We start from the raw sequence: 72089 nt of genomic DNA on the forward strand, positions 1-72089 counted from the left end.
TCTTGGTGGACAATTTTTTAAGAAAATATGCCAATGAGATGTAAGGAAAATGACTTCTTCAAAAAATATCTCCAATATCATGATTTAATTTTAATTTATGAGGAAATAATTATGTTCCTCTCTAACAGATCTATCAAGAAAAGAATTTATTAACACCCCTATCAAGGCTCCTTCCCCACTCTGAACTCTAGGGTACAGATGTGGGGACCTGCATGAAAACCTCCTAAGCTTACTTTTACCAGCTTAGGTTAAAACTTCCCCAAGGTACAAACTATTTTACCTTTTGCCCTTGGACTTTCGCTGCCACCACCAAACGTCTAACTGGTATATTACTAGGAAAAAGTCCGTTTGGAAACATCTTTCCCCCCAAAATCCTCACCAAAACCTTACACTCCCTTTCCTGGGGAAGGTTTGATAAAAATCCTCACCAATTTGCATAGGTGACCACAGACCCAAACCCTTGGATCTTAAGAACAATGAAAAAGCATTCAGTTTCTTAAAAGAAGAATTTTAATAGAAGAAAAAGTAAAAAGAATCACCTCTGTAAAATCAGGATGGTAAATACCTTATAGGGTAATTAGATTCAAAACATAGAGAATCCCTCTAGGCAAAACTTTAAGTTACAAAAAGACACAAAAACAAGAATATCCATTCCATTCAGCACAGCTTATTTTCTCAGCCATTTAAAGAAATCAGAATCTAACGCTTATCTAGCTAGATTACTTACTAAGTTCTCAGACTCCATTCCTGTTCTGTCCCCAGCAAAAGCATCACACAGAAAGAGAGAGAGGCTTTGTTTCTCCCTCCCCCCAGCTTTTGAAAGTATCTTGTCTCCTCATTGGTCATTTTGGTCAGGTGCCAGCGAGGTTATCCTAGCTTCTTAACTTTTACCGGTGAAAGGGTTTTTCCTCTGGCCAGGAGGGATTTTAAAGGTGTTTACCCTTCCCTTTATATTTATGACAGCCCCATTCAACTCCCATTGGCTTGACTGGGAGATGGGTTGAACCTTGTTACTCTTTTCCTGTATTCTCGGGATATAGGGCCTGATCCTGAATTCCTTATACAGGGCTTATCCATAGTCCATTGACGTTAATGGAGTCTTTTTGCTGACTTTAATGGGCTTTAGATTAGATCCTTAGCCAGTGAAAATGTCCGTTGCCTTTTCCTGAGTAAAGATTGCAGGATCTGGCCCAATGTTCTCGAGCTTGTACCCTGTTTGTTTGAGACCTTCCACCAGTTACCACACATCCATATGAGTATAAAAAAACCAAAACAGTCAGGGGAATGAATAGCTCCAAGGAATGGTAATGGCATATAAAACTTTCACTTCTAGGTTGCTAGTTCAAATCCATTAGTGACCACAAGTTGTTACCATTTGATGGCCTACCTGAAATGTGCCTGGTGATCCTACTTCAGTTCCCAGCCCTGTAGGGATTCATATCCCCCTTCCTCCATCCAGCTCCCCCTCCTCAGATTGGGACTTCTAACAGAGGGGCAAGGAACTGAATGGGTAGTGAGACTGGGCTATTCTGCCATTTTCTCAGAGTCCCTGCCACTTCAAGACTGGGACCCATTTTCTAAAGAGAGGATTGCATTTCACCTTTCACAAGAAGTAAAACCCATTAACTCATCACTATTTCCAGCAGCAACACTTGTCATCTTTTTTGTGTCATTGCTTTACTCCACTTCTCTTTGATTCTGCTTGAGCTCTAGACGCATCAAGCCCATCTTAGGAACTATTGGAGGACATGATTTTCTCTAGGTCTGGCTTCTGGGTGGCTAAAGGAGAATTTGGACTCTAGCAGTTGATTTCTCCCATACTCGCTGAATGGAGTTATACTAGGAATATGTTTGGCTTCTAGAGCTGGTTATTCCTTTGTTGGGGGAGAGATGAATGGTGTAGATTGATGTTCTGTCCCAGGTTGGTTTTTTTTTTTTTGTACATCATACACAGAGATTCCCTTTAATGTTTTGAACAGGTACAGACAAAACAGCACAAGCAGAAGCAAATCCTTCCGAGGTGGTGTACCATTTTCCAAGCTGCAGAAGAAAACAGCCCTGTGTTCAAATTCTCTAGCTACCGCTGCTTCCAACACACGGTGTGTTTCTCCATCGGTGGGAAACCCACTCCAAATACCACTAAAGCTCTTTGTATTGGAGCTGTCCAACAAAGCCACTACTTCTACATAGGTGTCAATCAAAATCACACATGGTCTCCCATTTCATCTGGGAGCTGCTTGGTTTAGCAAACAGGAGCCATGTTAACATGTTACATTTGAAAGCAGCTCCTACTATTGGGACAGTTAATGAGCCAGAGTGTTAATGACTGGCTAAATACTTCACCAAGGAGTTAAATTCATTCCCCATGTAGAAATGGGGACATTTTCAAGGGCTGGTCAGCACACAGTTAAATCAGTGAAATCCCCTACTGTGGATGCAGTTATGCTGGCATAAAGGTGCTTATCTCAGTACAGCCTATTTCCAATTTAAAGGTGCTTATATTAGTAAACTTACAGGAATAAATTATATTAATATAAACACCTTTATACTGATACAACTGTATCCTTGCATGGGAGTTGTACTGATATAACTATATCTATTTCTAAATTGATGTCATTAAATCAGTACAAAACCTGTGTGTAGACAAGGCCTAAATATGACCTATCTCTATGAATGTATTTGTTCGTTTCTTCAATACGTTTGTTACAAAATAATAGTAAGTGTCACTTTCACTTCTCATGCTTTTTTAAATACCTTTTGTGTGAGATCATCGTCTTTTTTATTTTCCCCAGGTGATGGGTGGTTGTGTGAGATGTTGTCATGATGTAGTACACTGTCACTTTGTGAGACCATGTGTTTGCCTCAGAGCAAATATTTATTTAATATTTTAAGGGTGTTCTTTTCAAAAAGTCAAGTGTGTCTCTGCACATCTAACTGCAGGTATGATTATTGTGAATATGCATAGAAGTCATCACTTTGGCATCTAACAGGCCATTTGCATGGACAAAGCCTAATTTATACACCCAGTTGTGGTAACTGTGTATGCAGATTATGTTTAATTGTGTGTGTAATTTAGGCAGATAACCCAGCACACGATTTTGCATATGTAATTGCTTGCTTGACTCTTTTAAAAATCATGTCTGCAAGAGGTTAAGTGGCATCAATCAGCATCTGCACGCATGATTCTGGAATTTCAGGTTTCCTTAAACGTATAAAGTCTGTATTAATGGGAATTCAAATTTGTATCACTGTAACATTTTATATTTCTGTAATTCCTTTCATATGAGGAGCTCAAACTGCTTTGCAAATATTAATAAATTAACATTCTCAGGGATGAGAAGTGGTATCTCCACTGTGCAGATGCAGAAGCTACGGCATTAAGAGGTCAAGTGACTTGGCCAAGGTCAGAAGAAATTTGGGACAAAACTGAGAACAGAACTTCAATAGCCTGAGTCTACATCCTGTTCTTCAGCCGTATGGCCAAACCTCCTCGAGCAAGTTCTGAATTGCCAGAATTGTTGGATAAAATAGGTGTGGATGTATTATGGCAAAACTTGTTTATATGATTTCACGTACAAATGTCTTTCTGATAGCAGATGGACCTATTTAACTACATTGTAAATCTTCAATGTCCTATCCATAGTTAATGACCATCTAGAACAGCTGGAGTTTCCATACCAGAGAAACTGGTCAGGGGAGTTTGCTTCTGAATATTGTGTGCTTCTGAAAATAGTCTCCACAGCTGAAAAAGTTAAAGCCATGGAAGAAAATAGACAAGCAACAAAACTGTACTAGTGAAACCTGCATTATGTTACTTTTCATACATTTCTTTTTGCTTTGTGTTTAAAAGTCTCTTCTCCTCTGTTCCACCACTGCCATTTAGCTCATGCAACACTCCTATTTCCAGCAGTGGGAATTTTGTCTGAAGGAGGAGTGCTCGATTAATGGAATTATAAGAGTGAGGCAGTTAGCTTTCTCACTCTGTTTGAGAAACTGTTACTAATTTTGCAGCATGGTCATTTGTGCCCACAGAAGACACAAAGTACACATGAAAACGGTTGCAGCTTCAGACAGCTGTCCTCCATAAAACCTGCATGAACAAAATGAAAGGCTGGTTTGATGTTCTTTTTTTAAAAAATGGCCCAAAATGTATAAGAAAAAAATTCTTTTGCTTCTCTTTACTAACATGCAACCCTGGCTTTTCCTAAAGGACCAACATAACTATGTGAGACTGCCAGGTTGTGAAGTTATTCATATATAGCCCAATCCTGCAAATTGTCTGTCTAGATACCTTAGATACTTATAGGACCTATTGCCATAATACCTATGGAGCCCCACACTCTTAAATGTACTTGTCCTCATAACAGCTCCGTCAGGTAGGGAAGTGCTATCAGCTCCATTTTACAGATGGAGAACAACATTGTTACAAATGTTTCAGTTTGAAGAAAACATTGAGGATGGGACTTTCCAAAGCATACTTGGCACTGGCCTAACTCTGCTCCTCCTGAAGCCAATGGCAAAACTCCCATTGACTTCAAAGTGGGGGAGCACATTTAGCTGCTTGCTGAGTACTTTTGAAAATCCAATCTTAAATATTAATGTCTGAGAATTCCATCTCTCCTGGGAGGAAAAAATTCTGTTGTTAAACTGTGCTTTTCTGTGTCTGCATATATCTGACTCTCCTAGTAACTGGAACAACGCACTGAGAGCTGTATTCTAATACAATCCCAGTTATTCTGAAATCTGTGAAACACTACCAGTTTTCTTCACATTATTGCCAGTCAATTCTTTACTTACAAAGTTTATAGTTACCAAAGCTATAGAGGTCAGTAAACATGTTTTGCGATTGATAAATTGTTTAGAAAACACATTAACCAAAAAAGCTCTTCAGGATAATATCAATGTCTGAACTGAGTTTAAATGCAATATAATTTGTGTTAATCTATGCTTTTAAAGGCAATGTAATTAAATGCATCTCTGTTCTTATTTCAAATAAAAAATAAGCATGTAATATTTCAGCCATATAAATATTTGGTATTTAAAAAAGAATCATACTTTAAAAATGTGCTTGCATTATACCTCAGTAATAAATTAACATTTCAAAAGTACTTTAGCCTGCTGAGATGGATCATTCTACTAATATGGGTAACACCATGGACTCCAATAATTAGTGTAAATTGCCTTTGAATAATACAGAGCTGGGAACAACTTTCCATGCTTAATGCCCCTTGCCGTATATGATGAAGAGTCCTTAATGGGGCTTGGAAAAACAAGTAATACCTATAAATCAAAGAAGAAAAGCCGGTTTTGATGCGTTTGTCTGAGAGTGTGAGTTTTAAACTAAATTGCTAACACTCCTCCCTGCTGAGGGTCATGGATTAGCTAGGGTGGGAGTTTCTTATAGGATCTTTCACACTAACCAGGAGAGGTAGGGGGTTTTGAATACAAGTGTTTTCTTAACCCTAATCCTTGCCTCCCTGACCAGTACAGCTCTGAATTTCTCTCTAATTAGGTGAAGAATTAGTAGGTGGATCAATGTGTTAGTGGATGAGGATGAAGTGATTAACTTACCCACAGACTATGATAGTGAGTTCAAGGCGCTACTGAATTCATTTAGTGTCTAAAAACTTTCCCTCCTATTCTAGTGGCACTACAGTGTACTTGAAAGCATCTAGAATTTATATCTATCTAATCTTACAACAGTATAGTTTTATTGCCTCTTTTCCGGAGCTTTTATATATTTATATATAAAATATAAATATATATTTAAGCAGCAGCAACGGTATATTTCCCAATGTGCCAATTTATGTTGCTGTAACTATTTCATAATCTAATCAAGATATATTGATGTTCCAATACTACTATACATTTAAGGAAAATGACAGGTTTCTTAGCAGGTAATGAGATTCGAACATTTTTTCTTAAAAATATTTGCTGGCTGCACTTAAAAAAGTAAATCTGCTCTAGTGTTCTTGGCTTCAAACTTGCTGCTCAGCCTGTTGTTGTAGAGAGAGCCTGGTTTAACAGCCCGACAGTCAGATCTACCCCTGCTGATTCAGAGGGATGAAATTTGCAGCTGGCTTTGCCAATGAGGAGCATCATGGAGGGTAGGGAGGACAAAAGATTTGCCCCAGCTGAGGGCAAGTGGGATTTCCATTGCTCTTCCCTCTTGGGGGCTCCATCAAGGGAAGTGGCTTATATTCACCCATAGTCTCCATAGGAGCCCCTGCCCTGCCATATGAGGCTTCTGTGGAGATGTGCTGAATCCATGTGTTTCCTGGCTGTCCTGGTCACATGTCATTCCCAGTCCTCAACATCCACTTTTCTGCACTTGTGCATTGCAGGCCACTCTCAAAGAATGCTGGAGCTTCTTCTCATTTTCCTGCCACTGGTGTTTTGCACACTGGGTCTATTCCAGCAGACCTGAGAATCAACCTGCCCCCAGAGAGTATAATTTGTTATCTGCAAAATAGATACAGCCCACATAGCAAAAGAGCAAAATTCCCACATTGAGTCAATGTAACTCATCTTTGAATTGACTAGGACCACATCTTGGACCAGAAGGCAGGTCATTTCCCATCCCCTTTAAAGTTTTGGCATTTCAAGAATGGTGCCAAGTAATGCCAAATATACTAGTGGACTGCAAAAACTTGTCTACCAAAGAAATAAATTGAGACTTACAATTCTAATCATAAATAACACAAGATAAGGATTTTAACCTGTACCACTGTTACCAAGTCCCTAAAGCTATCTACAAAAACAACGAGGAGTACTTGTGGCACCTTAGAGACTGGCAAATTTATTTGGGCATAAGCTTTCGTGGGCTAAAACCCACTTCATCAGATGCATGGAGTGGAAAATACAGTAGAAGATATATATACATAGTACATGAAAAGATGGGGGTTGCCTTACCAATTCTAATTCATCTAGCCACACTCACAGCCTGATCCTACAAACAGGAGCAAGCAGAGTGCTCAGTACTATCACTAGTTCTATTAAAGACAATGAGACTGCTCTTTGTAGTAAGTACTGTCCTTGGAATAGTTTTCCGGATTAGGGTCTTAGGCCCAGTCTTGCAATAAGATCCATGTGGGCAGAGCAAGGGTTGCCAAGTCCCATAACATTATCGTGAGTCTCATAATATTTGGTGTTTTTCCTTAAAGCTTCAGCCCTTGGAGCCGTGTGACTATGTAACTTTCTAGCCCCCATGATCGTGGTGAAAGCTTCAAAATGTGAACCTTAAAAGCTAAAGGCAAATAAAAAGAATCCCAAATGTATTATGTTTTAAAATCTTATGATTAACACAATCTCATGATTTTTGAAATGTTTCACATTAGCAAAACTGCAAATCAGGTACCCACAAGGAGCCCAATAAAGCTCAGTGGGGTGTTGTATAAGTGCAGGGCTCCTCCTATACAGACCAGCTTGCCTGATTGGGGCTTTAGACTGTGTGTATGTGTACGTGTATCCAATGACTTTAAGACAGGCACCACATTTAAAGAAAAGCATTTTTCCCCAAAAAGCAATTAAAGTTGAATTTATCCTTATCAGTTATTTGCTCCAGTGAATCTCAAATGTTGGATTTGCTACTTGGGAAGAACATGCATTTGCTAAGAAGTCTGACGTATAAAATGTATATCTGGATGAGTCTTATTCAGCAGAAAATAGCCTTTGTGCCTATTGGTGAACTGTGTCTTGTGGGTTCTTGTGATGCATATTTAGGCATTTCACGCCACCCAGGCCTGTCCCCTAAAATGAGAGTTCCCGTTGTGCATCTCCAGATGTCTTTATATTTGCAGTAGGTTACTCCCAAGGCTGGCTAACATCCAGGGAATGTCAGAACAAGGATTTGTACTTGGGAATTCCTGGCTCCCAATTCTATATTCAGTGAGACCACTCCCCTCTCATGCCTCTATGCTTTGTCATTTCAGTATATGGAAGCATGTGGTTAAGTGTCTAGCTAATAAAACTGGAAGCAACACATTTGGTAAGTAAAATCTTGGTTTTGACACATTCCTGGCTCTGATTTGCCAATGGGACTGTGACACTTTTGAGTAGTGAATCTGCAGCTCCGTGGATAATGATGGGAGCTGTAAGATTCCAGTACACAGCAGACTGAGATGTGTGTAAAATGCCTATTTTTAGGCAATGATTTACAAGGCTCAACATGCTCAGTGAACAGAACCCGGAGATACATTCTGGTGCAATATTTCACCTCTAGAGGGCACAGCACTAGATTTGCATCCTCAGAATGAATTTTTTCACTCTACTGCAAGAGCACAAGTTTAAGTAGAGTTGTCCTCCTAATATTCAGTTTATATTACATATAATGTGCAGTGTCGCACAGCATTAGCCAGGAGTATGCCGTCTCTTGATCTTATCAACTTTACTTTGCAAACAAGAAAAAGATCTATTTTGACACATTTTACTTGAACAATGCCTTGTATCGCAGACCACAGAGCAGAAGTTTCACTGCCTGCATTCCAAAAATGAAGCATATGTATCGATGGTATTGGTTATTTACAATTTAAAAATGAATACAACTTTATTAAAATGTTGTGGGGCAGCATGTTAGAAAGATGACTGCTTTTTACATTATTACGCTGTAAGATGGACAATTTTGTTTTCATTTTTAACTCTTCGTTTTATATATTTAAATGGACAAAGATGTAAATTGTACTTCCGAGCTATTAAAGCCAATAGTACACATTGTGCTATGCTGTGAAAAGAAGATAGCTTTGGTCAGTTATTCTTCAACCTAAATGAGTCTCTACTATGAGGAACAGCTGCTTAAAGGACATATAAAGACATTTAATTTTAAATATTGCAAGTTACTTATAATATTTTGAACTTATACATGCTCTATTTTAAACCTTCTTTAAAAATTGCACAAAGCTGTAAAAAATAATTGGAAGTTTGGTTAGTGTTACAAATTGAAAATCCGTAATTATACCAGTGTTTTTCAGGTTCTCAAGTCACATATGTATATTAGATTAGATAGCCTCGTTAGTCATTTGTGGCAGTCTGAGATTTGAAAACAGAATTCCATTATGGTATTTATGGTCAAAATCTGATATGATCAAATAATAGGTTTCCCAGTAGAAATGTCTATGTGTCATGTAGTAAACTTGATAATTGTAAGAATACATTTAATGCAGTAGAACTGAATACCGAACCAGAAGATTAACATTTCTGTTATATAATTACAAGTTCAAGGAGTTCAGCTTCTTATCATGTTATAGTAAGTATAGAAAGTAGAAGTGATCCTCTTTAATTTGTAATTATTTAACTGAAATATAATGTCTCCCAGTCTTATTCTTACTCTTCTGCATTGAAGACATTGGTATGCAGAATCCATGCACTAAGGAATAGTACACTATCAGAGTAGGACATGTTTGATTATTCTTTAAAACCAACTAAGAGAAGTTAATCTCATTGAACTTCTTTTTATTCAACAAAAGAGTTAGATGTTTCCAAGTCTAATGTGACTATAATGTTCATTAAATGGACTTCTTTACACCTTTAAATGGATTAACTGTACATCTTCACAGTCTAATTATTATACATGCCATTCACAAATCACAGATCTTATTCAAAGAATTACAAAATGCTCTGTTTATAAGTATTAAAAAGAAGATACAGCAAAAACTAAGTCTGATTTTTATTGGGGTCATTTACAAAAAGCAACCATTGATCACATAAATGTAGAAAGATATATACTTTAACTGGTTGAGTTTTGTTTAAAATCTGTAGCCTAACATTCTACTTGTGAAAGTTTAGCAACTGACCATACTGGCATCTATACTCCCTCATTTATCCATAACCCAAATGACCTCTCTCCAAGATACCCTCCCCCAGATTGGCCTATTAGTTATTTCAGAATGATAGCAGCCGTTCAGATAAGGGATGAGTTATGGCTTTCCTGAGTATGGTCTGAGACCTTTTGGGATTACTTTGGTTTAGATGCCTCATCCCAAGTTTACTTATCCAGAGCTATATAAGGTACTATCCACAAGGGTTTTCTGGTGGCGTAAATTGGCACCCCTCCATTCAATGTATTGGGGTGATACTAGTTTATACCAGCTAAGAATCTGGGTGATGGGCTATGGAGCAGGCCTCCCTCGTTATTATGGCAACAGAAGCTTTGCACAGGGTCCAAGCACATAATATGTAAGGAATCTGGAGTGTGGAGTCAAAGAAACAGGATTTTTGCCCTACAAGTGATAGGACGTCATCCCTGGGAAACAAGGTGCTGTCAAGACCTCAAAGTCTTACTAAAATGTGCTACACTAATGACTATAAATATTATACAAGACATGACTGACAGCAGTATATTTAATAAGATAATTGTATCTATCCATAAATGGTATACTTGATTTACTTATGATGCTGGAAGGGATGGCTTAATGATTTAAGAATTACCTCTCAAATATCCGGACTTTCTATATCCACAAGTTCAAATCCCAGTGAAGCAAAATTACCCCGTCCTACCGCTGGTAGGAGGAGCACCAGACCATGCTGTTATCTTTTAGAAGGGAGTTGAGTTTCTTTATTTATCTAGTTTAATAGCAGAAACACAGGCTGTTCAGTTAGTTAAAAAACAATCAACTGGTAGCTTAAAATCTTGTGCAAGTGCAAAGATGATGTAATTCATAAAGTCGTGTGAATAAAACAGCCAACAATGGCTAAAAACTTTATAACTTGATGGTAAAAATTTTTGAATCTCAGTCGTGATTGAACTTGGTGATATTCTAAACAAAAGAGCTCTTGGTAATGTTCATGTCTGTTTCCATCGCAGTTCACTGGATCAGTGACATTTGAGTCTTGAGAGTGACTCACAGAGTGACAATCCTGGAATCTTATTATATAGATTACTCTTGTCTATTGTTTCAGTGTGTTACATTTTGAATAATTAACAGGTTGAAAATAAACTAAACATGAAAAAGATCAAGTTAATATTGAATTTATGGGAGAGAGAGTCAAATCCCTCAACCTGCTGGGGCCCAAGTGAAGGCATTGCACTATGTGATAAACATTCAAAATGATGGGACACAAAAACACTGTGCATGGAAGAAACTTAGAATTATGGGAGAGTCATCTCTGTTCAGAGAAACATGTCCTTGTAATTAAGGCGTAGATTGGGACTCACAAGACTTGGGTTCCGTTCTGACTTCAGTCACTAGCTTTCTGCATGAACTTGTGGAAGTCAGGTTTCAGAGTAGCAGCCGTGTTAGTCTGTATTCGCAAAAGGAAAAGGAGTACTTGTGGCACCTTAGAGACTAACCAATAAATTGGTTAGTCTCTAAGGTGCCACAAGTACTCCTTTTCTTTTTGTGGAAGTCACAATCTCTATATGCCTCAATTGTGCATCTGTAAAATGGTGACCACAATACTTCCTGCCCCGCACCCTTCATCAGTCTGGTCTACTTAAATTGGATGCTGTTTGGGTCAGGGATTGACTGTAACTAGGTGTTTATACAGTACCTAGCACAGTGGAGGTTTTATCTTGTTGGTGCTTCCAGGCACTGCTGTAATATATCACCAATCATAATAATAAACATTTTCCATAACCTCAGTTCCACAGTACTGCATTTCTGATGAATATAGCTTACAGCAATTAAAGTGAGAATTTGGGTAACTGGATCCAAAATGAGTGATGTCCCTTGAAATGAGACATTACAGAGGTATGGAGGATAGTGGCTTATCCTTCACACACACACAGACCATGACAGCTTCAGTTGACTGACTAAAAGGGCTCATTATATTTCAGTCTCAAACTAATTATCAGAAATGAGGCTTTGTGGATTCCTGCCTTATGGGACCACCTGCCTCTCTTCCATTCTCTCCTGTGTAAAGGCATTTTATTTCATACAATAAATAGCTGCATTCAGGTTTCCCAGCTCCTGTGAGAAAAATCCAGATATTTTCACGATTCCTGTAGTGATTTCAAAATAAATATTTGCTCTGCTTTCTACGTGAGTGCCTGTGTCTAAAGTGCCCATGGCAGGTATGTTAGGCAGTATGAAAACCAGGTGTTCACCCACAATTATTTACTTATTGGCAGTCTTGATTGCTGCAACATCCGCTGTAGCAATTTGACAGTGATTTACTCACAAGGGCCACTGCCAGCTGCTCTCTGCTGTGGAGGCGGGGTTTCTCCAATTCCCAGGGCGAGCAATGTGAGCAGGCTCTTTGGAGATCAGGCTCCAAGTTTTTCCTGTGAACGGGCCAATTGTGGGGATCATTCAGCAAATGCCATGTCTAAACCTATTCCAGTGACTTCGCCTGTGCTGTTTCTGAGAGATTTTTCTCCCGGGATTTTAAAGAAGATGTAACTTCAAAAGCTTCTCAGGGTTTCCTTACAATCACACTGCAAGGGCTTGTCTATACAGACTTTAAATAGATTGGTTTAGAAACTAGTCTAGTTAATGTGATTCAACCCCTTAGTGTGGATCCAGTTATATCGTACAAAGGCACATTTATATATATGTATAGTGGTATCGTCTTTGCCCCTTGCTACTGATATATAATGGTATCCATGCTATGGGTTCTATCACTTTAACTGTATCAGTATAAAATTACATCCCCCATCTAAAATGTTAAATCAGTACAGAAAGCTGTGTGTAGAGCAGGCCTTAGTAAAGAGCCATTCCCAATGCTTAGACAGAGGCCGCTCTAGCTATAGGCAAACCAGGCAGCTGCCTAGGGCAGCAGATTTCTGGGAAAAGCATTGTCTACATGGCATCGCAGACCAGTCTTTGGGAGTGTGAACGACAGAGAGTGCTAATGTGTAGAGCGCTAACTGCCCCTTGTAGATCCTGCTAGTGCAAACTAAAAGGTATCTAGTTCATGTTGATGTAGTCCCATTTAGGACTACGTTTAACATGCACTAGGTACCTTTTAGTTCATGTCAGCAGGGTCTATGTGGGGAAGTTTGAACCCTCTGCCATTCATAGCTTCTTAGGCCAGTCTGCAGTGCGACATAGACGAGGAGGTAGGAGGGGGTGGCAAACGGAAGTTTTGCCTGGGGTGGCAGACTGTCTTGAGATGGTCTTTGTGTTTAGAAGTTGTATTTCACTACTACATCCCAGAGTAAATGGATGTATAGAATCAAAGCCCCTCTCGTACCTGAACTCGGAGAATTCCACTGAACACCTGTATAGTCCTTTAAGATGTACACTGCAGGGTATGTAGTGTAGTTAGTCCAAGGGATTTGATTTAGAATGCATGGGTCTGGCACAAGAGAGGAGACAGGGCTGCACCAGGAACTGATTTAATAAATGCTCCTGTTGTGTCATGCTACTTGTTTTGCTTCATGCTGCTACTTTTTTGGATTACATATCCTTTAGGAGAGGTGGTTTTTTGCATGGCTACAAAAGGGGAAGCAGTAAATATATACAGGGAGCGAGGCCACTTGGGAAAAAGTCTGAGACTAGACTGAGACTCAGTTGTGTAACTCTTACTCAAATGGTGAACTCTAAACTTAGAAACAAACTAGCCCCACCCAAGTGAATAGGACTTCTCATGTGAGTAAGGTTTCACAGCTTGTGCTGAGGGCTGGAAAAGCTGCAAAACCCTGCATCTGCCCAGCTGCGACTGCAAGCGTCCTTTTGTGGTTCTGGGTAAAGTGGTGTGCAGCTCCTTGGAAATCATCCATGCTGGTCCCAGGACAGCTCCTATTTCAGTCAGCAAGGGGAGATGTTCCCATGTACAGGGCTATAAAATCAAACAGCAAAGCGTGGAATCAAACAAAACAAGAGTTCAACATTTTTCATTCAAAAGATTTTTATAAGGAAAAATGACTTTTTCATTGAAACTTGAAATTCCACAGGAAATGTCCAATTTGGATGATACTTTTCATGGGGGGGGGGAGGAGAAGAAACCCTGAAAATTGTTCAGTTTTTGGATAAAAATTTTCAGTGTTCAGATTTTGGGGAGGGTTTGACAAAAGCCTAAAAACTTTTGAAGAAAAACTTTGATAAAATAAAAAACTTTCATTTCTCAGAGGTACAAAAAACATTTCCCAACAAGCTCTCAGAGCCTGCAGTTTCACTTCGCTTGGACAGACTCCCTCCCTCAACATCCATTTCCCCATAAGAGATGTTTTCCTGTTGCAAGCTGCCCAGATACCTTCCAGTCCCCATAAGCTCTGGATTTCTCTAGAAGGAAGTTCTTTAACTTTTCTAGAAGGAAAGAGTCCAGTTAGCTGGTGGAAAATGTCTAGAGGGTCTTTCTTGCTGTGTAAACTTCCTCCATCTACCAATGTTCATAGATTATCTCAAACCCAGGCAAAATTAGAGTGGGTTCAAGATTGGATATGAATGTCTCACAGGTTTCTAATTGCAAAGCTGTAACTGTTGCTGTTGCAAAGTAAGAGAACCTTCCACATGCCCCCGTGCTACAAAATAATGCTTTATGAATCTTGATCCCAGCTCACTTCCAGGCCTGTATCTTGATAATCAGAGTCTGACTACACTTGCACAAACTGTCAACTGTTGAAATAACATGGGTACTGCATTTGTAATTAATCTCAATAGAGATGTCAATTCAATTAATATTACATTAGACTACCCACAAGACTATATGAAGACAAAGCTGATGCTCAGAGTCAAGTCTAAACTTGTTGTTTGCTACCTGACAAGCCTGGAAAAAGATTGATACTAAATATAAGGTAACTTAATTAACTCCTCCTTTCCCAGAAGGCACACTGAAGTGATGTTTTGGATGCCCGGAGGACTTCTAGCAAACACAATGAATATTTCCAACTGCATCATCACTACATGCTAAGGCAATGTTTCAGATGTAGCCAGACACTGAATGCCTTAATCTTTGGATGCACAGTTTGAGACACCCCAAATCACTGGCCACTTTTGGAATCTTTTAATCTTAACATGAGTCATGTAAACACCATCAATTTTACCTGAAACCTTGAATCTCCCAGTAAATCAGTGAAGAAAGTAAGGTAAAACAGTAATTTTCTACTGAGAACTGTTTTAAAAAAAGTTGTTTAAAAGACAGGTAGTGTTAAAAAGCACAACATCCTGGCCCAGCTTATGGAGTTAAGGGCACTTTTCACCATGTGTGAGCTATGAAATAGGTATAAAGTGAAGGTTCTGTTTTGCATTTGCTGCTCCTGGTGGGCCCATGCTGGAAAGTTGTTTTATTTGCAACACTGATCATAAATGCAACCTACTGCAAGTATAACTGTAAGTATAAATGTCCATTCTTCTTTAATGTTGGCTTGACAATCAGAATAATTGAACAAAAAATTCCCTTAGGCTCCCCCTTTGAAAATACCAGCCCAAGTGTCTTGATTGAGTACCTTTCGTAACAGTGATGCCAAGTCTCATGATATCTGGGTTTCTGTTAAAGCCACAGCTCCTAGAATCATGTTATTAGGTGAGATTCTCAGCTTTAATTTAAACAAAAAAAAAGTTTCCAACATTCATGGTTGCGGAGAAAAGCTTGAAAATATGAACCTAATGGTTTAGAAGCCAGAAATAAAAAACTGTACTTTTTATTTTTAATCTCATGTTTTTTTAAACTAATTTTATTATTTTTGTGGGGGTGGGTGGTGGTAGAAAGGTCATCTCGATTTTTGAATGCTGGGGCTTGACAGTGCTGTAAGTATTAAAGTGATATTAAGGAGACATGGCCTAAAACTGGGAGTTGTTACCTGAATGTCTGTTGTGTCGGTCTCAGGACATTAGAGAGACGAGGTGGGTGAGGTAATATCTTTTATTGGACCAGCTTCAGTTGGTGAGAGAAACAAGCTTTTGAGCTTCACACACAGCTGTTCTTCAGGTCTGTGTGGCTCAAAAGCTTGTCTTTGTCACCAAGAGAAGCTGCTCCAATAACAGATATTACCTCACCCACCTTGTCTCTCTGGATTTTAATGGTTTAAATCAAATAGAATCTGGATGCAAACACCCTTTGTTTTTGTTCTGCAAACTTGATCAACACGTTTCTATAAGACAAAATCCTGGCCTAGCTCTAACATAAAGGCTGATTCGAGTCAAGTTTTCCCATTTTTTAACAGTACACCAAACTAGCTCTTTCCTAGCAGGTGTCCTACACGATGCAGCTTTTCAATAAGAAAGTAACTGACAGCGGTAGGTTTAAATATGCCAATGGTAGTAATAATAATGAACATTTCACAGTTTTTATCTCCCTAGAACCTTAAAATTACACCTGTCCTTCAAGAAGGGAGATCCTGCTCTTCGTTCAGTGGAATTCACCAGGCAGGCTAAGAAATAACCCGCATGTAGATGGATCCAGAACTGCCCCAAAACTTTGTGGTGTAAAAAGTGCTGCTCTCACCCTGTGGGATTTTAGCGCAAAGCAGGGCAGATTCCCTTTAGGAGTCTCAGTGCAGCATGTTTTGAACAGGAACACGGTGCATTTTGACAAGCAAGATGATGATGTATGGACTAATGAATTCGTTCATTTTTGTTTGGTCCTTTGAGAAGATAAAGTGCTCTATAAGTGGTTAGCAGTGATATTAAGAACTCCCAATTGTTACGTGTCATTTAAAACACATTAATACTGTTTTGCTTTTTGTTATGTTTTTGAGTGTATGGCTGTAAAGATTTTAATGACTCATGGAAGCTTTAAAGTAGTTTAAGGCCTGGCTTCAAAGCTGTTTATACTGGGCTTCTCTCAGCCCATTTTTGACTGTAACTACTAACTTGTAGGGGCTTCTTGATCTTCCTGGGACATATATAATTTCAATGGGAGTTAGGCATCTAACCTACTTAGGTGCTTTTGTAAATCACACTAGGCACTTAGTGGCATCTTTAGAGCCTAAATACCTTTGAAAATCTGCCCTTAAGTTCCTGCACAGCCTGGAAAACGGAAGCAGCGCAGCAGCTGGGCCAGGGCAGCCATGCCCCACCCACACCAATGGAATTGAGCAGGGTGTCCCTGTGAGCTGCCCAAGCAGCAGCAACAGACTGAGGATCTACAGTGTCTAGCTCTGGTCCCAGAGGCAGAACTCAGGTCATGTTTTCAATCTTTTCAAAACCGCAAGGGCTAAAAACATTTTTTTTTTTAAACTGAAAGCTGAGATCTGCATGTAATCACAGTCAGGGAGCTGCAACTGGCTTCAGGCAGCTGCCAGTCTCCAATACATCCAAGCCCAGCTCAGACACAGTGGAGAATTACATTCACGGTTCCTGTTCTGAGAACTTAAAATCTAAGTCAATGGGCTGGTGTATGGAGCAGAATTAGACCTGTTATTACTTTGAGCTACAGAAGGATGAAATTAATTCTTCTTTTCTAACTCTGTGCAAGACATGTTGATTTATTAATTATTATTATTAGTAGTAGTATGATAGCATCTATGGATGCTATGGAATACACTCGGAATGAATATCTATATAGCTGCAACCTTAGCTTTTGATAAAAAAAGACTGTAAAAGATAAAGACTGGTTTGCAGCATACGCTGAATTAATGCTTCCAGTTACTGAAGCAAAACGCACGGCATATCTCCACCACAACATGAACCCTTCTCCTGAGATATGGGTTAACCTCAGATTGGCCAAGAGTGCATTGCAATTAATAGTAAGGCAATATGCTCTATCATACTGGCTCAATCTGTGTGAGGAGACACAAACATCCTTTGAGAACGGAGGGCTAAGAAGTATGTAAGATGGAATCAAGAGCCCCTGGTTCTTCAGCTAAGAAGACCGCCCCACTCAAATCTCTTAGTGGAGACATCATCACTGACTGAAGCAAACAGATGCAGTGCTGGGTGGAACACTATCATGAACTCTAGCCACATGAAATCACTGTTTCTGAAGCAGCGCTAAGTGTGATCCCAAGCCTCCAGGCTATTGAAGAACTATTATAGAACCATCTTGTAAATGCAATCATCTCCTGAACACTAGGAAAGGGCACAGGAAAAGATGGAATTCCAAATGAAGTACTAAAACAAGGAAGATAGACTGGGCTTAAACATCTGCACAATGTCTTTCCTGCCTGCTGGAGGGAAGGAGGGGGTACCACAAGACATGAAGGGTGCCAACATTATAATGTTGCACACAAACGAAGAAGATCTGAATGACTGCAACAAACACAAAAGAATCTCTCTCCTGAGGGTTGCTGCCAAGATATTCACACAAAAGACTTGTATGTTCTTGCTGAACATGTATAACCGGAGTGTCAGTGCAGTGTCTGGGTTGGTAGATCAAGTATTGATATGGTCCTTCCACTAAGACAACTACAAGAGAAGTGTCAAGAACAAGGACCCCTTTTCTACATAGCCTTCCTAGATCTTACAAAAGCTTTTGATGTGGCCAGGTGAAAGGGCCTTTTTCAATTGCTAGAAAGAATTGGTTGCCCCCCAATCTTCCCCAGTCTAATTCAATACTACTTCTGGGATGGCTACAGTCCAGTATGAAGTCCACTGTGGTGCCAAACAGGGATGTGTTTTGGCACCAACACTCTTTGGTATATTTTTCCCTCTGCTGCTTCGTCATGCTTTCTCATCCGGCACCCAACGTGTAATCTCCATAGGAGATAAGATGGAAACTCGTTAACATTGCATGTCTAAGAGCAAAAAGCAAAGTCAAATGCTTGCTGATAAGAAAACGTCACCTATGATGCCGTGCACATCACACACAGCGAAGAGGAATTCCAGCAACTTTGCAATAGCTTTGCGCTAGCTTGTGATGAATTTGCACTAACCACCAATCTAAAGATGACAACAATTATGGCACAAGGTGAGTTGAATGCACCAGAAGTTTTAACAGCTGGAACCACACTAGAAGTAGTGCACAAGTTTTTGCTAGCTAGCATCAACTGTATTGGATATTTCTGGATGACTAACTTAATTCTTGCATCAGAAAGGCAGCCACCACATTCGGCCAACTGACCAAGCATGTGTGGGATAACAGGAAACAGTCACTGAACACCAAGATATGGGTCTACCAGATATTGCATTTTGAGAATGCTACTGTATGATGGTGGACCACCTACAGCAGGTATAAGAGAAGGCTAAACACCTTTCACATGCGGTCTTCTAAATGTTAAAGTTCCTGACACTGAAATACTTGAGAGATCAAAATTACCCAATCTAATCACCGTTCTCAAAACAGCTGTCTCAGTTGGCTTGGTCATGTGCACTGGATGGACGATAGATGAATTCCAAAGGATCTCCAGTATGGAGAACTTGAGAATGCTCCACAGCCAAGATTAAAGGAGATTTGCAAGAGAGACTTGAAAACTTTCAACATGGACACTGCAAGCTGGGAAGATGCAGCAACAGGCTATGCTAGAGGGCTGTGCTGCACCAGGGAGTCAAGGTGGCTGAGAGAGAGGAAAGCAAAGAGAATGAAGATGAAAGCAACGCCGGCCTCAAGTACCAGAAGTGCCCCGGCTTCATCTTCTGGCCCTGCTCTTTACGCCTGCGGCCCCTTTGGCAAGGATTGTCGCTCACGAATGGGACTTTCGGGATGCTGCAGCACAGCACCCAGAAACTGAACCTTTTTGGTGCATTCACTGTTGTCTTTTGAAACCGACAGCTGTCACCCCCGGCAGCATCTAGAAGCCACAGCTGCGGTTAGGGCCCCACTGTACCAGATGCTGTGCATATGGTCCCTGCCCTGAACCTAAATCTAAATAGACTGGGAGAAAGGAAGTATTATCTCCAGGTTACACCCAAGGCACAGAGAGGCTAGATGACTTGCCCAAAGTCTGTGGCAGGGCCAAGAATTGAACCGAGGCCCCCTGTGTCCTTAGTGCAATGCTGTAATGAAAAGATCCTCCTCCTCTCTGTCAGCCACTACTTCCAAGGGTATGCCTGCCTTGCAGCTGGTAGCATGGCTCCCTGCCTGGGGAGACGGACAGCACTAGGCATTCTCAAGCGAGCACACTAAAAACAGCAGTGTTGCTGTTGCAGCATGAGCGGTGGCTCGGGCTAGCCTCCAGAGCTTGGATCTTGGGGAACGAGCAGGCCCAGACTCAGGTTGCTGGCCTTGACTTCTGCTGCACTGTCCCCGCTGCTGTTTTTATCATGCTTGGAGGCTTGCTCCCAGCTGCAGTGTGGACATACCCCGAGAGGCCTGTTTTTCAAAAGCTGGCTCAACCAAAAGCCTACTCACTACCTAGGTGTCCCCTGTGAAATCAGTGTTCTCTTTCCTGTGTTTACAATAGCTACGCGGAGGGATATACAGCAGCATCGTCTGATTCCTTTATTTAAGTGCAGTCCGTGTTAAATGGCTCGTCAGAATGGCACATGGAGATTATGCAACACAGTCATTTGCAATCAGGAAATTTGTACTGCTGGTGGATCACAATTTGATTGATAGTGCCCTTAACAGAGTCAGGAATCCTAATTGTTATTGAAATGGACTCCAAATCATGACTGGCAAGGGAAGGATGCTCACTGAGAAGCTGGGGTGGAGAGGTTATCAAAGAAGGATCTTGATCAATCACTGAATGCAACAGCCCAGCAGTCACTGGATCTTGGTCTGCTCTGGCTTTGCTCCCTTGGGGATAAACAGCCTTCTAGTGTCACTCCTTCCCAGTACTGTGATGCTGGAGGAAGAATGGGATGAGAAGATGATGCTGAAGTGGTTAAAAAGAAATTTTATATCTTTCATATGTTTTGGTCCATTAACCCTAGATTCTGCAAGTGATGCTATGGGTCAATGAAAACAAATTGCAGTTCATTTCCAAACAGGAAGACACAGGAAGCTGCCTAGTGCTTTAGGCCTGGGCCTTGACTTTGAAATCCAGGCAATTTGTGTGCAGCTTGAGGGGGTTTATAGCTATCACCGGGGGAAAAGCGGGGAATTCTCATTAAAAACTAGGTTTGTGTGTATTTCTTTCTCTTGCAGACAAAGCTCTTAATTTCAGCCGGCATGAGGTGTTGTGCAGCCAAAATACCTTTTGTGCACAAAAAGGCAAGTAAAAAGGAAAAAACAATTGTTGAATATTTTCAATTCGCGGTAAGTTTGAATGACTAGAGAATGACATTTTACCAGTCAATGAAAATCCAGGGCGAGACGAGCAAAGACCATTTGAAATGGGGCAGTTGCGGGAAACCAAGGTTAACGCTTCTGATGCTGCAGGATAAAACCAAACCTGAGCTTCCTAACGACTAGACCACCAAATGTTAGCATTTCTCCTACAGTAGAGGAAGTGCCTGGGTTTATGATGAGTGACAATAACAAGTTGATAGGTTGCTCTGTTTTTCAAAGGGAAAATCTAATTTGTAAACAGTCAACATCTTAACAAACTATAAACAGCTGTCTTGACTTCTAGCAGATTTACTGATGCTTGAGTGGCTAAAAATCACAATGTTTTTCCAAAACCTACTTCATTAATTTGTGGCCTGGTATTCATTAGGACAACAAGCCTCAGGGGGCTACTTACTGCTCAGCTTCCCCCATAATGATGCGAGGCCAGGTTCTGCTGATTTCTAGGATGGGTGCAGTGCTTGGGAAGCTCACTCAGACAGGTTTTTTCCCCATCTTGAGGAGGGTGGGGACTATATTAGGGTCTAAGGGAAAATAAACCTCGGCATTTTAAAAAAAAGCAAATCTTCTTATTGATTTTCCAAAATAACTGATCATTTATTACTCACGCTTCTAGGAGCTATTGTCATTAATTAGATTCTGCATGGATGTGTCTATCACGGCCACTTGGGAAATCAAGAAAACAAGACAATACTTGTCCTAACCAAGAGAGAATTTATGGAATAGTTGAAATCATCCCCATAAGTGGTAGTAATAACTACATACTGTACAGTAAATACAAACTGGTCTGTGGAGTGGCAAAAAATAATGAAGTAATTAGGTGAATTATTAGCGGCACCTGTGACACTGATTAGCACAAGCGCATGTGATTATTAAGTGCAACAATACAGGGATTTTGAAGCTACCCAACTTACAGTGACTATGTCAATAGCACTGGGAGAGAAGTTCATCACACCATAAGCTTCCCCTATACAGTTGATCTAGTAAATCATACATTTAGGGTGTGTGTGTGTGTGTGTGTGTGTGTGTGTGTGTGTGTGTGTGAGAGAGAGAGAGAGAGAGAATGAGAATGAGTGTGTGGAGGGTGCAGGATGAAGCATGGCACAGTTTGTTTTTCTAGCCTGTCTTGTGTAAACAGAAGTTTTCTAAATTAGATTCCCTCTTTCCAATCCATTAGGGTTAATGCAGTTTTAATTAGCACTAGATTTGCAGCCTGAGAGATGCCACTTGATGTGCCTTTTAGAGATTCCAAACCACAGTACTGCATGGAATTAAAGACAAAGGTGAAAATTAAATCTTTTTCATAATGCTTTTTGTTTGTATGTAGATGGGTTTTTCCCTGCTTTTAATCTGAATAATAATGATTTGAAGAGGAAGATCTATGCTTCTTTATTGAAGAGATGTGTAGTTCTACAAAACCTTGTTGGAAATCTTTCTGCTTCTCCTCTGTAGGTTCAAGCTTTATCTTTAGATACAGTAAGCAGGATGCACTGCTCTGTCTTGCGACTATAGGGTCTGATTCTGCCCTCATTGGATGTGGAGCTGGCCAAATCAGCCATGTTCCATGACTCCATTTACAAGCTATGCAGTAATTATCAACTTAGCAATTGAGGGCAGGACCAAGGCCTACTAGTCTCATCCTGCAGTCCTCCTGAATGCAAAACACCCACTCACTGAGAATTCTGCACTTGCAACAACCGAATTTAATGTAATCTACACAGGTTACATTATATTGTTGCTACATTGCACCCATCATGATGGTATCTGAGCGTCTACAAAGGAACATGACTGCTGCATAAGTGATTTAGATTTACAAGACAGAAGGCTAGTTTGTGTGTTTATAGAATCTCTATGGAAATGAAAACACTGAGCCAAATTCTGTGTTTCTTTTGGACCACTGTACTCAATGGAAGTTATGGGCGTGCACGAGGATTTCAGGAGTGGCTTTATTTAAAATTAAAATGCAATTTTTAAAAAAATACAAAAATCTCAGATGAATATTTTGCCTCAAAACTGCCATCTAATTTGTTTGGAAAAGAAACCATTCTGTTCCTTGACAAAAAGAAAATTAAAGTAAATGATTCTGTGGTTGTGATACAAATCTAGAAAAATCAATGCCCAGGTATGACAAAGCAGGCTGAATGTTGAACTTTAACCTTACATTTAAATATCAAAGTTAGAGCTGAAGTTCCACAGTTATTTTCCCTTCAGTATTATACATGGGCAGCATAGGTGGTTAACATAGTTAATGCTACAGTACATAACAAAGGGCCTCTTCTCATATCAATCCACGTGCATAACTTCTATTCACATCAACAAGAGTTACACATTCATATTGGAAGGAGACTATTTCCCCTTATTATGGACGCAATATTTTGGCACAAGAGCACTACATGTGAGTGGAGTTCAATGACTGAATTCTTCACTTTGGTCAGATTGCCTTTCAGCCTTAACATTGATCAGACTTGACTTCATTATGAAGTTTTGATGGAATGCTGCAACTGGGGTGTACGGAGCCCCATTAATTTCAGTGGGGCTCTGAACAAGTGCAAGGGTCTGTCTGCATGGATCCAGCCAGTTGCAGGATCAGGACATTCATTTGAGATTTATGGAGATGTAGGACAGTTCTGGCTGATGAAGGCTGTTTCAGAAAGGCTAATGTTATCCAAAATACATTCAGACAAATATATGGCTTAGGTGTATTTATTTGAATGAGTCTTACTGTTTTCCTGTTGGACTAAACAGATTTCAGGAGGCACAGTGGTCTAATGGGTTGAGAAGTGTCTTGGGATGCAAGGTAGATTGAACTGTGCAGGAGTTGCGGGAGACAGACTCGACTCTGTAGGCAGCTCCAGGCTAGACCCCAAGCCCTTCTACAGCTTCTCTTCTAGCCCTATTCCCAGGATGGAATCAGGCTCCAGACCCTGCATTCCCCCTTATGGAGATTTGTGACCACTTGATTGGTATAATCTTTGACCCGCTGGCCCTCCACTGAAGTCTGAGTCCCCACACCCAGTTCTCTGGTGGCCTATGTGGAGTTGGTGTGGAGCCTAGCTGTACAGCATGCAGGAGGGAAAACTCCCTCCTATTTAGCAATTGGTTACGCGCTGTGCCATGGTTCTTCTACTCCACTAGGGCGTTTCCACCGTTCCTATGTTTTCTGGGGTAATCTTCACCCCAACTGCCCAATCCTTTATTCTTTGCATACCCACAGCTCCCTTTGACTTCACATGGGAGGTTTTGGATGCACAGGGACTGAAGGTTTTGGCCCTTAAAAGGTTGATTTGCATGCACAGTAATAGCCAGATTTTTGGGCCTCATTATAGATTTACTGCTTAATAAAATCTTTAATTGGTGTGCAAAGAGATCGGATGATTGGTTACTATTGTATTTCTAGCCCACTTTTCCTCTCTCAATAAAGGGCTTTTAGTGAAAATGAGAGAAACTGATGATGATAAATCTTCACCAACATTGCTGCATAGGGCTTCATGCTGTGATGTTGCATCTTCCTTCAGCTCCCATTGCTTGCAGGATTAGGCTCTTCTATATGTGTGCACTGGGGAGAACCACTGCTCGACAGGTCTGATTCTTCTCTCGCACCAGTTTTACAATTGTGCGGCCCCAGCGATGTCAGTGGAATTGCTCCAGAATTTGGTGGTGTCCGTTTTGAAGCAGTGCTCTCCACTGAGAGCTGCTTACAGACTGATGGCACGACAGGATAGAACCCTTGGTAAGAACCCAGCCCTGTGGGACATCAATGAGAAAGGAGAGCACAAAACACTTGGGAAGCCAGCTCCTCCAAAGTCTGTGGGAGTTGAGGACACTCAACCCCCAGCATTTATCAAGGCAAAACTTTCTTGGCTTTTTAATGGGATTTTTGTCCAAGTAAGGTCTGCATGACCCTTTATGTACATTTTATGAAAAGCCCCTTTCTCCATTGCTATTGGATTTAATTAACTTTTGGAAAGGTTGTTTGGAAAACAAGTTATGGTCTTCTCTTCCCCCCTTTCCCCCCACTCCGCTTCCATTCCCACAGCTATTGCAGACACATAGACTCCTCATCAGAGAGTTTCCCATTACCAATGTATCAATCATCATGGCTGTAAAACTATTAAGTGCTACTTAGTCCAGAGGGGATGCATTACAGGAGAAATTCTGTAGCGATTATCAGTTCAGGTGGCAATGGATGCATCCATATAAATGCATGTTTCCGATCTCCAACAAACAACTTATTAATAAATGGGTGAATCCTCCTGCTTTTGGCATGGAGGGCCCTAGATGCAACAGAACCAGTGCAAATCCACTGCATGGGGTAGAGCAGGATGCATGCAGATCCTGTCATTGAGACTCCCTGTGTGGAACCACAAGGGGGGGATTTGGAAGCAGGTTTGATCCATGACTACGTGGGTCCCACTGGCATTCTGTCTCTGCCCCATAGCAGCAGGCCGTTGCTGCAATACTGGGGCAGTAGTGGCAGCTTCCCAGCATGTGGGAAGGATTCTTTCCACCCTAGACCCCTGCAGCACTCAGCCTGGCCCTACTCTGGGGACAGGATTTGTGCAATAGTAAGAGCTAGGAAGCCAGCCGCCAGTGAGCTTCTTTGTGACTGAATGCTTGCACTTTTCTTCAAGGCCACTAGATGGTGTTTGACAACCACTTCTGGTTCCTGCCCTTAAACAGCTTGCCATGCCAAACTAATCCTAAGGATTTCTCTCTGCCTCTAATGAAACTCTTCCAAGAACTTTATTACATTTTATAACATCATTTCAACTATAATATGCTGGTGAAGGCAACTCATTCTTTACTCACAAATTAACGTAAAACTCTAAATGTTTCTTTTCTGGTTGCTGCTGCTGCAGCTCTCCATCGTGAATTGCCCCAGGGACAGCAGTGGATCTCATCACATGAGTCAAGGCCACAAGACTGGGCCCCTCAGCATTGCTGTTAGCACACTATAGTTCTTCATAAAGATATTTTTGGGAGCGTTCCTTTAATTAAACAGAGAAAGACGATTCCTGCTGCTGTTCTTGCTCATGCTAAATTCCCAATGGCTACCCATGGCTTTCAGTAAAGGCTACAGTGAATATTAACAGTGATGTGGAGTAGAGAAACAGATTCCACAGAGAACATAAAAACACTTTAAGAGTCCGAACCTACTGCACTGACGTCAACAAGGCTTTCACCATTGACTTCAATGGGAGTAGGATCAGGCCCTGATATTGTAACTATGTAACCTAAAATTATACATAATGCCACATAATGGGTCCGATATTGAGCTATCAGTCTCAGTCCCTGTGTGCATAATTCTTTGGTTTTAAATAAGAATTTTGACTTTTCTGTTGATATTTTAAAAGAGGGACATGACTCTGCCCTGTCAGACTCTGCTCTTGCCTGGTTTAATTGGGTGGCTAGTGTATCTTTCATTTATGAAATTATTTGCAAGGAATTGTGATGTAATCCATTCCGTACTTAAGAAATTTAATCAATCCATTTGAAATAGCTGTCAGTGACAGGAAAAATATGGTAATCCATGTTATTTTTGCAGGCAAAGCACCAATAGAAAACACAACATAATTAAACATGCCCTCTTTTTATATTTCATAAAAAGCCACAGTCCTTGGGTCTAATAAATCGAATTTTTTTGCTCTCATCTCGGGGCCTAAAATATGTTCTGTGAATTGTGTTACTTCTTGTCAGAAAACACTGATAATATTTGCCTCGCAGGCAGCATAAAACACAAGTGTACAATAAAAATAAGTTATTAATCAGATTAACGGGTAACTTAAATGGAAAGCTGTCTTCTATGTCACATGAAAAATGATAATGAGGAACATTTCACAAGGCAAAATCTAAAAAAAAAAATCCATGTCACGGAGAGACTTCCCAATCTGTATCTACCTTGTAGTCTCAAATAAGCAAACTGTAGGGCAAGTTTTGAAGCTGGTTACCATGGCTAATCTTGCCTGAGGAATGCCTGCATTACAACAAAACAGGTGTTGCATCTCAGTAGCTAATGTAGCCCTGGGACAGTAATGATCATGTCCTTACAAATATTGCATGTCAGTTGAAACAAAGTTTTAGCTCAATTAAATACACGTCATAGCAGGGGGAAACAGTAGAAATATGTTGTGACACAGAAGAATGTGTTGCAATTTTGAAAATTGAGAATAACTGGGCGGGGGGAGGGCTGGGGTTGTGAGCCAAGATAAAAATGAACCCGAGGGCAGGTATGCTGATGTTTGCTGTCAACTTGGAAACGGATAAACAAATCTTAGAGTATATTACAGAAGGAAGCCCGGTATTTTTTTTCTTTCTTTTTTTTTTTTTAAGTATGATGTAGCTCATTTCGCATGCACGGATACTTAAGTCACTATTATTTGCTTCTAAAGAAGATGGGCCAAATTCTCCACCCTAACATAATCTGGCTGGGAAAACTGTTCACTGGCCCAGGAAGGCTGATCTTCTGGTAACAGGAAACAGGTATATAGACTCTTCTGCCACTGACCTGCCCCGCCCCAGCTGTTCACACAGTGGAGAAATGGGGTGTGGCCAAGATGACCTGATGCCATACTGATCCTCTGATGCATTTTCAGTCCCCCCCCGAGACTTTTGCCACCTGGTGTAAATAAAGAGCAGCCCTAAGGCTGCTCTAACATAGCACATAAGCTCTGGCCCAGCGGAGAGTAGGAGCATGATCAGAGGAGTCCAAAGGTGAGACTTAACCCTCACCTTTGTGCTGCCTCACATAACATGTGTTGTGTGCATTTAGGCTGTAGCCAGTGTTCTGACTCAATAATTCTATGATGGGAAGGAATCAAGCATTCTTAAGTAATCCTAAGAAACATGCTCAGAATTATACATAAAAGTGCATCTACCGCTGGGTAAGGGGAAAAAATATAATTGCAACAGGGAAATAAATTTGCAGTCCTCAATTCTAGTGCACAGTACCAATTCAACATGTGAAAGAATAAATTTCTTTCATTGTAAATTCCTAATGGAAGGTTAAAATCACCCATTGAACATGTGCTATTGCCTGTATTAATGCTCAGAATTTATACAGTGCTCTCCCTGTTTAAAGCACTGTACAGAGAAGAAAGTTCTTCTCCAGTGCTTACGACACTGGAATGGGATTCAGGAGATTTAGGTTCATTCCTCACTGTCATCCAGGCTATGGGTCCTTGAGCAAATCGCTTAATCTTTCCGTGCTTCCGTTTCCCATAAGTAATAAGATACTACTACTCCCATTGACTCTCTGTTTATATTCTGTGTTCGTCAAGGCAGGGTCTCTCTCTTAATTTCCGTACAGTGCCTCGTCCAGTGGAGTCCTGATCTCAGTTGGGGTTGATAGGTGTTATTGCCAGATAAATAATAATAATAAACTAACCACCAAGATAACCTTGTGAGGCATTTTCTTTCAATGTACATAATGTGCCTGTCAAATGTTGTAGGCACAAGTACAGTTACATGCTATAAATAGATTTGATACCTAGATCTAAGCTGCTGCAACTAAAGCTTTCCAACCTACAAACGACAAATTCTCAGCTCACTCATCTATTCGTAAAAACCCTGGCTACGCTAGCTTGGACGGTGCCCAGAAGATCTGGTCCCCCGCAATAGACCCTGCCTCTCCCCGCTTCCCTCCCCTTATCTTCCACTTTTACCTGGTGCCGTGTTAAGATATATATATATATGTACAGTTAGGATGACCGTGGGAGGAATATGGTAAGAATTCACTAATGGTTGCCAAACCAATGAAGAAAGATGTATTATTTAAGGTGGAATCTCTTAAAGTATCACTCAAGTTCTAGATCTATCGCAGGTTTCAGAGAGATTAGCTAGAGCTGGTAATATTTCTAGGAGCAGAATTAACTTTTTAAGCATGCCTGCTGTAGTTGGGGGCATAACTAGGGGTAAGAGGTTGAAAATGTAATTTGAAATAAGAGAAACTGTCCTGACAGTGAGTTGGCCAGTATTAGGATGTGGAATAATCTTCCATGGGAACTAAAGGAAGCCCCATTGTTAGAGGCATTTAAAGCATTGCTAGACCACTGAATAAGCCACTTAGTAGGGAACAGCTCGGCATTGGTGGCAGGATGGACTGGTTGTTCTCCCTGAACAGCTCTCTCTCCTGATTTGCCAGTGCTGTGAGAGCTCTCCCTTCTTTTTTAATCTACTTTAACCAATGAAATACTTAATGCAGTTGCATGGGAATAGAGGGAGCTTATTGGCTGTTCCCCAAAATCTCCAAATGGGAGGAACCTGCTGACCAGATTGCAGAAGATGAGGGAAGTGGGGGTGGGGTGGGGTGAGTGGGCAGGTGGGCGGAGGAAGCCATTTGGCCCTTAGGCATAGTGGGAAATGTAGAACAGGCAACCGGGGATGAGTGTTCTTGAATATTACAAAACCTTGAAAAGTTTCAGTTTTGAACCCGAGTTTGAAAATATGCAAGTTTTGTCTGGCTTAAGATTTCACACCACACCAGTCTTTTTCCCCATCTGTTACTTCACAAAATAGCAGATCAGTTTTAGTGTGTCTCAGATTAAATAGATATAGAGTTGGTCAAAAGGTATTCACCAAAACAGGTTTATTTTGGTTGAAATATTTAGCTTTTATTCTTATAAAAAACGAACCATTTTTAGTAGAAGTTTTCAGTTTGGGGGTTTTGAACATCCACGTTTTTTAACTGTGCACAACACTGAGAACCAAACACATTTTGACCATTTTTATTGTTTGGTTTGTTCAGTTTTCTTTACAACACCCCCGTTCCACCTTCAAAACATTGCAGGATATTGTTAGGAAAACAAAACAGAAACGTTTCCCAAAGTTTCCCATGAAAAACAATTGACATTTTTCAATCAGTTCTGATAGGAGCTGGTTCTTCTATCACATTGTGAGAATCAGGAATAACTCTGATGAAGCCAATGGAAATACACTGGCGTCAGTGAGAGAAAGAATCAGGCCCATAATATGTATATTCAGATGATTTAGCTCAGTTTATTTACTTTTATTTTGGGGGACTTCCTTTTGTACATCTGTATACTTTTAAAGTGTTAAAAAAGTAGACAAAAATTGCTAGCCTTCTACCACCACCAACCCCCAACATGAATAAGTCACAAGGAGATATATAGACATTATAAGTAGGGTATAGAGCAGCATTACTCAATTTAGTTAAAATCAGCAGTGTAGAATTGTGACCTGTGTCAGAGCAAAAGACTGTAAAAATGGGATTGTAAATTCAATATCCTTCTGTTTTCAATCCCTGTATTACTTTCCCCTTCTCTCCAATGTTATCACTTACCAAAGGTCCTTTATTATGAGGTTCTAAGTCCTCCTCGGATCATGGCATATTTTTTCTTTATTTTTTTTATAATGATTATGATCCAGGACTCTCTGAAATGGTTTTTTAAAATGGTTTTTGTTCCAAGGCAGGAGAAGTTAATGTAAAAATAATTAAAGAGAAATGAACAAAGATGGGCTGGTTTTAGGAAAAGAGAGACTGAATTGTTAATGAAACACAGAATCCATAAGTGGTGGACCTAATAAAAGGGTCCAGAGCCCCAGCTATAGAAAAGTGTTTCAAGGATGAAAAAATTAAAAGAAGTGGAAAGACTCAGGCCACAATTAGTTTAACAGCTGACGTGCTTGAGGACAGATAGATCAAGTCAGAGGAACTTTACAGGAAAGTTACATAAATAATTTTTAAGAGGTATTTGTATTTATTGTAAGTCATTTTATACTGCCCCACTCTGCCACAATCTTTCACTGGATATATTTGAAGCCCTCTTTTACTGTTTATATATGGGAATAACTTGTACTGTCAACAATTCTGTTCACCTTTAACAAAGAAAAATAAAGGGTAACATCTGAACTCTGTGAAGTGTCCAGAAAAAGGAGGAAATCCAAATAATTCCCACCCCCCTTCTTAAAATAATTTCATACTCACTTTAAGGGAAATCTACTAAAAATATGAGATTATTTATGGGGGGGATGACATTTGTATGACAAAAAGCATCGCATTTCTCATGCATCACATAACAAAATGCAAATGGATCCCAACTCTACCTCTCTTGTAAGTTAATTGTCATTAGTTTAAGATACCATTTTTACCAAGGATGCAAAACTTTTATCTTTATTTTATAAATTTCTGGGCCACAGGTATTGAATAGAAAGTGATTCCTCCTACATTCCCATCCTATAGCTACCTTGGCACCCCATTCTGGGTAGGCACGGGGTTCTGGTCTCTAGTACCAAGGTCCTACTGTAATCCTCTGGCAGGATGAAGCTGCTTGTTATTCCTCTGAGTGGCCCTAGTAAGCATATCCTTGCCAGGAGCCAGGAATATATTTCTCTGTTCAGGACTCAGCCATGTAGGTTTCACTACTGAGAGAAAAATCCTGAACATGCTCCGGAAAGGGAAAACAGTCTGCAGAAACGTCTCTGTTGTCTTAGGTGCCAATGTGTCCAAAGTGTGAATTACAGCTCACCTTGTACTGCACACTGTGTATGGAATAACACATGCTCGGGCGTGCTGTCGGAATGAGACGGACTGTAAGACTATCTGGTGTGTTGTGAGACATGAGGCTAAAGGCCAGAACTTAGAGAGAGGATGCAGGGCGGGGGTGGGGAGAGACATGAACAAGGAAATGGAATTTTTTTTTATAGAAACCAAAGGATCCATATAGCTAATGGAGTCTTAAACCAGTGCCAAAGTATTAGAGAGCTACGATACACTGTATAGTACAGCTCCCATCATGTAGTGGTGTGCGGTGCAAATTATTCCATTAGTGCTGTTTAAATTAGCGTCTTCTGATGGTCCTAAAAAGCATGCTTATGGCAAAGCACAGCATTTCATTCATATTTGGACGGATTCAAAATAAAAAGAGGGGAGAGCTTTGTATTTCTCCACTATCCCTCATTTCCTAACTCATGAATCACTTTTCATCATTCAGAATGGAGCTCGTAAATATTTGAGAACTTCAACTTCTAATTTCTGTCTACGTAACACACTTTCCAACGACAGTGCATTCACTTGTAGGACCCACTTCCCAGCAGCACTGGTATTTCAGCTTCCTCTGGGGTGAAGTGCAGTAGGCCTGTAACAAAACACAGTAACATTACAGCGTAGGGTGGAGTCTATGGGATGTAGTAGCCAAATTAGGCAGGCAGAGTATAGTTATTCAAATTGGAATTTGGCCAGGAACACCGTGTTAACGCTTCTATTGTCTCTTAACTTGCTAAGAATGCTACAGGATCTTTGAGGACCATAAGTATCTGGGGCCTCAATTTTCCCACAAAAGTTAACAGATTAAAAGAAGCTCATTATTCAAACAGACACTGCTCATTGCCACGCTTGTGTCTGGATTCGGATGGCTAGAAAATGTGTACTTGAAAGAACGCACATCTGCCCATGTACACAAACTAAACAACAAATAAAAATCTAGATTTCAAATGTAACTGAATCTTTATGTTGACACATCATAGCTGCCCTTTCGTGCTCCTTTGTACAGGCCCTGACAAACTTTTCAGTGCTAGAAACCCACCCATTTTTAAAAAAGTATTTTAGTATATTTTTCACCACCTTAGCAATAGTAAAAAGCATTACCTAAGAAGAGCTAAAATACAGTGACCTCTTCTACCTTTGACTTTTGTCTTCAGAAGGCATTTGGGTGTCTCCAGAGGTAGTGTGGCCTAGATATTATAGCATGGGATTGGAATGCTGGAGACCTGATTTCTATTCCCAGCTCTGCTGAAAGATTGTTGGGTGATCTTTGGCAAGTCACTTTTCACCTATCTGTGCCTCAGTTTTACCCATCTGTAAAATGGGTATAATTGATTATTACCTCCCTTGTAAAGTGCTTTAAGATCTGTCTAGAAGAGCTAGGCATGATTATTACTCCTCCTTGGGTTCACAATTGCAGCAAGTGATGCAAGAATTACTTAAGAATTCTAAAGGTATTGAATTGCCTCACTGGGAGGTGGTGCAAACCTGCTTCTGCTGAAGAAACATAGCACAACCTTTATTAACTATAGCTAGCAGTTCCAACTGTGAAGCAAAAGCTGCAGGAACTTGAGGTCTTTGGAAAACACAGGCTTTGCACCATGTTGGGAGTACTGGATGGTCCTGAGCCCATCTATACCTGGGGTCTTTCCTGTGGAAGAGGAGGTTTGGAAGATCTGAGACATCAAAGGCAGTAGCCATGAACCTCTATGATGGCTCTCAGGGTAATCTCTGTAGCCACAAAATTGCTCCAAAGACACACCAGTCAAACGTTTAAAAACAGAGAAAGGAAAAATACAACACAAACCATGCCAGAGACCCAAAGAGACAATTAAACAAGGTCTCTAGGACCTAAGCATAAACACCACATCACACACCAAGACTTACTTAACGTTTCTTCTCTATTTATGAATATGGCAAGGAAAGCAAATGGGGGGGGGGGAATTCCAGAGGAAAAGAGAAGGGAATTAGCCCAATAGCTGAAGAGAATTATGTTGGACCCATCAAGGGCAACAGCAGCCAAGTGGAGTCTATCTACCATAAACAACTGAAATGGTACTAAATGTTTTGAGGCAGTGGGGCCGGCTGCATGGTATCTCCTCAGTGGAGGCAGACGCATGTCATCGTCTGCTGGGATAGCTTTAGAACTTCAGAACAGCACTGCTTAGGCTTTACTGGTGTTCCCCATTATAACTATTAGGAATCTTAAGAAACCTTGAAGTATGGCTATTTGATATCATACTGGAATAAAAGCCTGTATAATATCATAGTGGTAATGCTAAGGATATAAGGCTTTGTTCTCCTCTCATATTGGTTAATTCCATTGATGTCAGCATAGCCACTGCTGATTTACACCACTCACAGGAGAATCAGGTCTACATATAATTTAATCTATATCTTGACTCTTTCCATTCTTGTTCCCTGTGAGGCAGAACCTTACTATGGGATGAGCTGCATTGATTGGGACTACTTACCAGGGATATAAGGCTCACAATAGCTGTCCATTAAAAAGTCAAGTTCATTAGAAAAACAAACCTGGAGGAACAGTCAGTATGACAGTGAACTGGCTTGAGCCAGACTAAATGCAGGCAGCCACTGTATTATTCATTAATCCTCATCTACAGTATACATCACTCCAGGTATTCCTCTCCTGAGCAAGATCTGCTGTTCAAGCCGTAGTTTTGTGATGTACTGTGTATATGTGGGGACTGTAGGATGATCAGATAGCAAGTGTGAAAAATCAGGACACTTTTTTTTGAAAGGATGGTACAGTTGCCAATACAAGCCAAAGCCCCTGATATGGGCACATCTGGTCACCCTAGGAGACTGTCACCTACAGTAAGTGTACAAAAGTGCACAGCACACATGGACTGCGCTTCTCAGCCCCCAACAGAGTACTAGCCTGTGATCCCAGTAGCCAGAAGTGGTGTCACACTCTGTTATTCCCACAGCTGCAAACTCTAAAACAATAAAAGGCTGCACACTCTAATAATGATTAATTACATTTGTCTCGTATCTTTGTATCAATTAACTGGAAATGTTTCTTTGTTTAGATAATTGTCTTTTGTAAATAAATATGTAAACACTACTTAAAGCATTTTGGGGCTAATTATACTTATCTGAAAGTTAACAAATTCAGTATGTGATTTGTGTTTTGATTCTCTGAATTTATGGTAAAACATGGTGTTGGGTACTAATTTTTCCAGCAAGCAGGTCTCGGATCTAAGAAAATTAGACATGCCAAATGAATGTCAGACAAGCTACCAGCTGAGAGAATGTATATGGCAGATCCAGTGTGTTTTTTCAGCCAGCTCAACCCAACAAGGATGTCAAACTAAACAAGTAAGAATACTTTAAAAAAATAACCTGAAGCATCTATAGTCTTACACTGGCATAAGTCAGGAATAACTCAACTGAAGTAATTTACACTGGAATAAGTAAGATCAGAGTGAATCCCCTTAGGTCTGAAATTCTCTGTATTTGTATAGTTCAGGTTTTGCACTTGTTTGCTTTTGATTTCTCTTCCTGTCAGTCTATGCAGTAGGAGAGGAGCATACTATTATTTGTATTGCTATACTGCCTAGAGGCTTCAGCCCTATTGTGCTCGGCACTGTCCAAATATAACATTAAAAAAAAAAAGAGCTCAGAATCAAAGACGGGAGACAACAGGTGTGCACAATAAGCATGTGGTGACAGTGAGACAGTGGTGATCAGTGTGATAAGCAGCACCCATAGGCATCCTGGCGGAGGTGAGTTTTAAGGAAGTATTTAAAGGAGAACAATGTGATAGCTTTGTGGATTTTTACAGAGCGCTCCTCCCACGCATAGGTGGTGGCGTGGGAGTTGCTATCCTTATTGCTTGCCACGATGTTCCCTCACACAAAGCACACCTAGGAACAGGGCTATACCTTTGGAGTGGGTACGACGAAAGTTGTATCAATAAGTGTGTATTTCAAATATGAGCATCGGGGATTCCTTTTTACCGACTTGCTCTGAAATGCAAACGAAGGACAGTTATAATACTATTTTATAACGACGGATCAACTGACTAAAGCTCATTTGTCAAAGAGGACTAATGTCCGTGAAGCCTAATAATAACTAGCTCCAAAACATACTGTGCTCCCCAACCCCATATCCATCATGTGAGAAGGGGACGCCCTTGGCTTGAAGCATTCCACAGTCTTTCTCAGGACTCAGAGTGTTTAAAGGGCAGGGGTAGCAGCTGTAGCATTTCCAGCACTATTCCAGTAGGAGGGGGAGCGGTGTGAAGCTGGCAGAAAATTGGAAGCAATGGTGCCTACCTTGCTGGGACATCTCAAGGCAGGAAATGGTGGAAATGAGTCAGCTGCCCAGGTCCTGAAGATCTGGAGAGAAATGGGATCATGAAAGGCCACCAGGTAGCTACCACTTCATTACACTCCAGGGGCTCAATCCTTTACTCACTGAAATCTGTGGGAGTTGTTACCATTGTCTTCAATGTGTGCAGGATGGGTTGCTTCCTGTGTAAGCAAAGGAAGGTGGAAATAGTACCTATGTACTACAGTGATTGGCATCCTACAGCTAAGATAGATACTGTAACAATAGGAGCCCAAGCCCGTTGCAAGAGAAGTACATTGTAGGGAAGGGGACAGTGCCCTGTTATGAACCTGTTATGGGAGGAGTCACAGAGACAGATATTCAGATGTGGATTGTTTTCAGGGGGTCCAAAGTATCTTCCAATTAGTAAAACTAGAGATGGGCTTGAGCCGCACTATTCAGGTGTGGATCCAAACTTTTCTCCTTGTTGTTTGTAGTACAGTAGTGCCTAGAATCGCTAACCAAGACTAGCACCCCATTATGCTAGATGCTGCATAAGCCCATCCCAAGAGACACTTTCTGTCCTGGAAAGCCTGCAGTCTAAATTCACTAGATAAGACTGACAAAAAGGTGGGAGAAAGGAAGGCTGAGTGTCACGATCTGAAATTCAGAGATGTATGTGGACGTTCTGTGAAATGAAAGAGGGAAAATACATTACACATATAACGAATGGCATGAATTCCTCAATTAGGACTGTTCGTCAGACTTCCATGGACAGCAGATGTTCCAGATAAAGCAGTGTACGAGGTCTCAAGTTGTGGGAAGGATGGTCTAGTGGATAGAGCATTGAATTGGGATTCCAGGGACCAGATTTACTGTGTGATCTTGGGTAAGCCACTTAGGATGGGATCCACAAAGGGACTTAGGCTTTGCAGCACTGAGCATGGCACTGGAAGTTTAGGTGCCTAGAAAATCAAGGAACAGCACTGCAATTCGCAAAGCCAAGGTAGGTGCCTCGACTCCCAATACAATGCTTGGGGTGAAATAGGCCTCTAAGAATGTAATTCACAAAAGCCAGCCTGCTGGGAGGGGAGCCATCTAAGCTAACTAAAGGGAGATGTTGACCAGTGTATGCTACTCCCCACCCTCTCTCGGAGATAGGCACCCAAGTCAAGGCTGTAGGGAGGTGCATAGCTCTGCTTAGCAATTCACTGACAGGCACCTGCCCCCTGTACTCAGATGACTTAGGTGGCTAAACTCTTTCTTACAGGAATAACCTGGGTGCCTGCGTAACTCCACAGAAAATGGCTGGAGGAGGAGAAACCTTATCGCTTTTAGCCCTGTGTTTAGAGCACTTCCCTGGGGTGTGGGAGACCCAGATTCAGTTTCGCCCTCTGGGCCTGACAGGGAGAAAGGATTTGGATGGGGGTCTCCCACCTCTGAGGAGCATGCTCTGACCACTGGGCTATTCTGATGTGTGGCTCCCTTAATTTGTCCTGTTGAAGCTCTTCCATTGTGGATCGATAATGACAGTGTGATTAGAGCAGGGGGACTGCACAGCAAGGTGGCTGCCCTAACCAGTGGATCACAGAGTCAATCCCATTCTCTTTTTCTCTGGCCCAATGACTGTTCCCCTTGGGACAAATGCTAAAATAGTCACTGGGCCAGAGGGGAGGGGGAAGAATGGGAATGACTCTGTAGTCCAGTGTTTAGTGTTCCTGGGAGATAGAAGATCCTGGGTCCAGTCCCCCTGCTACAACTACTCTTGCACTATTTTTGTGGAACAGCTTCAACAGGAGAGCTTGAGGGAGCCCCACATCAGAATACCCCACAGCTCCATGGTTAGAGAACTCTCCTCGGAGGTGAGAGACCCCTGTCCAAATCCTTTCCCCTCCTCCTCTGGCAGAACCTAGATCTTCCATATCTCAGGCAAGTGATCTAACCAGTGGGTGGAAAGTTATCAGGTTGGCACCCCCTCTGCTCCCAGATGGATTTAGAATGGGACCTGATCTGGTAGGCACCCTCTGAGCATGTCTGCAGGATTGGGTCCTGCATGTGACTTCTGTGCCTGAACACCTGTCTTCCCCTAGCTTATGGATCACTCTGGGGCTGAGGCAGGAGGTAGGCATCTGGATGCCTGGAGGGAGGCAGCAGTGAACATGCCCAGAGGCAGAAACATAGGCACTGAGGGAATTTTTACCCTGACAAACGTAGGTGCCAAAAGAGTTTAAATGCCTACAGGGTGCGGTGGGAGTTTTGTGGATCACAATGGAGCCAAAAGGATTGGTCCTGCTGGCTCCAGGGGGTTGGACTAGTTGGGGATTGGTCCTGCTTTGAGCAGGGGGCTGGACTAGATGACCTCCTGAGGTCCCTTCCAACCCTGATATTCTATGATTCAGAACAGGGACTTAGGAGCCAAAGTACTTTTGTGGATCCCACCCTGAATCTCTCTCTCTGTGCTTCAATTCCCAATCTGTAAAATGGGGATAATACTCCCCTGCCTCACAGGGGTGTTGTGAAGATAAAATTCTATTAATGATTGGCAGGTCCTCAGGTATTACGCTCATGTGAGCTGTCTAAGTAGATAGACTATGAAAGCCTTGGTGTGTCTGTTCACAGGGACATGCTCAAAAAAGCTTTCAGGTATTCCAATAGAATTTGCATTTCTGCGTATTAAACATTTTCTAAAATTGCAAACAATAAATCTTCATCAGTTGCGAAAAAAAATAAAAAATGTGAGGTAACCTTTCAGGCATTTCCTTTTATCAGCCCAAGTTGCAAGTAGAACAGGATTCAGATTCAGAGCCACAAGCTATGACTCAAACTGCTTAGCTAAATTAAGCAGAGCAGTTGTGAAAAATAAGATGAGGGCCAAGCATATTATTCTAAATGAGCTTCCCCTCCATCCTAATTGGCGCTTCTGGACTAATACCCCTTTTCTGACTAAAATCTGCAATTCCACCCTAAAAGCATGTCAGAATTAAATCCAATGCTTAATATAAGTTTACATTTTAACTGTTTTTCTTTGATATTTGACAAGGACATAGGTTCTCATGTCATCTAGCCTTGAAATAGCTTCAGAACTTTCTCCTGGACCAATTTGCTCAAGGTTGCTGTGGATTACACTATCCCCAGGCTATTTGCCCTTGGGACCACACTTGAGGACTAACACCTGTTAGCAGGATGGAGCAATTAATTTTTAAAAAAAAAAACCCCTGCATTATGCTGCAAAATCAAAGCTACAGGATAAAAATATAATTTTACCTTTTGAGCTTCCAGAAGTCACCTCTGACCCTGATACTTGTGTGGCATGTGGAGGAGCAGATTTTTGCTTTTTCTTCAAACAGAAGTGCCTTAAAAAAAAAAAAAAGGGAGTGATAGCCATGAAAGGTCAGCCGTGTTACATCCTTTCTCATAAATATCACTTGGATGTAATGATACCAGCCAGTGTCTTGCAGAAATATTTTAACAGCTAAGGAGTTTGAGAAATATTATACAGTTCTTTCTAGGAAGTGATTATTTGAAGCTTTCAAATTATACTGCTTTATGTACCTTATGGGATCAAATGCATTTTGTCTTTCTTGCTGGTATTTTGGTTTTCTAGATGACAAGTGCATTGTGGCATTTTTCAAAATATACTGTACATTAAGAAGATAACTGAACTTCAAAGGACTAAATACCAATCAGAAGCTGGAATATGGCCACCCATAAAGCTCTGTTGCTTCTTCAAACTCCTTTGGTAGCCAGACAAGGTCACTGATCAGGGTAATTTTCAGGAAAAGTCAATTTCTCAAGTACCCAAAGCAGGTGTTGTGCCATTCTATGACAATTTACTGAAACTAAATTGAGGAAGTTGAAAAAAGCAAAGGTCATGATCCACAGGAAGAAATGAGGAAAGCAAATCTCTTTGACTGTGTTTTCAACTCCTTTTCAACCAACGCATATTTACAAATTCGGAGACTATTTCCACTTGAAGTAAAATCACCCTTGTGTAACTTAGGAGAAATGTTTATGAGAGAGGCAGACTGCAATACTGAGCCTTGGTTGCAAAATGAAAAACTGTAGGGAAATGAAGCCATAAAGAAGCCCAGGAAAGGCACACAGTTCTGAACAAAAGACAAGAGGAAGCTATTCTGTTTCACAAGTTTTAACCCCTTTATTTCTGAAATGTTTTATGCCCATGAAAAACAGAAACCATAAAGGGTGGGTGTGGAAAAAATGAAAATAATTGAACAGTAATTTAAAACACACCACAAAATTCACATTGGAAACAAGGGGAGACTATAAGAATAAATACATTGGGGTGAGTAAAAGGGAATCAGGGAGATAATGACGGCTTCTTGGAGCAGCTAGTCCTGGAACCCACAAGAAGACAGGCAATTTTTGATTTAGTCATAAGGGGTGCACAGGATCTGGTCCAAGAGGTGAATAGAGCTGAACCTCTTGGTAATAGTGACCATAATGTAATTAAATGTAAAACACTTGTGGGGGATGGAAATACCAAAGAAACCCGCCACAATAGTATTTAACTTCAAAGAGAGGAACTACACAAAAATGAGGAAGCTAGTTAAATGGAAATCTAAAGGAACACTCACAAAAGTGAAATGCCTGCAAGCTGCATGGAAACTTTTTAAAAACACTATACCAGAGGCTCAAGCTATGTGTATACCCCAATTAAAAACAAAACAAAAGAGTAAGAGGAGCAAAAAAATGCCTCTGTGGCTAAACAACAGAGTAAAAGAAGCAGAAATAAAAAGACATCTTTTAAAAATTGGAAGTCAAATCCTACTGAAGAAAATAGAAAGGAACTTAAACTCTGGTAAGTCAAGTGTAAAAGTATAATCAGGGAGGCCAAAAAACCATGTGAAGAGCAACTAGCAAAAGACACAAAAGCCAACAGCAATTTTTAAGCACTTCAAAAGTAGGAAACCTGCCAAAGACTCAGGCCACTGGACAACTGAGGTGCGAAAGGGGCACTCAGAGAATTCAAGGCTATTGCAGGGAAGCTAAATGAATTCTTGGCATTGGTCTTCTCTGCAGAAGATGTGAGGGAGATTCTCACACCTGAGCCATTCTGAAGAGCTATCTCAGTTTGAGGTGGCAAAAGAGGAGGTTTTGGAACAAACTGATAAATTAAATCGTAATAAGTCGTAAGATTAAAAAGACTGGGCCTGTTGAGTTTAGAAAAAAGTCGACTAAAGGGGGATATGACAGAGATCTGTAAAATCATGCCTGGTGTGGAGAAAGTGAATAAGGAAATGTTATTTACCCCTTCACCTAACACAATGCATAACACAAGAACCAATTAAATTAAATTAAATTAACAGGCAGCAGGTTTAAAACAAACAAAAGGAAGTACTTCTTTATACAATGTACAGTCAACCTCAGGAACTGGTTGCCAGGGGATGTTGTGAAGGCCAAAACTATAAATTGATTAAAAAAAACAATCAGATAGGTTAATGGAGGATAGATCCATCAATAGCTATTAGCCAAGATGGTCAGGGACGCAACCCCATGCTCTGGGTGTCCCTAAGCCTCTGACTGGCAGATGCTGGGACTAGATGACAGGGGATGGATCACTCAGTAATTGCCCTGTTCTCTTCATTCCCTCTGAAGTATCTGGCACTGGCCACCCATTGGAAGACAGGATACTGGGCTAGTTGAGCCATTGGTCTGTCCCATTATGGCCATTCTTATGTTCTCATTGATATGTCTCAGGGCTGTCTCTGAGTCACAAGACTTCCACGGGCTACTCTAGCTTATGCACCACTCCTTGCTCAGGGCTGTGTCGACCAGCACAATCTAGTCCTGAGTGAGGGAGCCCAGTGGTCTGCCTAGGGGTCGTTGTTGCTGTTGGGCAGCTGGGCTATAATGCAGGAGGCTTGAATAGGAGGAACTTTCAATCTAAAAAAGAGTTCCCCAAAAGAGACGCATTGACAAAGAAGCCCATATGAAGGATAAATACTGTTATATTTATCAGGGTTTAGCAAGCATCCTAAGAGGTCGTGAGTGGAGAGAGTGCTCCAGACTTTGGCTTCTACTACAAGTCTGCTGCAACCTACCGTTGCAGAGGGTGACATTCCTAGGGATGACTTTCCCTTCCGTGTGTGTGTTAGAGAGGGGACATTTGTAGGTCTTGCTTTCTTGGGTAAAACAGAGTATGTCAAGGATGTATTAGGCATTTATTATTCATCTGGTGCATTTATCCAGAATGGTAAGACAAGGGCTTCACATTTTATCTTGACATGGTGAGTCTCATCTTAGGGTACGTCTACACAGCAATTAGTCATCAGCCTGGGCCAGCTGACTTGGACTAAGGGGCTTGGACTAAGGAGCTGTTTATTGCATTGTAGACAGTCAAACTGGAGCCCAAGCTCTAGCACCCCGAGGGAGGAGGGTCCTAGAGTTTGGGCTGCAGCCTGAGCCTGAACAGGCCCTTAGTCTGCTCCCCTTAGCCTGAGTCAGCTGGCATGGGCCAGCCGTGGCTGTCTAACTGCAGTGTACGCATACTTTTAGTCTTTCCAGCAGCATCCATTCAATTAAATGAGAATCTCCTATTAGTGTAAACTACAGATGTTTGTGTTAGTATCCACTTGTGCAAATGAAATGATAACTTAGAACACAATGTTGTCATATTGAAGACTGTATGTAAGACCCAAATCTTTAAATAACAATGGCCAACTGAAGTCAATGACAAAACTCCCATTGACTCCAGAGTGCGGCAATGGGCTAAGAATTATTTCTGCCTTTTAAAAGAGGAAGGTAAAACAAGTTTAACACAAGAACTAAAACACGCACAGATGAAAGAGAAGCAAGAATAAACACCCAGTTAATTGTGCGGAGGTGAAGGGATGTAAACACACAAGTAAGCATGCATGGATGCAACAGTGAGTCTAAAATCCACCAGGCATGGCCAGTGAAGATTTTCCTAGAAGACTGAAATGATGGAGTGGGGGGAAAACAAACTAACAAAACCCAGACTTTAAAAGTAAATCTACCAAACGTTAGATACCAGAGACTTGCAAATAATCTCGTTATAACATCATACAGCTTGGACTGTACATCACAAATACTCTTGTGGTTCATGTGAACCTGGGAGCTCACAGACACTACAGTGGAATTTGAAATATACTAATATTCTGGAAGGACCTGTTGATCCACTGTATAAAGAAATATAAGAGAAGAATAGTGAAAAATACTGTCACAGGCTGATGGCTGCAAAATATTGTCTTGAGACAAAGCCACTGAGTTTGAGTGTGTATTAGTGATTGTGTGAAGTGACTAGACTGCATGCTGAGTCTGCAGTTTGGAAATCACTTATCTCCCATTTTGAGAAGCTTTTACCATCACTCGACTAGCACCGAGCAGCAGCTCCAGTGATATGGAGGGTTCATTGGGGCCTGCCACTCATGCATACCTATATAAACCCAGTCACAACATGGCCATCTTTGTCTTCAGGTCTTTGCAGAAAACCCTCTAGATGTGGACCTGTGCTCTGTATTTAATTGGTCAATTTCTTGACATTTGTTTGTTCCATCACAGTAAGGAAAGCTCAGTAAAAATGTTCCTTTTAGTTGAATGTAGAAATGATGTATAACAAGCCTTTAGAATGACTTCAACCAAATGGATGCATCAATCAGATTGGCTAAAGATTTCCATTTATGACATTCATACAATAATTGTTTTCAACATTCTGGCTATCTCTGCATACTGTTGGTTATGTCAGCCTTCCAGCAAGACCTTACAGAGATAAGAGCACATTCTGTGAATTCCTGATTAGCAGGACAGTATTTTTATTTGGATATGTCATGGTCCAGTTGCTTAAAAACCAAGATAGCTGTTTAATTTTAGGAAAAAGCCTTAATCTCTTTTGCTTCTATCCTTTGTCTTCTACATCTTAAGACTGGAAACAATCTATACCATAAACACCAAAAGTATTAGGAATGTTAAATCAGAAGGATCTAGCTACGATAAGTACATGGACTTGAGTTGATTAGTCAGGCAAATAAACAAACAGTTAAACACACAAATAAAGCAACCACACCTGCAAGAATGTTAGATATGTTAAAAGGGGTTGCATCCCTAGGCGAGCTACACTGGTTTGCTTTTCATCGCCAGTGACCATGTTACACATGCAGCTGGTGACATTACTTAGCCTCCAGCAAGGTCAGAGCATGGAGTAAAGTGAACAGAGAAAGAATTGTTCCTATGTTTGTAGCAAAAACATGGTCAAATGTGATTTAAACTCCAGCTGCAACTTAGCCTGCCCTGCTTAATGATAACTTATACAGCCACTAAGGACTAATACCACTACTAAGGACTATCTTCCTTTTCTTCTTTAGGTGTCTCACTTCCACATGCCCACCTTTAATCGTGGAATACTTTAAAATGTTTTTCGCCCCATAAAATTTGTTTTTCTATCTATCTCCAAGATGAAGTACAGGGGAAAGGATTCTCAGTGGTACATTAAAGTTTAGATTCTGGCTACATACTGCTGGCACTAAACTGAAGTTATCTGGCTGGGCTGTGTGGCAAATTAGATGTAAGGGGGCCACATTTTTAAAGGCATCTAGGTGCCTAAAGATTGAGATAAGCCCCTAGTGGGAATTTCAAAAGTCCCTAACTCCCATTAAATTCAAGTTCCACTAGGTGCTTATCTGAATCTTAAAGTGCTTAAATACCTCTAAAAATCTGGCCAAGGATCTCTATGGTACGATCAATTAATTAAAATAATAATTCCCCAAGCCACAGCATTAGCAGAGGAATTAAAACATGGACGAGTGAAGCCTTTGCTGTTCAGAGAGCGACATCAAATGCAGAAGTTCTAACATCACTGGCAATGAGATTAATTTACCTTCTGCCTATAATGGGTTTGTCCCGAAATTGTTAAATGAGGTACCTGGATGTTAGATTTGAGTACAAGTGTTGCCTGAAATACAGCATCCATTTTTTAAACTCAAAACGTCAAGTCTTGCCTGATTATTAAAGGAGTTAATGGAGGCTTTGCCTAAAGAAGATAACCTAGGTTTAGAAAAACTATGGTCATCATTGTTCATTTATTCTCTTTATTGAAATAATTTAATTATCATATAGACACAAACATTTGCTCCCATACTGGGCTCTTCACATCTGTTAGCAGAGATTTGATTAGGTCTACACAAATGTGCTAGATTATACCATCTAGTTGGTGAAATTCAAGCCACCTGGATATTTTAGCAACATCAATAAGAATAATTCTCTTTTTCCAAATCAGTAAATCCAAGCTATATTAAAAAGAATTAATTAATGAGTACCAGATAGGCAAAACAAACATTTGACAATGAATCATATTATCAAAGGTTTTGTGGGAGATCCCTCTCAGCTTATGTTTAGATGTCAAATTATATTACCAAAACTAAACAATCTGTTAAAACGATCTCTTAATACAATAAGTCTCAGCACCATACTCTCTCTTTTTTCATGTCCTGGATGATAAATAGCAGTGCAGCTCTTAACTATAGTAATAGTTAAAGCATTAAACAATAACATTACATGGGCAAAACATTAGCATTAAATAGCTGACTTTTGATATTTTTAGTGTCCATAAAGGTTTTTAGTCATCTAAGGCCCAGTTCTGCAAACTGTTTGTCACCTAAGTAGTCTTTATTCCTGAAAATAGAGTCAATGGGACAACACATTTGATCACGGGCTACTCATCCGGGTAAGGATTTCAGGATTGGGCACATCTAAAATAAAGAACTCTCCTAAATCAGTTAAAATCATATACCAGATTTGTAGTAAATACACCTATAAAAATGTAGAATGAAATGAAATATAAAAAGAGAGGCAAGAGAAGGAGGAGATCACAGTCCAAAGTTAAGAGAACGGACTAGTTCCAGAAGAAATGTGGTTGGCCCTCAAAGTCAGCTTACTAAATTCTTTGCATTAAAAAACAGGATGAAATAAAGTCAGCTTACTTTGCCAAATGAAATCACAAACAATTAATCTTGACTTAGAGTACTAAGACTATTTTTGATGAAAATAGCTTCTTAGTAGAAGCAGGAGAGATTAAGTCTTCAACCTTGCGAACGCTTATGCATGAGAATAACTTCACTCATCTGAATAGTTCCACTGAGGTCAATGAGACCGCTTCCCAGAGCAGTTTTTGGTGCACGAGTTCAGTTTGAACAAGTTCCTTAGGTTGGAAGGATGCATCATCTTGATCTGTGCACTTTGTAGAGAGTTCAGATTCTGTGATGATAAGCAGAAACTTGAACAGGGCAGAATTGGAAACCATTTTGTTATGCCTGCACAGAATAGGCTGGCAGAATTCTTTAGTTGACCTACCCTGTCAGTAGGTGTCAGAGAGTTACTGAAGTTCTGTTTCAGAGGAGCAGCCGTGTTAGTCTGTATTCGACTTGTGGCACCTTAGAGACTAACCAATTTATTAGAGCGTGAGCTTTCGTGAGCTACAGCTCACTTCATCGGATGCATGCCGTGGAAACTGCAGCAGACTTTATATATACACAGAGAATATGAACCAATACCTCCTCCCACCCCACTGTCCTGCTGGTAATAGCTTATCTAAAGTGATCATCAGGTTGGGCCATTTCCAGCACAAATCCAGGTTTTCTCACCCTCCGCCCCCCCACACAAATTCACTCTCCTGCTGGTGATAGCCCATCCAAAGTGACAACTCTTTACATGATGTGCATGACAATCAAGTTGGGCCATTTCCTGCACAAATCCAGGTTTTCTCAGTTCTGTTGACTTATTAACTCTGCTCTGGATATACAAGAGGTAGGAGGTGCTTTTATGACAGAGGAAAGGTCAGGGAGGGAAACGCTAGAGAAAACAACACTCAGGGCTGATGCTTAGGCTGACACGATGGACTTGTTACTGATAAAATCATACCCAGGAAGGAGATGAATTCTGATACTACTTCATGCCCTGTGTGCTCTGCTGAGAACAGGGTAGGGACTCAGCCCATTCACATGAGTTTATCTAGTTTTTGCTAGACTTCTATCAACCGCTTAAGTAATCAGATAAAAACTGAATTTGTGTTGAAAAGTGCAAGCTCTGTTCTTAGATGTACCCTGCATTTTTATGTTCTGTATGCCAATATTCCACAACTGCAAGAGATTGCAGTGATTATTGAAGAAAGATGGGAATCACATGTGTGAAACAAAAGGAACAATCCTTAACAGTCTGGTCCAAGCCAATGAAGCTGTGGGTTCTAAGAGGTTAGGAGGAAGAGGTATATTTTGCAACATGCAAATGTGAAACTGATATTTTTTGGATGAATTACTGTAAAGAAATTAATTGTTAATGGCTAAACATACAGATATGGAATACAATACAAAGTGTTCATTTGGGGTCTCATTCAAAAGGATGTATTTACGCCAGTGTGTTCATGCATGTTGCAAAACAGAACCACTGGTGAGATAGTAAAAGACAAATTGATAATAACAGAGTGCTTAACTCTCTAGACATGCCTTTTCTGTCCCCATACCCTCAACAGAGAGACATGTCTTTTCTGAGACTCCAATAAATGTTCAGATGTTTCAAGCATTCTTCCAGATTCAAAAAACTTACATTTGAAATAAGGTTGCTGTTTGACTGAAGCAGGCAGGTAATTAATGGTAGCAACGGAATATCTGGAATTTCTTTAAATAGGCCACATACTGAATAGTTACAGAAATCTGGTTCTGTGATTACAGAAGATCAAAGGCAAAAAGAATAGACTGATACTTAGTCTTTTAAAACGATGATTTTTTAAAAGATTTCTGCCCTTATTTGGTCCTTTGGAATAATAAATGAACAAGTGATTTCAGCTGTAGGAGGCACACATTGTGGACAGCTGCTGCTCATGATTCAGACTTGTGTTATTGTTAAATGGTAACAATAGCTCAGACTTTCATTGCCGGATAACTGCGCAGAAAACAAAGGAAACATTTTTTCTGATAAACTGTAACCAGGCATATAACATTCACCAAACGTGCCCCACCAAATCAACTCCCTGGACTTAAGGCTCCATTCCAAATATTCTGGATAATGTAAACAACATATTTATCTACAGAACTGATTTATATTAAATGTCTTTTATAGTTTTTTAACTGTTTTTACAAGTGAGCTCGAGAACGGCCATGCTAACTTGATAATAATGTGGGTAGACAGAAAATAGGCCTGCTTGCCAGTTTGTGGTTAATTATGGTAAACTCCTATCTGTAATTTACTCCTACCCACAATGGGAAAGAGAGGTTAGCTCCAATGTGTGTTACATTACATTTGGTTACATCCCATGTGGTGACATCACATATTGTAACTTCACATAACCAGATACAATGCAACATATGTTTTCAATGTATTTGAACAGAACGCAGTAACATGTTCTGATGGAACAAGAGAAGGCTCGATTCTGCAAGCCTTGCTCAGGCGGAGTAACACTTACCTGAGTAGACGCCAGCGGAACTGAGTAAGACAGGGCCGCTCACGACGAGTATGGCTTGCAGAATTGAGCACTAATATGGTGCTCATCTTGGTATGCCAGGAGTGATATAACTCATACATATTTATTTTAAAAAATTAGTTTTAAATGCCCCAAATCTAATCCATTTAGGGCCAGAGTTTATATGCTATAAGTCCTTTAGATTTCAGTGGAAGTTAAAGCAAGTCAGATTTGACCCTTATTAATTTATTTGAAATGTAGATGCCATTCATTCCCAGGTAAATTGTTCTCCCTGTGCACTGGCCAAATGAATGGGCCTGTTCATAGGGGTGTTAGGCAGGAGGTCTTAGAGACAAGGAATCCTGCCCTGCTGTCTGTGAATTCTATTCTATTCTATTGTTTTCTATATGGGTTCTTACACTGTGCTTGTTACCATAGTATCTGAGTGCCTTACAGCAGTGAATTAAACAATATGAGTAACAACTATCATGTGTTTCCTCCTTCATCCTCTCCCCAGGAGGGAAAGTGTGTGCGGTGGAGTGTTTTGTGTTGGACAGGGTAGTTTGGAAAACCCTTGATGGAACAATTTTCCATCTGAAAATGCAGGACCATCACGATATGTCCATTTTGCAGAATTTTTTTCAGAGAAAAAGGGAGAAAAGAAGTTCTGCGTTGAAACATTGTGTTTCAACGTTTTTGGAATGAAACGTTTTGATTTTTCCTTTTGGCAAAATATTGTTTTTATTTTGTATTATATAGTATAATATAAAATTTATTTAAAGTTGAAATATAAGTGAGATGTTCCAGTTGATCCAAAATGATGGCGGGGAAGGATGTCAGAATTTTTTTTCATGGAGAATTTCAAAATTTTGGGATTTCATTCTGAATCAGAGTGAAAACAAATTTTGAAATCTCAAAATCCTCTGTGAAATGGAATTTCACATACGTTGCTGTATGTTTATATTACGAAAGGCCAGGTCAAATAAATGTGCTTTGCACTTGGTTTGGAAAGCAGTTGTGATTTGTGATGGGCCTTATTTCTTGGGGGTGTTCATACCACTGCTTCAAACCATCCCCCAAGAAAGTCTCTCACACAGATGAACTTCATCCACATGGTAGAAAGTTCCATTATGCCTGAGGAATAGAGTAGTTGACTATTGACTTAATCTCAGAGCTATAGGCCATCTTTTAGATACCCTGGGACCAAGACATTCAGGGACTTGAATCAGCATTGTTCCTGTGATTACAGAGTCAAGTTGGGGATTGGCCCTGATTTGAGCAGGGGGTTGGACTAGATGACCTCCTGAGGTCCCTTCCAACCCTGATATTCTATGATCCTATGATTCAAGGCTACAGCAGTCCTTACATGTGGCATGCTCCCCTCTTCCAATGGGGAATGGCCCCTGAGTCCAGTCAGATATCCACTGGCCTTGGCTTCTCCCTAGCCCATCACATCTGAAAACTCCCTTGTGGAACTCCTGTAAAGAACAGCTCCACAATAGAAGAGAGTATGGAACCTCTGGGGCAGGCTTTTCCTGCCACTTCTTGTTTCTAGACTTCCATTCTATTTCCTGTTCAGCAAGAATAACACCAATTCTATGGCAAGGTCCTCCACACCTGCATGTGCTAAATAGATAGGGGCATGACTTACCCCTCAGGCATTCCACCTCTATCATATGGTTCAGTGTGTGAATCACTGAAATTTACCATTGTCAATAGGCCTTATGTGAGCTTCCATATACTAAAGTTTGGCTCAGCTAGTATAATTTTGTCTTGCACAGCAAAAAAGAAGAGATCTGTAGACTTGCCTGTTGTCTGCATTTGAGCTGAGAAAGCCCCCCTAACAGGGATATAATCTGACACGGGTGGGTGGTGAAATCATAGTAATTCATCACAGTTTACAAACAGAAACAATGAATGATCAGAAAGACAATTTTTAAGTGTAAGTTAATGCTGACCTGAGCTGGAATAATTCGTGCCCTTCAGCATCTGCAGCTGTGTAAGTCACTAGGGTGTTGCCTGACTATGTATTTTTTTAAAAAAAAGAAAACGTCAGCTACATCAGCGATCCAAATGCAAAATAACAGCATGTGTATTTGTGACTGTCTCCCTGAAGGACATTGGGTGCAGAAAGCAATAAGTATAAAAGATCCAGAGATACCTATAGCATTTTCATCAGTGATGGACACAGATTTTCTGCACTGTTGTTCATGTTAGCTATGAGATAATTCCTCCCATCTTCAACTTGCACTCTGAAATTTCAAAAAAAAAGGGGGGAAAATTTCTAACCATGAAAAAGCAGAGAAACAGAGGCGAGAATTAATTAGATTCCATCTTTTAAACATGTATTTTATGGGTAAAATTGTTTTATAGCATTATGTGTGAACAAACACACCTGCAAGGAAATTTCATATCCAGAATGTTCAATGGCGTTTCAACATATGGTGACATGTGTCACTCATGTCAATGACATGAGTGCTATGTGATGTTATGGACCAGGATCAAATACGGTAACTATACAGGCTTCAGTGGCTGACTTTGGCACCTAGATTGACTTATATTAGAAGTGTTGTGGAAAGTCCTGGGTAGCTTGTCACAGTTAAAATAATTATAACAACAAATAAATACATGCCTTTTCATTTATGCGTTCACTAAGTGTAAAACTCATCTCTGTGCAGAGGGCCAACACAGGCCTCTGTGTCACTTATGTCCCACTTAAGCCTTCAAAGTTGGTCTTAAGTAGGACTTAAGTAGCCTGTAAGCCTTGTCTTGGTTGCCTGCACAAGGTTTGAGTTTTATCCTGAGAACCCAAATATGGATTATCCCTAAAGAGATAAATAAAGATGCAGTCCTAGCCCCAGAGAGCTTGCAATCTAATTGACACGAGATACAACAAAGGGAGTTAATACAAAGGGGTAAAGGCTGGGGGAGATGGGACACAGTGAAAAGATTGTGCATAGTCAACAAGACAAGTCCAAAGCATGGGTTGATTGATTTTTTTAAAGAAACACGTTTCTTATCCTCCCTTTTCGTAGGAGCTATGCTTCTCATTACACTGACCTACCACAAAATGCTGCATTCCTTTTTGCATAATGTTGCAGTACTTAATCGCTTGTTTCTGAGCTATATAATCCAGTCTTTAGAAACATCCTAATGACCCGAAGTTGGAAAAGTTAATGGGACACTATTCTTTGGCTGTGGCAAAGTTTGTGCAACCCTGTTAACAACATTAGGTTCACAGTGCTGATTTCTCTGATATTAAGCTGCCTTCCCGCTACATATTGCTGGCTCATATTTCTGATATACATATATTATATACATAAATCTGTATATATTGCTGGCTCATATTTCTCATATTTGACACTTTTGCTAAGTACTTTCACATCATCCATTGAAAACTCATTTTTAGCACAAACATGAATATGCTACAGATTGTGATATTACCTGTTAGCAAAATAATCTGTTTACTTTTAAGCTGGAAAATTTCTGGGGAGACTTTTGCGTGCTCTGTTGTCAGAACAAGGCACTTTAAGTGATTTAAAAAAAGAAAGGGGAAAAATTCTTGACTCTAGTGCTAAGTATAGGACTTGCTTTTGAACGAATACCAACTACAGGCCAGGTCCACATTTGCTGTAAATAAATGTAACTCCACTCAGGTCAGTGCCACTACGCTGATTTACGCCAGCTCTGGAGCTGGCCCCAGGTGTCTTTAAAATATGGATCAACAAGTTACTCATTCTTCTCTACTCTGTCTTTCATAGACAGACCTTTTCCAATGCCATGCGTTAGCCAAGAAAGATAATTACAAGAGTTAACGGATTGTCCATTCATGGACCCCCTCAATTTCATGGCTAAATTTTCCTTTCAAAAGCATATGAAGGCAGAATTTGGCCTATTGTATATGATATGCAATCCAATATAAATATGAAAGTGTGTTTCCCTTTCCTCGATTGTGCTTGTGATATGAAAAATCATAAGAAGGTGAATCACGGTTGGAGCCTATACTTGCCAAGACATGAAAAAAATGAGGTAGCATGTGAATTAAAAGGCAATGGGAATAAGATTGAAGACAAAAGAATTGCGCTGAAATATAAGATACAGCTGCATGATAATGGAAAATAATTGCCAAAACCTCAAAATGTAGCAGTGGAATTGCTTAATTCACATGCTGCTCTGAAAGTGGTGGATGTGTTTTAAAGTGTTACTGTGTAAATTAATGAAGATAAAATTAAAACAAGTGTAATGTAAAAATGTTACATGTCTTCTCATAGGATTGAGACATACCACTCAAGGGATTAGTTTATAAAAGTCAGATAATTCTCACTGGTGGGATAAATATATTTTACAGAAATTTCTGTAGCATATCTACATAAGCATTTCACTAAAATTAAATTAGCATTAAAATTAGAGTTTATTTAGATGAGTTTTAAAAAGTTTTTTTTTAATCTATTTTAAAATTAATACAAAATGTCCCAATCTAATAGCCTTGCGATGCAACTCTGCATCCTCAGGGCTTGGGTTTATGTTTAGAACATTGTGCAGCTCCGACAAGTGCTTCCTGAAAATGAAATGAAATGTATCAAAAGCTGCGATATTCAAGGGCACGCAATGCTTGTTTCTTATGTGGATCTTCTTCCCATTGCCTCTTAATTCACGTGCAAATCCAGGGGTTGTTTGGGTTTTTTTTGGTGGGGGGAAGTTTGAAAGCATCTGAAACCTGTTGGATTTCCATGGGAAGTGGGCACCTAACTACCCTTTGTGACTCTGGGAGAAAAAAAAAAAGACCTCATAAACTATAATAATTGGTGTGGTGGGAAAACCTAGAGAGAATAGAATAAAGCTGCAGGAGAAGGGAAGGCACTGAAGTTGAGTCAGTGTGGATTACAATAAATATGTATAAATTGTGTTCTATAACACCCATCATGATAGAACTTCTATCAATGACATTAATATTATTTTATCTCACTTGGTTCATCATTTCTCAACTGCTATTTAAATACATGCCGGGGAGAAAGTCCCACGCATATCAATCCCCAGCAGTCATAGACAATTATTTTATAATTTGTCTGTTTTTCTATTTCATGACAAGACCACTTCCTTACTGAGAGGCATGAGGATGAGACAACGTTCTCACATACTATATATTATCCTTAAAACACATAGCATTTATATTTACCTTCCCCTATTTATAACGGTACTCTTCAAGGTCGATAAAAACCTCTCAGTCTCCCTGTCGGCAAACGTACTCTCTAAACTGATGAGTGAATCCCATAACTGTGTAAATATTTTATTTTCATAAATCATCACTAGCTCCGCAATGCAGAGATTTCAAGGTAAATAGCTGCAGAAATTGCAATTGTGTTATCAGAATGACACTTGTATCCTTTGAAATCAAACTTCATAGTATACAATCAAAAGTAAATAGTGCAACCAAAAGTGTTTTATTTTTTTATTAACTATAGTGCCGGTTTGACAGGCCTTGAAATGCTTTGTTTATCCACAGAACAGGCATAACGTGGGCAGTGCCAGTGAAATCTCCTCCACACCACAGTGCTAATGAACAGCAACTCTCACTGGGCTTTTCTCATCAAACTGTGGTTTAGTTCTCGGTGCAGTGGCGGATTTTATTATATGGGTTCCTATCCACTAGGACGTAGAATGATGTCACCCCACAGCCCGCTCAGAGAGTAATAACATTTGACCACTAGCAACCAGGGCTGCATCTGATCTTGTAACCTCGGGTAAAAGGTTATCTAATATTCTATATCCAGTCACACATGACAGAACGCTTCATATACTGTCAAAATATAAACAAAATTAGAGAGTATGTTTAAATGGATATACACTAAGGTGAAAATGCTCAAAGTTGGGCATCCATTTTAGGTCCCTGAATAAATGGCCTGAGTTTCAGAAATATTGAGCACTTGCAGTGTCTTGGCTTCAAAGGGTCCAAGGGATGCTCAGCACCTTTGAAAATCAAGACGCTTATAATATAAATGGGGATTTAGATGGCTAACTTTAGGGACCCATGTTTGAAAATGCTGCCTAATCCCATGAACCCAACTTTCTTATACAAAGGGAGAGTGAACCTGAGTTTGCTCAGCACCTGTTGGGATGGGGAATTATATGCCTCAGATTCCCCATCTGTAAAATGGGGATAATGCCTATCTATCACACTGGGACATTGTGAGGCTTAATTTAGTAATGTTTGTAAAGAGTTTTGAACACTGAAGTGGATGGAAGATACTAGAGAAAGGAAAGGTGGTATTATTTACCGTTTAGTTACAGTAGGTGTATTTTTAATAGAAAGTCTTCAATCTAAAAGTTGATGTTGGATTTAGAGGTTTCAGTGCTGTGGGGAACAGAGAAATTCATGTTTGAACAGTTCTTACAGACAGCACAGCAAGTAATCACATATTATAGCAATTTATGGAGAGTTAGTGTGTTTTGTTACATTGGAAAAGAAGGCTATATTTCACACGCATTCCCGTAGTGGCAATGGAGCCAAATACTTACAATGATTAATGTTTGGTTGCTTCATGACACCAGAAAAAAAAATCTCATTGCATTACATCTAAGGCTACAGATACCTCTCTTATTGAAGAACATGCTGTGGATTAAGAGATGGTGGGTAAATTCTGGTAAAACACTTCTGAATGCATTCAGATATTGAAAAATGATGTTTTCTTAGTGGATTCCAGCATTCACATTTTGTCAGTTTTATTAATGGAAAGCCAACTAATATGTACAAAGTATTTTATGCTATCTGTCTCAGCACTGATAATGAGCATTACCCTGCTCCCATAGGAAGGCCATGGATGTTTTGCCATGAACTTCAATGGAGCAGGGGTTAGGTCCATTATTACAGGAAATGGACAGAATGTGAATTCCCAAATGTACATCTGAACTTGGACTGAACTGACGTTTGGTGGGCATTTTGACTATTTGACCTATACTATGCCGGCCTGTGGAATTACATCCCTACTTCCTAAAGAGATGTAAGACGTGGATATTCTTCTCAATTTGTAAATGATTGAGAGTTAGATTGTGCAACCCCCTTGCTCTTCCCCTTCAACTCATGTTTGGGAGCACTTACTCATACAAGTACTCTCCCATTGATTTCAGTAGGATGGTTTGTGTGGGGAAAAGCTCAACTGTGAGAGCTATATAATCTAATGCTTAACCCTGACAACTCTTAAATTTCAAGTGGTTGTGAGAAAACATACATGTTACTGGGTGGCACTGACCCTTTTAGAAGAGGGAGTAGCCTACAGTGCACTTGTGACTCATTCAGCTGTCTCCCAATTAGGTTTAAAAAAGTATACCTGAGCCTCAGAGGGGAGAGAGATCTGGTGAGTCAGGGCTGTCAAAGAACACAGACTGGAGGAACAAAAAGAAAAGGCAGGTGAGAGCTGCCTGGGAGAGACAGAGTATGCAGAGAATGGAAAGCTCTGCAGGACATCCCTCAGGAGAGGGACAAATTTGGTTAGGAGACCAGCAGAGGGGCTAGTGTGCTGACTGTCCTGAGTTAGAGAGCCAGTCCAGGAGGCTGAAAAGGGCTGAGATCTAGGAATCAGCAGAGGGGCCAGCCTATGAATCTTTCTGAGTGGGAGAGCCAGTGGTGGGTGGCTAAAAAGGTCTTAGGGCTAAGAAATCAGCCAAGGAGCTAGTTTGCCGATCATCCTGAGCTGAGGAGCCAATGCAAAGGGCTAAATTGGTTGGACTATATTTGGGAAAACGAGCTGTAAGACTGGGTCACTCTCTGGAAGACGGCTTGAAGACAGTGCGGCTCTGGAGCAAAGGCACAGGAAACAAAGTGCTTGTGGACTCACAGGTTGGAGATATGGAAGTGAAGCTCCTGGAGAAGGGAATGGAAAAACTGTTGTATCTTTATATTTACTGTGGGTTTGTTCAGAATGATTTTACTACCAAAGTTTTTTTGGGAGGAGGGGTATTGCACTAGTGTAAATGAATAAATTATGCCCTGAGGTGCAACTTTGTGTTGAACACTGAGAGACTGTTCCTTTCATGGCCAAACAAGAGGGGAAAGTAAGGCAGGTGCACCTGTCATGCCATGGCCTCCTGCAGGAGGGCCCCACAGGCAAGGCTCACCTTATCGCAGTGCATAAGGGGTCAATAATAATAAAACGTTCCCTGTAAACTATGGCCGAATTGTGCCCTTGGATACAGGCCAACAGCCCCCATTGATTTCCGCACCCAAGACCACAGCATCAACAGTAATAAAGAGTTAGTCTGCATTGTAAATCTGGCAGAAATGAGAAAAACATCCCACAATGACTTTAATAGTGGCAGTTGATCCATTGATAGAACATTGTTAATGTTTGATTAATAAATTAAAGTACCAAAATCTCATTGTTCCGTACTCGGTTGCTGGGAAGAGCTGTAGGGAGTAGATGGGCTCCTGCAGAAGTTCCTGGGTCAGGGGAAACAGCCCAGTTTCTGTATGGCTCTCAGGGCGGATGACCTGTAGAGCGTAATACTGCAGGTAGCAGGTTAAGAAGGAGAAGGGAGCAGAGAAGCTCTTGACTCCCAGGCAGACGTTCTGTGGAGTGACATCTTGTTGGCAACAAATAGGTCCCTGAAGAAGACCCTGTTGTATCACAGGGAAGGGACATGGTTGAGGAACAAAACTTGTGTTATTCTGGAGAAAAGTCCCTGAAGAGAGAAAATGAAATCCTGTGGCTGGAGAGTGTGTTTGATACATTGGCCAGTGAGTTCTCCCATCAGTTTACATATCTGTTCTGAGAAAATCTCACAGTAATCTGCAGAAGAGAAAAGGGCAGGCTACAAGAGAGAATTGTTTGGGGGCACTTGAAGCATTTGAAAACTAGATATAGGTTGTTGCATCCTGCTGTTGCATCCTATATATGCCTATATAATGGCATACCTGGAACCATGTGACATAGATAAAATAGCAGAGTCAATGACACTGTAAAGAAGGGGAATGGCTTTCAGTGTCATATTCTACACAATGAATCATTCTAGACTCTGCATAGAACTATGCTGATGAGATGATAATCTTAATCTGCCTCCTCACTTTAATTTTCATTTCCATTATTATGAAGTTTGCTATGCCTGGGCGGGAGTGGGTGGGGGAAGTTTGCGCAGTATCTCATACTCTGCTCCTGTCCTGTATTTGCCCTGAGTCCATGATGCCCTGTATGCAGAAAGCCTCTAGATGGTGCAATGGATGGGGAAGGAAGGGCAGCATATAAAAATACTGGGGATTGTTACTGGTGTCAGGGCCTAGAGCTGGGCTAACGCAACAGATGTGGCTATTCTTTTCCAGCCCGAGTAGGCATTTCTGTGAGGAGTGGGGAGACAGCACGTGGAGAAATCCCTCCTGAGGACCTATCCATAACTACAACTTGGTTTATTAAAACTCTTGTGATTTTTTTTTTTTGAACCTCACTTGCCTTTCACTGTCTGTGCTGTGTGGTTAGGCCATACACGGCTGTCATTTTAGACAATAAAAAATACACTATTTGATTTGGCCCACATTCTAAATCATGCATATTTACCCACCTCAGGGCTAGGAAAAACCATCAGTTTGCACTTTCCTACTCATCCCCTCAGGTGACGGGGAGAAGTGTCACTGCTCCATCAAAAGACCAGGGAGTTCAGTTGCTTAAACTCATGGTTCTCAGAGCACACACAGGAGAAGGAGTATCCAGAGGACCCAAGCATATCTACAACTCCTTGGGCTTACTCATTTCCCATGGCTTCATAGGGCCATGGAGTTCTCAACAGCATCTGCTCCAGAATCTCTGGCAGGAGTAGATTACAGATGCAAAACTGGAGTCACTCCTGATCTGACTCCATGCCAGGTTTCCAGTCAGAAATCCTCGAAGACATGAGGAGAATACACCAATGCTCCTACAGCTCCTCCTTCTCTCCACCCCTACTCTCTAGAGGAACTGCCAGGGTTTCTGAGGCCCAGGGGGAGAATGTAGACAGCTGCTGGTCCGTCCTGGCTCCCTATATAAATGTACCCACTTTCTTGACACAACTGACTGTCCTGTGTATCATGCAGCTGATAATGGCATGTGGACCTTTAATTTTTGTTTATAGTCCGTTCCTTTCCCTTTCATGTTCTTGTTCCAAGGTGAAACTGCAAGAGGCCGGCACAAGGATTATGTGCATTATGTAAGTCCTGCTTAGATAGGCCTTCAGCTGACTCTGTGCTCAGAGGTGAACTGTACCACCACCCACACGCAATAGACAAGCACAATGCTGCAATGTTAGGGCTGCAAGCATTTCATAGGAAAGTTTGTTTATTAAAAATAATTTCTTTTGGTATTTAAAAAATCAAATCACAGAGACCATTCTATTTCTTTGTTCTTTAAGCACATGTGGGTTATTCTACTTCTGATAGATTTTGTTTCTGGAGGGTAAATTGGACCTGCCAGTGTCCCTTTAAAATCTGCATATAAACATTAACATGTCAGTGTACTTAATTAATTTGACATGGTGCAGAACAAAATGTTTTTATTTATTTGGGGGCGACACCTGCTCCCATTTAAGTCAATGGGCTTTGTTACTTGGGGGATCATACCCCACCCTTCATTTTCTTCTACCATATACACATGACTCCCTCAAGGGTGTGTTCATAAAAACACAACTCTAGGAGTAGGAAGAGGTGGTCTCAAAGTGAATGATTATTTCAGAAAAATAAGTAAATGAAGTGCAACTGTTACTGATTGATTTACTTCTGGAGGTTTTCTTTATAGGCACAACTATCAATGTTTATTTTTCTGACATCATCTGTGCCATACGCTATATGATAACCTCTGTGATTCAAATAATGAATGTCTCCGGTTCATCCACAATAAATTCTATATCCATGTGGGATTTTGTTTCCCAACAGGTTGTAGACGATCTTGTGTTTCTATCTGAGCTAGTCAAATAATGGCAAAAAGAGATTCACAGCTTTGGAATTTGCTCCCCCTTTTAATCTGAGACTGCCTAAATTGGATGACACTCAGGCATGTTGAAAATCTCACCTCTTTTTTTTCCCCACAAGTTGTCTGAAAATGAGGAATAATTGTGAGAGGTGGAGAATTGGGTTTTTAAGTTACCTGGCCTACTGGTGGTGGTTTATATCAAACTATATTGCTGCTTTTAGAGTATTATTTGCATTTTTATGTTGTGGCAAGGGTGCCTAGAGCTTATTAGCCTTTCTATACATTTAAGTAAAGAATGCATTGCAGAATTCAGAAATAGTTGTTATTATTTAAATTGCAGTAGTGTGTAGGAACCCCAGTCATGGACCAGGACCTTGTTATTTTAGGTACTGTACAAACACAGAACAAAGAGAGAGTTTCTGCCCTGAAGAGCTTACAGTCTAAGTGAAAACAGGAGAAACAAGAGAAAATAACCTACAGCAGACTGACATGGAAGCACAAAGTAACAATTAGTTAATATTGGTCAGTATGAAAAGCTGTGATCAGAGTACACTCGATTCCTAACAACTGTATTTTTGTGAGCATCACGGCAAAGGAGACATTTAAGGGGGGACTTGAAGGAGGACAATGAGGTGGCTTTGCAGATATTTATGGGAGCTCCTTCCATGCATGAAGTGTCAGCCTGGGCAAAAATGCAAAGATGCCTGTTGTAAATCTAACAAATGGGTGATGAAGGCTGGCATCGATGGCCACTCTGAGGGGTTAGTCAACATATTGATAGCATAGAGAGGGGGATAGGTAAGATATGATAGGTCATGATGGGCCTTGAAAGTGAAGATGAATAGTTTGTGTCTAGTGCAGTAACCAGTCTGTGGATGATTCACAATATTTTTTAGGCCTAAACTTTCACTTTTCGGTTTGATTCCTGTAGTGAGTGCTTTTGATTTCTTTATTTGCTCATAACACAGGCATTCCATTCATTCTCACAAGGAGTCCGTTCACAATAACTGATGCAGTCCATGAGCCCAGTCAGCTTACAGTCACAACATCTTGATAAATTGCAGCACAATCAGTTACAATGGCTCCATCATTGCCATACAATCAATGCCCTTTATATTGTTTAACATACATTGTTTAATTGTTGCTAGCTGCAGCATATCAAACAGGTCATGATAGGAATGGCATCTATTCGGAAGGAGATATTATACACATTTTATAAAATACAGCTAAAGATGGGCCTCCTACCTCAACCTCTTTAGATGTCAAGTAGTTTGACCTCTCATCACTGCTGTGCGTTTGTTTTTGTCCTGTGATATTACCATGAAGATTCCTTCCTATAAGTTCCCATCAATTAACGTTAAAGGGGGTGCGTGGGGCAGAGGAAATAATAAACTAACAATGAGGTTCATTTAGTGTGGTGATGATATTTGAAGGTGTTGATCATATGAGTGAATGTGACTTTCTGGGTGAGTCTACTAAGACTCTGGGTTAGAAATTTGCCCACCGCCATTAAGTAGAGACACTGGCAGCAGTTCACCTTATAGTAAGTAGCTATGCTCCAGGTTTCACATTTCCTAGAAATGGTCATGGGTGAGAATGTTCAACAGTAGCTGGAAAGGGCATGTAATGGCTGCACAGCACCACAGGACATACCATACCGCGATATCAGAAAACCAGCTGTTTCGGGCCAGGACTGTCTTTTTGTTATCTGGATCCCTTATTGCAACCTTTAGGTGCTACCACCACATATAAATTAAATAGTAATAATAAATATACGGGGGTTCATTCACGCTCTGTGCTCCACCAAGTGTCTTAACGTGATCAGATGGAATTTCTTTGATAGTGAACCGCAGGTGATGGATGATCAAAGCCAAACTGCTTAAGTCTCATTGCAAGTCAATGGACCTTAGGTTCCTAAGTTACCTAGGCACTTTTGAAAATGTTATCGATCCTCCTATTCTTCTTTGAGCCAAGTCAAAACTCCAGTTAGGGTGACCAGATGTCCCGATTTTATAGGGACAGTCCTGATATTTGGGGCTTTTTCTTACATAGGCTCCTATTACCCCCCAGCCCCTGTCCCAATTGTTCACGCTTGCTATCTGGTCAGCCTAACTCCAGTCGACATCCATGGTGTAGGATGGACCCTAGGTCAATGATTGTTCACAAGGTGGGCACTTAACTGAACCTCTGAATGGAAGCCCATGAGAGTCTTGGTGAGAAGCAAAAATCTCCACTGTGGCAGCTTTTTCAGGATATACAATCAGCTGGCATTCTACACACGAACCCTGCACAGATCTGGTTATTTAAGAATAAGAAAAGTTGCCTATGTGAGGGAGCCCTGACACTTAATGAAATGTTGCAATAGAATACCCCAGCAGCATTAAAAAAGCTGCATTCATTCTCATCAAAACACCCTTCTGTAAACTTCAAGTCTTCTAATCATCAGTTGCTTAGGGTATGTCTACACTACGGAATTAGGTTGAATTTATAGAAGTCGTTTTTTTAGAAATCGGTTTTATATATTCGACTGTGTGTGTCCCCACAGAAAATGCTCTAAGTGCATTAAGTGCATTAACTCGGTGGAGTGCTTCCACAGTACCGAGGCTAGAGTCGACTTCCGGAGTGTTGCACTGTGGGTGGCTATCCCACAGTTCCCGCAGTCTCCGCTGCCCATTGGAATTCTGGGTTAAGATCCCAATGCCTGATGGGGCTAAAACATTGTCGCGGGTGGTTCTGGGTACATATCGTCAGGCCCCCATTCCCTCCCTCCCTCCGTGAAAGCAAGGGCAGACAATTGTTTCGTGCCTTTTTTCCTGAGTTACCTGTGCAGACGCCATTCCACTGCAAGCATGGAGCCCGCTCAGGTAACCGTCACCCTATGTCTCCTGGGTGCTGGCAGACGTGGTACTGCATTGCTACACAGTAGCAGCAACCCATTGCCTTGTGGCAGCAGACAGTGCAATATGACTGGTAGCCGTCATCGTCATGTCCGAGGTGCTCCTGGCCACGTCGGCCAGGAGCGCCTGGACAGACATGGGTGCAGGGACTAAATTTGGAGTGACTTGATCAAGTCATTCTCTTTAGTCCTGCAGTCAGTCCTATTGAACCATCTTATGGTGAGCAGGCAGGCGATATGGATTGCTAGCAGTCCTATTGCATCATCTTCTGCCGGGCAGCCATGAGATGTGGATGGCATGCAGTCCTTCTGCACCGTCTGCTGCCAGCCAAAGATGTAAAAGATAGATGGAGTGGATCAAAACAAGAAATAGACCAGATTTGTTTTGTACTCATTTGCTTCACCCCCTACCCCATCTAGGGGACTCATTCCTCTAGTTCACACTGCAGTCACTCACAGAGAAGGTGCAGCAAGATAAATCTAGCCATGTATCAATCAGAGGCCAGACTAACCTCCTTGTTCCAATAAGAACAATAACTTAGGTGCACCATTTCTTATTGGGACCCTCCGTGAAGTCCTGCCTGAAATACTCCTTGATGTAAAGCCACCCCCTTTGTTGATTTTAGCTCCCTGAAGCCAACCCTGTAAGCCATATCGTCAGTCGCCCCTCCCTCCGTCAGAGCAAAGGCAGACAATTGTTCCGCGCCTTTTTTCTATGCAGACGCCATACCAAGGCAAGCATGGAGGCCGCTCAGCTCACTTTGGCAATTAGGAGCACATTAAACACCACACGCATTATCCAGCAGTATATGCAGCACCAGAACCTGGCAGAGATATACAGGGCGAGGAGGCAACGTCAGCGTGGTCACATGAGTGATCAGGACATGGACACAGATTTCTCTGAAAGCATGGGCCTTGCCAATGCATGCATCATGGTGCTAATGGGGCAGGTTCATGCTGTGGAACGCCGATTCTGGGCTCGGGAAACAAGCACAGACTGGTGGGACCGCATAGTTTTGCAGGTCTGGGACGATTCCCAGTGGCTGCGAAACTTTCGCATGCGTAAGGGCACTTTCATGGAACTTTGTGACTTGCTTTCCCCTGCCCTGAAGTGCATGAATACCAAGATGAGAGCAGCCCTCACAGTTGAGAAGCGAGTGGCGATAGCCCTGTGGAAGCTTGCAACGCCAGACAGCTACCGGTCAGTTGGGAATCAATTTGGAGTGGGCAAATCTACTGTTGGGGCTGCTGTGATGCAAGTAGCCCACGCAATCAAAGATCTGCTGATATCAAGAGTAGTGACCCTGGGAAATGTGCAGGTCATAGTGGATGGCTTTGCTACAATGGGATTCCCTAACTGTGGTGGGGCCATAGATGGAACCCATATCCCTATCTTGGCACCGGAGCACCAAGCCAGCGAGTACATAAACCGCAAGGGGTACTTTTCAATAGTGCTGCAAGCTCTGGTGGATCACAAGGGACGTTTCACCAACATCAACATGGGATGGCCGGGAAAGGTACATGACGCTCGCATCTTCAGGAACTCTGGTCTGTTTCAAAAGCTGCAGGAAGGGACTTTATTCCCAGACCAGAAAATAACTGTTGGGGATGTTGAAATGCCTATATGTATCCTTGGGGACCCAGCCTACCTCTTAATGCCATGGCTCATGAAGCCGTACACAGGCAGCCTGGACAGTAGTCAGGAGCTGTTCAACTACAGGCTGAGCAAGTGCAGAATGGTGGTAGAATGTGCATTTGGACGTTTAAAGGCGCGCTGGCGCAGTTTACTGACTCGCTTAGACCTCAGCGAAACCAATATTCCCACTGTTATTACTGCTTGCTGTGTGCTCCACAATATCTGTGAGAGTAAGGGGGAGACATTTATGGCGGGGTGGGAGGTTGAGGCAAATCGCCTGGCTGCTGGTTACGCGCAGCCAGACACCAGGGCAGTTAGAAGAGCACAGGAGGGCGCGGTACGCATCAGAGAAGCTTTGAAAACCAGTTTCATGACTGGCCAGGCTACGGTGTGAAAGTTCTCTTTGTTTCTCCTTGATGAAACCCCCCGCCCCTTGGTTCACTCTACTTCCCTGCAAGCTAACCACCCTCCCCTCCTCCCTTTAATCATTGCTTGCAGAGGCAATAAAGGCATTGTTGCTTCACATGCATGCATTCTTTATTCATTCATCACACAAATAGGGGGATGACTACCAAGGTAGTCCAGGAGGGGTGGTGGAGGAGGGAAGGAAAATGCCACACAGCACTTTAAAAGTTTACAACTTTAAAATTTCTTGAATGCCAGCCTTCTTTTTTTGGGGCAATCCTCTGTGGCGGAGTGGCTGGCTGGCTGGTGGCCCCCCCACTGCGTTCTTGGGCGTCTGGGTGTGGAGGCTATGGAACTTGGGGAGGAGGGTGGTTGGTTACACAGTGGCTGTAGTGGCAGTCTGTGCTCCAGCTGCCTTTGCTTCAGCTCAACCATACACTGGAGCATACTGGTTTGGTCCTCCAGCAGCCTCAGCATTGAATCCTGCCTCCTCTCATCACGCTGCCGCCACATTTGAGCTTCAGCCCTATCTTCAGCCCGCCACTTACTCTCTTCAGCCCGCCACTTACTCTCTTCAGCCCACCACCTCTCCTCCCGGTCATTTTGTGCTTTCCTGCACTCTGACATTATTTGCCTCCACGCATTCGTCTGTGCTCTGTCAGTGTGGGAGGACAGCATGAGCTCAGAGAACATTTAATCACGAGTGCGTTTTTTTTTCTTTCTAATCTTCACTAGCCTCTGGGAAGGAGAAGATCCTGTGATCATTGAAACACATGTAGCTGGGTGGAGAAAAAAAAAGGGACAGCAGTATTTAAAAAGACACATTTTATAAAACAGTGGCTACAGTCTTTTAGGGTAAACCTTGCTGTTAACATTATATACATAGCACATGTGCTTTCATTACAAGGTTGCATTTTGCCTCCCCCACCGAGTGGCTACCCCCTCAACCCTCCCCCCTCCCCGTGGCTAACAGCGGGGAACATTTCTGTTCAGCCGCAGGCAAACAGCTCAGCAGGAATGGGCTCCTCTGAATGTCCCCTGAAGAAAAGCACCCTATTTCAACCAGGAGACCATGAATGATATCTCACTCTCCTGAGGATAACACAGAGAGATAAAGAACGGATGTTGTTTGAATGCCAGCAAACATACACTGCAATGCTTTGTTGTACAATGATTCCAGAGTATGTGTTACTGGCCTGGAATGGTAAAGTGTCCTACCATGAAGGACGCAATAAGGCTGCCCTCCCCAGAAACCTTTTGCAAAGGCTTTGGGAGTACATCCAGGAGAGCCGCGAATGCCAGGGCAAATTAATCCTTTCACATGCTTGCTTTTAAACCATGTATAGTATTTTAAAAGGTACACTCACTGGAGGTCCCTTCTCCACCTGCTGGGTCCAGGAGGCAGCCTTGGGTGGGTTCGGGGGGTACTGGCTCCAGGTCCAGGGTGAGAAACAGTTCCTGGCTGTCAGGAAAACCGGTTTCTCTGCTTGCTTGCTGTGAGCTATCTACAACCTCCTCCTCATCATCATCTTCTTCTTCGTCCCTAAAACCTGTTTCCGTGTTCCCTCCATCTCCATTGAAGGAGTCAAACAACACAGCTGGGGTAGTGGCAGCTGAACCCCCTAAAATTCAGGTATGTTGGCAACAAGAAGAAAGCCAAGGAAAGTGTGGGCCCCTTAATGAATGAGGGAGGCAACCTAGTGACAGAGGATGTGGAAAAAGCTAATGTGCTCACTGCTTTTTTTGCCTCTGTCTTCACTAACAAGGTCAGCTCCCAGACTGCTGCGCTGGGCATCATAACATGGGGAATAGATGGCCAGCCCTCTGTGGAGAAAGAGGTGGCTAGGGACTATTTAGAAAATCTGGACGTGCACAAGTCCATGGGGCCGGACGAGTTGCATCCGAGAGTGCTAAAGGAACTGGCGGCTGTGATTGCAGAGCCATTGGCCATTATCTTTGAAAACTCGTGGTGAACGGGGGAAGTCCCGGATTACTGGAAAAAGGCTAATGTAGTGCCAATCTTTCAAAAAGGGAAGAAGGAGGATCCTGGGAACTACAGGCCAGTCAGCCTCACTTCAGTCCCCGGAAAAATCATGGAGCAGGTCCTCAAAGAATCAATCCTGAAGCACTTACATGAGAGGAAAGTGATCAGGAACAGTCAGCATGGATTCACCAAGGGAAGGTCATGCCTGACTAATCTAATTGCCTTCTATGATGAGATTACTGGTTCTGTGAATGAAGGGAAAGCAATGGATGTATTGTATCTTGACTTTAGCAAAGCTTTTGACACGGTCTCCCACAGTATTCTTGTCAGCAAGTTAAAGAAGTATGGGCTGGATGAATGCACTATAAGGTGGGTAGAAAGTTGGCTAGATTGTCGGGCTCAACGGGTAGTGATCAATGGCTCCATGTCTAGTTGGCAGCCGGTGTCAAGTGGAGTGCCCCGGGGTCGGTCCTGGGGCCGGTTTTGTTCAATATCTTCATAAATGATCTGGAGGATGGTGTGGATTGCACTCTCAGCAAATTTGTGGATGATACTAAACTGGGAGGAGTGGTAGATACACTGGAGGGCAGGGATAGGATACAGAGGGACCTAGACAAATTGGAGGATTGGGCCAAAAGAAATCTGATGAGGTTCAATAAGGATAAGTGCAGGGTCCTGCACTTAGGACAGAAGAACCCAATGCACCGCTACAGACTAGGGACCGAATGGCTAGGCAGCAGTTCTGCGGAAAAGGACCTAGGGGTGACAGTGGACGAGAAGCTGGATATGAGTCAGCAGTGTGCCCTTGTTGCCAAGAAGGCCAATGGCATTTTGGGATGTATAAGTAGGGGCATAGGGAGCAGATCGAGGGACGTGATCGTCCCCCTCTATTTGACATTGGTGAGGCCTCATCTGGAGTACTGTGTCCAGTTTTGGGCCCCACACTACAAGAAGGATGTGGATAAATTGGAAAGAGTCCAGCGAAGGGCAACAAAAATGATTAGGGGTCTGGAACACATGACTTATGAGGAGAGGCTGAGGGAACTGGGATTGTTTAGTCTGCGGAAGAGAAGAATGAGGGGGGATTTGATAGCTGCTTTCAACTACCTGAGAGGTGGTTCCAGAGAGGATGGTTCTAGACTATTCTCAGTGGTGGAAGAGGACAGGACAAGGAGTAATGGTCTCAAGTTGCAGTGGGGGAGGTTTAGGTTGGATATTAGGAAAAACTTTTTCACTAGGAGGGTGGTGAAACACTGGAATGCGTTGCCTAGGGAGGTGGTGGAATCTCCTTCCTTAGAAGTTTTTAAGGTCAGGCTTGACAAAGCCCTGGCTGGGATGATTTAATTGGGGATGGGTCCTGCTTTTGAGCAGGGGGTTGGACTAGATGACCTCCTGAGGTCCCTTCCAACCCTGATATTCTATGATTCTATGATTCTATGAAATGGCATGCAGCTCATCATAGAAGCAGCATGTTTGGGGCTCTGACCTGGAGCGGCCGTTTGCCCCTCTGGTTTTCTGGTAGGCTTGCCTCAGCTCCTTAAGTTTCACACAGCACTGCTTCGGATCCCTGTTATGGCCTCTGTCCTTCATGCCCTGGGAGATTTTGACAAAGGTTTTGGCATTTCGAAAACTGGAACGGAGTTCTGATAGCACGGATTCCTCTCCCCATACAGCAATCAGATCCCGTACCTCCCGTTCAGTCCATGCTGGAGCTCTTTTACGATTCTGGGACTCCATCATGGTCACCTCTGCTGATGAGCTCTGCATGGTCATCTGCAGCTTGCCACGCTGGCCAAACAGGAAATGAGATTCAAAAGTTCGCAGTCCTTTTCCTGTCTACCTGGCCAGTGCATCTGAGTTGAGAGTGCTGTCCAGAGCGGTCACAATGGAGCACTCTGGGATAGCTCCCAGAGGCCAATACCGTTGAATTGTGTCCACAGTACCCCAAATTCGACCCGGCAAGGCCGATTTAAGCGCTAATCCACTTGTCAGGGGTGGAGTACGGAAATCGATTTTAAGAGCCCTTTAAGTCGAAATAAAGGGCTTCATCATGTGGACGGGTGCAGGTTTACATCGATTTAATGCTGCTAAGTTCGACCTAAAGTCCTTGTGTAGACCAGGGTTTAGAAACAAAAACCTGAGTTGATTCTGTTGCCACTTACATATGTGCAACTCACAACTCATGCCAGTGGGGATCATGGGTACTCTGCATCTCTGGAAACATAGTAGAGAAAGACTTAAGAACCCATTGGCTAGAAGTTGAAGTTAAGACTGAGGGTAGTGAACCATTGAGTGGATTAACAAAGACCTGGTAAACTTCATCATCACTTGGAGTCTTTGGCTCTATAAAAAGCACAAGTTATTGAGCTAAAGTGTGCTCACTGAGTAGGGAAGAACAATTGCCTTTCCTGCAGGAACTACGATATGATCTGTGTTATGCAGGAAGTCAGACTAGCTGTTCACATTCATTTCTCTGGCTTTAAAATCAGTAGGCCAGATCCTCAGTTGCTGTAAATCGGCATAATTCCATTCCATGGAACTATGCTGATTTACACCTGTTGAGAATTGAGCCTTACAGAGCTATGAAATACACCCCTTATTTATGTGCCTAAATAGGGATGTAAATAAGAGGCCAGATTTGGCTTTGGACAGAACATCCTGGAGGTGCATAACACATTTGGTGGCCTCAAGTGACATCATGAGAACTAACCATCTTTAGGCACCCAAGTTTTAAAATTTTGGCATGGTGTTTCTTCAGTTTGGAACTAGTTACCCCTTCAAACGCCAGGAAGCTCCTTCACTCAATGTTTACAAAAGTACTGCAAGATTAAGAATTTTTTTTAATATTGCTTTTAGAGGGGCTTATGTATAATCCCTTTTAAATTACAGTGCCTATGGATGTTTGCATGATAAGGCACTTTATAAATTAGACTGTATTATACTGTATTGAAAGCTGAAATCTGAGGCTACATTGGCGAGATAATCTCTTATTAGAGTTTGGTTTCACCATCTAAGTGAAAGTGTTGACTGCTTCTCAGTCTTCAAGTATTGCTCTGTGCTTAAAAGTACAGTGAGTGGATCACTGTATCACAGAACTCCACATAGTATACATACGGTTTCCAGTTTGTAGTATTTGATTTGTCACTGTTTATTTTTTAGGAAAATGTAGGCTGCTTTTTAGGACTAAAATCTGTCATTTAATTAGGTCTACCATTTCCAAAAATAAAAGCCTAACGTTAGGCTTCTAGATCCTGATTTAAGCTCTCATATATGTAGGCTGCCTTTCAGAAATGCTCAGCACTCTCAGCCTCTCTTTGGTGGGACCTATTCAGTATTCAGCATTTTTGAAAATCAGCCCATTTTGGAGTCTAAATATGCACGCAGAAGATTAAATGTACCCACCTCCTTTTGAAAATCTTGACCTAGGTTTCTTTGAATTAAAAACTAGCCCTTCACAAATCCCCAAGCTTCCAGAGATATGTTCCCAGTGACCACAAGAGATGGTTAGCACCTACTGACCCATCTGCAAATATTCCCATGCTGCCAAATCTGTACATTTGGGGCATTCTCAATGTATACTTTATTAAACTATATATTCTTAACTTTTCACTTCAAAGTGGGTTCTTAGCAGTTTTGCCCTAAAATTAGAGACCCTAATTGTATATATCTCAGTCTGAGATCAACAACAGTGTAAGTGAGGAAAGAAGTGCTAATTAGGAGACAAGAGTAGCAGAAGGTGCTCTGAATTTACTTTGTTATTTTTTTATTGAGGGATGGATCTGAACACCTTTAAAAAAGCAAAACCAGTTTAAACACTACATGGTTTCAGTTATACAACCTGATTTCTTAGCCACCTTAGAGCATCCACAGTAACCATCTAAGAACTGGAGCTGGTTGGGAAGTTTTTATGAAACCAAAAATTTCGCATAGAAGTGTATCGGTTTCAATGAAACTTTTTTCCTCAGGTCTGAGGAAAAGACCCCAGCGCAGCCTGTACTCCAGTGGTTAGGGCGCTTGCCCAGGTCATGGGATAGCCAGGTTCAAGCACCTGTTCAGAATATAGCAGTATGGGACTTGTGTTTGTCTAACTCATATTCCAGATCAGTAACCTAACCACTCAGCTATGAAGTCAGTAACTCTTGCTCTCTCTCTCTCTCGCTCGCTCTCTGGTCCAACAAACACTTATGGAGCTGGGCAAGAAATAGATTTTTCAGTTTGATGGAAATTTAAAAAAACTGGAAAAAAACATTTGGGGTTGAGCAAATTGACAAGTAAAAAAACCCCATTGTTTTTCATTGAACACAATGCTTCGTTTTGACAAAATCGAAACACTTTTGACCATTTTTAAACATTCTCTCAATTTTAAAAAATAAAATGGAAGGGAATTTTGAAATTGAGTAATTTTAAACCAAAAACTTGAACGGTTTCATTTCAAAAGTGGCAATGTTTCCGGTTTTTTAGACTTTTTTTTTTTTAACTGAAACAGTTCAGCGAAACTGACCTGAATTTGAGAAACATTTTGGTGTCGCTGAATCTGCATTTTTTTCTGAAAAGAGCTTCCGCTCCAAAACTTTGCCCAGCTCTGTTTACCTATTTATACAAAATGGAACAATTGCAACAGGAGATGTTGAGAGACTTTATAGCCCGGTGGTTAGGGCACTTACTGGGGATGTGTAAGACCAAGATTCTGAATCAGACAGAGCAGGGACCTTAACTGAGTGCTCCCACATCCCAGGTGAGGGACCAACTCAATTGGCTATTTTGGGGGTGGATGCATCACTCATATTTTTTCACCTAAAAAAGTGAAAGGTCTCATTTGCATTCTGATGTGGAATGAAACCAAATTCCAAAACCTTGACATTTTTCGTTAAACAGAATTCTTGTTTCCTGGCCAGCCCTATTAAGAGCCAGGTCAGATGTGTTTTGAAGCATTGGGTAAGGTAAAGTAGTGTTGCAAATTTCCATTTCCATAGTGCTGGAGGGTATTGCTTTTGGGATCTGCCACTCAAGATATTCACACCTTGAACTATAACATGAATGGTTAGAGCAGAGACTGTCCTTGCCAGCACTGATTTGCTTGGAGGGAAGATGCATGATTATACTGTTCCTTTTGCATTGTGTGTACAGCTCTCTGATGTTATTCCATCTTCTTTGCTGTATCGCAAAGATCATGCCATGTATGCTTGAAGTCTCTGGCATCTTACTTCCAATACCCTATGGCATTAACACACTGCATGATTCTGTTTCAACATCCTTTGCTTCTTGGCAGAATGTTCCTTCTACATTTCAAGCCCAAACAGTAGATGAAAGGGTTTCTGAGCTTTTCTACAACAATTCTGTCTTTTTTTAGGTAAGTGACTAAGCCAGTGTCTGACCCATTAGTAGTAATTAAGCTTTGAGTTAGAGCTGAAAGGGTATGTGAAGGGGATGCCTTAAAAATCAATACAAATGGTATCAGAAGCAGCAAGAGCCAAAACAGCCTCTGGAATGGCCACTGGTATTCTTGAAATCATTCAGAGAATTTTGTGCCAGAGACTTAAAGAGACTTTTGTGAACAAATTGTCAAACTGGTTTCTGTGGTTGGAAGAATTAAAAAATTTAAAAGTTCTCTGCCCAGAATAAAAACAAAAAACAAACCAACAACAACAAAAAGACCACACCAAGCCAATGCAGTACACATTAGATAATATAGTAAACAGAAAACAGACATGCACCCCAATGTTTCCTAGAGTACGTAACTGCATCCTCACCTAAATGGTAATCACAAGCTGATACTTGCCTGCCTAAATCAAGTCAGGCTTCAGAGTAACAGCCGTGTTAGTCTGTATTCGCAAAAAGAAAAGGAGTACTTGTGGCACCTTAGAGACTAACCAATTTATTTAAGCATAAGCTTTCGTGAGCTACAGCTCACTTCATTGGATGCTTATGCTCAAATAAATTGGTTAGTCTCTAAGGTGCCACAAGTCCTCCTTTAAATCAAGTCAGTTTCCTTTAGAATTGCATGAGGAGGTTACTCCAAGTGATGCCTTTCACTCGCATG

This window comes from Lepidochelys olivacea, assembly GCF_965140295.1.
Source record: "Lepidochelys olivacea isolate rLepOli2 genome assembly, chromosome: 7".
NCBI classification, from domain to species: domain Eukaryota; kingdom Metazoa; phylum Chordata; order Testudines; family Cheloniidae; genus Lepidochelys; species Lepidochelys olivacea.